We start from the raw sequence: 72089 nt of genomic DNA on the forward strand, positions 1-72089 counted from the left end.
TTCAACATTGGCCTCTCTGCAGCTTCTACCCCTTATTCCTTTTCCTGTCCTTGGGGATTTGGGATGAGCAGAAATTCTAAGTGAAAAGACTTCAGGTGCTTGAAGGCAGCTATCATATCCACTGAAAGCATTTTCTTCTTGAAGTTAATTTCCTACTCTTCTTTTAAACTATAAATAATATGGTGTAGTCCCTAATCCTCTAGTCATTCTGGTTGCCCTCTCTTAGAGATACTCTAGTTTATCACTGCTCCTTCTAAAATGGAATAGCAGACTTAAATACACTATTCTACAGGTGGTTGGACTAGAGAATATGCTAACAAATCATCCTCTGTACCTATAAGCCATATTTCCTATTACTGCCACGAAGGAATACATTTATTTTTTCTGCTCCTGTGACATATTGTTGACTCATGGGACTTTTCAATCCACTGATAATCTCAGATCATTTTCACATAAATCCAAGGCTAATGGTTTCTAAGAGAGACAGAGATATGGTCCTTTTTTTGCTAGTAAAAACTACAAATGACTTGAAATGATCATGTAACTTTTCTTCTTAAAATCAATGCTTGCCAAAGGACTTAGCAGCAGCATGTATCCTATGGCACAATCATTCCTTCTTGAATACAAAAAAAAAAAAAAAAAGTGTCACATTTTAGAGATTTTCATCTGGTAGGGATTGATTTGTTGTTTCAGATCTCAAAAAAGCCATTAAGCAAGGAGGTTCACATAGTGAATTAATCTGAAACCCTTCATTAGTATGAGAAGAATTAAAAAACCACGTAAAAAACTATTAATCATACCTTAAAATACACTCAAAGGGAAATCAGAACACAGAAATAATAACTTCATTCATTTGGTTTATCACTTTAGATATGCAGCATATGGGAATGCAATATTTAAATACCTATTTGATAGTTTTCCTCCCATTTCTCTTATTTTGATAATTATATCTTGCCATGGAGCCATCTGAACCCCGAACATACACACACAAAGAAATAGATGGTTACTTTATTAGTTTGGCAGTAAGTTTAGATGAAAATAAAGATCAAAAAGCAAATAAAAATTAGAATGTACTTCCAGGATGATACCATAAATCAGTCCCCAAATAATTTATAATAGGGGAACCCTTTAAAATGCTTACCTTACAATAATTATTAAACGTGTTTGTGCTTGTTACCTTTCCTATTACTTCAAATTACATGAAGTTTAAAAGAAAATAAGAGATAATAAAAAATGTATAGAATGACATTAAAGTAATTAAATTAGCTTAAAAAGAATTAAAGTAAAATAAATGTGGTAAGCTGAAGAGTTTCATTTAAAGGAAAAAAAATTTCATTTTCATTTTGACTGTTTTGTTTATGATGCAGTGCTGTTGCAACTGATTGTGCTGTAACAAATAGAATAATGATCTCATTAATAGCAAATTATTCCCGAGAAGTTTGATCTACTGAGAGCAATATTTCTGAAACTTTTGTCCAAATAATAGACAATATTGAAATTTTTTTCCAGAATAGTAATTATTATCATTAGAAGATGAATATTCAATGATATCTAAATCTCTTAATATTTTTTAAAGGTAAGTAGTATGACATAATGGAAGAATATCAGATTTGATTGAAATGATATTAATTACTCAAGTGATATTGGATAAGCTTTTCTGGGCCTGTTTCTTCATCTATAATAAAGGAAGTGAAGGAGATTTCTACATTCCTGATCCTAAATCCTATGATCTTAATGCCAAGTTACATGAAAATATATGAAAACTGAAGGTTTAAATAAAATATTAAAAGCTAAACCAAAGCAAAACATCCTACCTAAAAACAGGTTTTCATGCTTCTAAATTGGCCATCATTTGACTTATGATAAAAATCATAGTTATTTTAACGAATTTGAGTATACAATATATTTGTGTATAATATAATATTGTGCAAGAATATGCTTATTGCATTATGCACTAATATAAATGGATGAAGGAGGTTTTGAAGACTTGAAGTCATGTATTAGCTACAATTATATATATGAACACACACAGATATCTGAGATTTTATATATATATATATATATATATATATGTGTGTGTGTGTGTGTGTGTGTGTGTATGTGAATATATATATATATATATATATATATATGCGTTTATATATATATATATATGCGTTTATATATATTAGTAGCTATGGAAAGTTAGAAACTTAAGTAAGTTTCTTTGATTCTTCAAAAAAAGTCCTTGATTTCCGGGGATCATATCAAATTGATGGAATGCTTTGATTCCATAGCCTCCTGATGTTGCACTTTGGTTTTTATTTTAGAAAATTATGTCAAACAATTTCTGATTTAAAATGAAATTCCTACATTGTCCTACTGAGCATCACAATGGCTCAGTACTTAATATTGTTAATCCCTTGCCAAGTCATGTTTCACTGATGATAGATGTATGTGAGCAAGTTTTATTTCAAACCATTCTATTTGTATGGTCTTGAATAAGTATTTTATACAAAAAAAAAAAAAGTTTTTAGCTAATCCTGACTAGAAATATAGGAATTGTTTTTGCTGTTGCTATTATTATTGTTTTAATTTTCTTTTTTTTTTTGCCATGGATTTTTTTCTTAATTTGATGAAGTCTATCAGTCATTGTTCATTCATTCAGTTGTGTCTGAATGAGGTTTTCTTGGCAAAGATACTAGAGTGGTTTGCCATTTTCTTATTCAATGTATTAAAGCAAAAAGGGTAAAGTAACTTATCCAGAGTCATAGTAAGTGTCTGAGATGAGATTTAAACTCAGGTCTTCCTAACTCTAGGCTCAGGATTCTTAATTATTAAGCCACATAACTACTTAACCATGTAACTACTAAGCCACCTACATGCCTTCTTTGGAATCCTACTTGGAAGAATGTCTATGGTTGACCTTCATAATTAAAGGAAATGTTAAGTATAAGTTAACAATACATGAAAATAAAGATTGTTTCTTTTTCTTATCCAAGTTCATAGACTCCTAAAATTAGACTTTGGATTCTGAAACAATATGATATACAATTTGCTTAATACAGTCCATGCCCTAGAAACCTACTAAATAATGTTTAAGGATAACAAGAACAGATTCTACTTTCAGAGTCAGAATTAGTAGTATAATGATTTTTTCCTCCAAAAATAGTATTGTAGGATGATATTCAATCAAACCTAAATTCTTTATTATTTTCAATCAGAAGAGCATATGGCATAAAGGAAATTTGGAATTAATCACTAATATTTATTAACTGTGTGACCTTAGAGAAATTATTTAAATTCCTCGGGACTCAGTTTCCTCACTTGATTGAACTTAAAGGCCTCTAGCTTTAGATCAATGATTTCACAATCAGGTAGCCTTCACTTAAATTCTCTGGGACTCATTTTCCTCATCACAAAATAAGATAGTTAGACAAAAACATTTTAAAGTTCCCTCAAGGTCTACATCTTATAATATTAATTCCAAATTATACAAAAATATTTGAAACAAAAATTAGTTGATTAAGAGAAAAACATCCTGAGGAAGCTTTTTCCCCTGTATTCTTCCAATGGACACTATTTAACTTTTAATAAAATTATGAATATTTTGAAGAATCCAATAATTCCATTTGGATATCTTAGATAAAACAGATATGATTTATTTATAGTTATTTATAAATCTAAATATATTTTTGATTTAATGTCATTTCCCAAATAAGATCATATCATTCTCTTCCTCAAATATATTCAGTAGTTTCCTATTGTCTCTAGAATAAAAATTGAACATCTTTAACTTGATACTCGAAATCCACACATTAACTCATATTCCTTCCCTCCTTCCCCCAACCAAATGATCAATCAATCAAAAATCATTTTTTAGACTAAAGTGGAGAGTATTGAAATTAACATCAACAAACCTGGATTCAAGTCATTTTTCTATTACTTTCATTTGACTTTTCATAATCTTAGTTTCTTCTTTTGTAAAAAGAGGAGGTTAGACTAGATGAACTCTAAGGTCTCTTCCACATATTACCCTATAATCATACGATTAAGTACTTACTATATGTCAGCTATCTTTCCATGTCTCTTTGTCCTGCTAATCACACGCAGCTCTATCTCTCCCACCTCTCACACCTTTGCATAGGATGCTTTCTATTCCTAAAATGTCCTCCCTCTTTGTATTTTTTCTATATCCCTAATTATTCACATATTTGATGTTTTGAGGAACATGAAAGCAATATATATGACAGATTTCTTTGTCTTTAATCAACAAATAAGCATTTATTAAGTTTCTACTATGTATCAGGCAATGTGCTAGTCTTTGGGGGCCAGCTGCCTTGATTTTTGTCTTGTCACTGGACATTGGAAGAGAGAATGAGACCAATGACTTGGGTATCTCTGCCTCACATAAATCCAATTCTGGCACAAACCAAGACATCACCCTCATGATTGGTCCACATTGGTCCTCTTAAGAATGTAGGATAAACAACAACAATGTATTTTTCTAAGAATACAGGTTTAGTTTCAACTCAGTTTAAGTAATACTTTCTGCATAAGACTTTGCTTGTTCCTCCAGGTACAAGCGCCTTTTCAGACAGCCACCTTATATTGATTTTATGTGTGTACTTATTATATTTCTTATTTCAATTTAAGCTCCTCAAGAGCATGAAATGTGTCTTTCTTTTTTCTTGTTTCCAAATCACCTGGCATAGGACCTGACACAGTGGACATAGATAAATTCATTGATTGATTTTCTAATAACTCCTCATGAATTCCTCAGTTTAACCAGTCAAACTGTCTTTCAGTTTCCTATCCATGACAAATATCTCTTATATACTGTATCTTCCCTTGGACGATATGTCATTTCTCAAATGTGCTTCCTCCTCAACTCCACTTCCAAAAACCACTGCCTGTCTTCAAAGTACAGTTAGCTCAGTTGCCAAGGCCTATCCTGCTGTCTTCCAATCATTAGGATTATCTTCCTTGGGAATTTTATATTTATATATACAGGCAAGGTACTAGTATCTCTATTCTGTCTTGCCTTACTCCTATAATATTAATCTCTAGCTTTTAAAAGTAGTGCCCTTACAGAAAAAAATATTGAAAAGATTAAAATAGAAAGTTATTGTTATAAATATTCTATATATTTTAAAGAGCTGCTTCTATCAGCACAACTTTCAAATTTAGATAAGAGACAAATCCAACTTCTGAAAGTCCCTTTTTTCTTTTAGTATTTATCATATTTCCAAGTCTTTAAAAGGGTGAATTAAACCTCATCAAATCTTTTCCTTGACCACTTACATAGGAAAATGAGTGGATTCTGTTCTTGCTACTTTTTATTGCAAAGAGGAAGGATGCTAGTACAAATCAGAAATCCTAGTCTTTCCAGATTCAGTTTCTATGACAAGACAAAATAGTATCTAGAGATTAACATTTTACCCTCATTTCTTAGAACTAAAACCCAAAGGTCTATTTCACAAATGTATCTCTACTTTTAGCTCCATTGACCACTCAAGATAGGAGAACATTTGCAAAGCCTTTCCTTTAGTATTAATTACTTTGACCTATCTTCCAGGAGCCAAACTGGTGACAGGTTACATTTTAGAGTCATTTCCTAGACAGAAGCTTCCCTATTCATTTCATTTCTATGAAGTTTAAAACCAACTATGTAGAGAAATTGGAGAGGGGGCATTTTATTTCTTCCCTTTTGCTGCTAAGATTCTATTCTTTATCTCAATTATTCTCATTTTTAGTGCTGTGCTCCACAAACATTTCTGCTACAGTTTACATTTATCTGTCATATTGAAGAAGGAAGGATTATGGTGAGAGGAAGTAGGTTGATTAGAAAATGGAATTGAGATGACATACTTAGAACATCAGCAAAAGGAAAAAATATCATGTGTAAATACCCATTCTGTGTGTGTGTGTGTGTGTGTGTGTGTGTGTGTGTGTGTATGTGTGTTGGTTTGTAATAGCTGGATACTTGGAATCATTGGGCCATAGATTGGACTTAAAACAGTAAGACAAGGTATTTGCCATATAGGGTCGTAAGATCATAGCTTTAAAGTTGGAACAGGTTGAAAATGGAGGTTATTGTGTCCAAATACCTCATGTTATAGATGAGACAACAGAGCAGTTAAATTACTTGCCTGAACTTATAGAACTGATGAATATTTTCAATAGGATTTGAACTCTTGTCTTCCTGATTCCAAATACAGAATTTTGTTCACTACTCTATATAACTGTGATTACCTGTATACTGTGAAGACTCTAGATAGCTAGTTTGTACTTCATGCAAATCTCACTTTTTCTCTTTGTCACTCTCCATTCTTCAATTATAAAATAATAGAATTGGATTAGTTATCCTCTGAATTTGTTTGAACCTCTTAACACATGATCCCTCTAATCCTACTCTGTTTTCCCACTGAGGTATGTGAGCTTCTATAGGACAAAGACTATTTCATTTTTGTCTTTGTGTGACCAGTGCCTGGTGCATAGTAGGGGCTTGCTTACTCATTGAATTCAGTGAAAATAACAGGCAAATTATTTTTGACTCTTTGCTTGTTGGGTGTAGTCTTATCTTGCTTTTTTATTTCTTTTTAAAGAAAGAAAGAACAAAGTTAGATACTGGTCTTAGAGACAGTTTATAATGCTATGCATGGAAAGTAGGTAAAATTGGAATTTTCCTAAATCATATCAAGAATTTTATGGTATTTTTATTCAAGTATTCATTCAACTCAATAGGTGAGAACAAAATCAAGAAACCCAATGCAATGGCCCACTAATGCTATCTACTCTTGAACTTATATCTTAACCTTATGACTAGAAAGATGCCCCCAGTGATTAGGCAATGGAGCTGTGGATCGTAGAATAGAAACATCTGCTACTAACATTCATTTGGCCAATGCTTGAATGTAGCTCTTGCATGACTTTGATCAGTGGATAATTTGGGAAATTTGACTAGTACATAGCTTGTTGTTTAGTCATTTTTCAGTTGTGTCTGACTCATCAAGATCCCTTTTGGAATTTTCTGGGCAAAGACAATGGAATAGTTTTCCATTTCCTTCTTTAGGCAAGGCAAACAGGATTAAGTGATTCCCAGGATCATCCAGATAGTAAGTGTCTGAGAACAAATTTGGGCTCAGGAAGATGAGTCTTCCTGATTCTAGACCTGGCATTCAATCCACTATATTGTCACTTGTATTTGTTAATCTTATAACTTATAATAGCTCTTGAACACTTTGGATTCAATATAAAAAAGAAGAAAGAGAAGAAGGAAAGAAGGAAGGGAAAAAGGGAGGGAGAATGGAAGGAAAGGAAGAAGAAAGGAAAGGAGGAAGAAGAAAGGAAAGAGGGAAGGAAGGAAAGGAGGAAAGGAAAGGGGAAAAGAGAGGAAAAAGGGAGGGAGGGAGGAAGAGAGGAAGAGAGAAAAGAGAGGAGGGAAGAAGAGGGGAAGAAAAGGAGGGAGAGAAGAAGAGAAAAGAGGAGGGAGAGAAGAAAGGAAGAAAGAAAGGGAAGAAAGGAAGGAAGGAAAGAAAGAAAGGAATAATTATAATTGAAGAAACTATGAGACATGTAATATGTGACATTTGACATGTGACATACCTGGGATTCAATTTCAAGGTCACTGATTCCAAGTTCTGCATATTTCTATTTCATGAACCTAAAGAGATAAATACAAAACTGAAGAAACTAAAAACAATATGTACAAAGTTTTGGGGGATGATATAGGTAATAGCATGACAGCTGGAGGAAACGGAAAGGCCTCCAATAGAAGGTAGTACATGAGATGTATTTTGAAGGGAGTTTTCAAAAGGCCAGGCTGAGGAAAGAAATATTCTAGTCATGTGAGAACAGCTTGAAAAAAAAAAAGACCCAGAGAAAGGTTATAGAATATCATGAACAAGAAAGAACAAGGAGGTCAATTTGACTGAAACATAGTTTGTGAGGGGGAGGATTTAATATTATATAAAATCAATCTGAAAAGATAAGTTGGAATTAAACTGTCAATAACTTTGAATTCTAAAGAAAGGAATTGTTATTTTATCCTGCAAGCAAATGGAAGCAATTAAAGTTTCTTCAGTGAGTGGCACAGTCAAATCTTTGATTTAGTTTTTCCTTTTTCTTTATTTTTTTTCTTTGTGTCTTCATTTCTTTTTCTTTCCTTTTTTAAAAATTTGACTAATGTTGACAATAAATCTAGAGAAATTTTGACTAGCCCATATCGTTTGCCCCTTAATATTTTCTTTGTAAATAGGTATCTGGAGTTTCAATTTTCCAAATATAGTCAATTCAATTCAATATTTCTTACCTGTTTTGGGCTAGGTGCAATGATAAAAAGATAAAACAAAATAGTGTCTCTTCTTAACAAGCATATATATCACTAGGAAGAAACAATATGTAGGTCATATAGAGTGCAGTCAATAGAGTAATTAAACAACAAAGATTTCTAGTCCATATTATGTAAATCAAAACACCTTTTCTGCAGAATAAAGTTTTCTCCCTTACTTTTTAAAATTGCCTCTTAAAATCCTATCTTCTACATGAAGCTTTCCCTAACCCCACTTAATTCCAGCACTTTGTCTCGTTTTAATTATTTCTTATTTATCCTGTCTGTAACTTATTTTATTTATTTATTTATTTGTATGTTGTCTTCTCCATTGGATTAATCTTTTGCCTCCTTCTGTATTCCCAGACCTTAGGACAATGCCTGGTCCATAGTAGGTGTTTAATAAATGCTGATTAACTGATTAAAATTGGGTGCTGTTCAATAATAATAAAGAATGATAATGATGACAATAGATTTTGAGACTTGACCTTAAACAAATCATTTAGCATTCTGAATGAGTTTTCTCTTTGGTAAAAACACAACTACTCTTTTTTGATATTCTCAAATGTCATGTGAGATAGGCATGTGAGGAATTTTTATTCCTATTGTATTTTTATTTCACAAATCTTTAAGTAGATGCTGACCCATGGTATTCTAGTTAATGTTTAACAAGCAACTCTCTGGGTAAAATGTATGTACTGTAGATTTTAAAGTTTAATATGCATTGTTAATATTTGCTCCATCACCTTGTTAAATCTAGGCAATCACAAAAACAATAGGTGCAACCCTGTTTTGAAGAATTTGCCATTTTCCTCTATGCAAATTCGCATGCTAAAAATTTAATACTGGAATCTTGTTGATTATATGAACTGGCTCAAGCAGTTCCCTTATACTAACTTCCATAATATCTTGAATCTCATATAAATTTTGTCTGAATTTCATGTTTAAGAAGAACAATTAAATTGCAATTAAATCACTGTTATTAAATTTCAATAACCATTAAATGCCTACTATGGGCAAGGTGAGAGATTGCATGATAGGGAGCCCTCCTTGGAGGTAAGAAAACCTGGATTCAAGTCCAATCTCAGCCACGTACTTGTTTATGATCCTATTGCAAGATGTTTAACCTTTCAGTGCCCTAGAGAAATCTCAAAAATAATAGATTGCAGAAGTTTCTAATAGATGTTGATAGGTATAAGTACCTCACTTAAAGTTTCTTACATTAATGAAATGACAGGTAGAAGATAAAAATTAGATATGTAGTGGATGGAAAAGTGCTTGGAATCCAAAGATGAAAATGTAGTTCCCTGCCTTCAAGGATCATGCTTTCTAAAAATGAGATTTACCATGTTGACAGGTTTGCATAATGCCAAGTAGAAAAAAAGGAACCTAAAGGAGAAGTCTGGTACAAAGCTCTAAGGAACCAAGTATTGCTCTTTAAACAAAGGCACCATTTAATGACTTTAAGATTTTGCTTTATTTAATTAGGCAGGAAAAGCCATAACTAACATGTCTATCAGAGTCTACTCCCACTGCATGTTGGAAATTCTCTTTGAATTTTCCAGGAGGTATTGTGAAGATCATTTAGACCTTCCAAATCAAGAAGGGGAGCTTATACACATCATATCTGTATATAAATTGTCTATCTGCAGCAAGTCTCATCCCACCCATAGCAAGCCACAGTCCATACAGTTGCCAAAATGGTTTTCCTAAAATGCTCATGGCACACTTCTCTCCCACCCACCCCCCATTTTCCAAATCAGTAAGTTCTAGTGGATCCCTATTGACACTGAGAACAAATATAAACTCTTCTGTTTTGAATTTAAAATCTTTCACAACATGGCCCCAATCTAAATTTCGGACCCTATTACTCCTCATTTCCCTCTATATTTTCTAAAGTCCAACCAGTCTGATTTTCTTACTTCTCCTTAGATACAATGGACTCCATTTCCTTTCTCTGTGGAGTTTTACTTAGGCTGTCCCCTCTGCCAGGAATCCATTCCCTGCTCAGCCACTCCTTTTAGAAGCCAGTTGTTGTTTCAGCTCTGGTTTCAAGAGCCAACATCTAGAAAATAGCCTCTGATGTTAGTCCCTCCTCAGGATAGCTATTTTGTATCTGCCTCCCTATATGTGTGTACATACACACACACACACATACACACATGTTGCTGTTGTCCAGAAATCTAGTCATGTCTGATATGACTATGTCTCCATGGACCAAATCATATCAGGTCCTTCTATACTCCACTATCTCTCAAAATTTGTCCAAGTTCAAGTTCATTACTTCCATGATACTTTTTAGTGATCTCATTTTTTCCTATCCCCCTTTTCCTTTTGCCTTCAATCCTTCCCAACATTTACATCTTTTCCAATGAGTCTCATCTTTTCATTATGTGGCCAAAGTATTTAAGCTCCAGTGAACAACCTGAATTAATTTCTTTTTAATATCAATGCATTTTACCTCCTTGTTACCCAAGGGACAAAAAATCTACTCCTGCACCACAATTTAAAATCAATGATTCTGTGGTACTTGGATTTCCTTCTATTCCAACTCTCATAGTCATACATTGCTACTAGAAAAAAATTAGCTTTGATTGTACGGACCTTTTTCAGCAAGGTGATGTCTCTGCTTTTTAATATGCTGTTCAGATTTGCCAGAGTTTTCTTTCCAAAGAGCAAATATCTTTTAATTCCATGGCTATAGCCTCTGTCTGCAGTGATCTCTGTGCCAAAGGACATAAAATCTGATGTTGCTTCCATTTCTTCCCCTTCTATTTGGCTCAAGTCAGATTTTATACTCTCCTCTTTCACCCTCATCAAAAGGCTTCTTAATTCTTCACTTTGTACCAGCAGAATGGTATCAGCTGCATATCTGAGATTGTTGGTATATCTCCCAGCATTGTTAATTCCAGCTTTTGATTCATCCAGCCTGGTAGTTCTTATAATGTACTCTGCATAAATAAGGTGACAATATATATTATAATAATCCTTTTCTAATCTTAATAATCAATTGTTCCATGTTTGATTGTACTTATTGCTTCTTAGCCCATATACAGACAATTAAGATTATTTGGTTCTTCCATTTCTTTAATTTTGTTGTGATCCACACAGTTAAAAGGTTTTAATGTGGTCAATGAAGCAGAGTAGTTTTGTTTTGTTTTGTTTTTTTCCTGGAGATCCCTTGCTTTCATAATAATCTAGTGAATGTTGGCAGTTTTGTTTCTAGCTCTTCTGGTTTTGAAATATAATCCTGATAATCCTTGATTTACATTTTCCTGAAGCCTACCTTGCAGAATCTTAAACTAAGCTTGCTGGCCTGTGAAATGAATGCAACTGATTGGTAATTTGAACATTAGTTTTCATTGCCTTTCTTTGGGATCAGAACATAAAGTGATCTTTTCCAATCCAATAGCCACTATTGTGTTTTCCAAATTTGCTGGCATATTGAATATAAACATTTTAACAACATATTTTTAAAGTTTTAAGTAGCCCACCTACACTAGCCTTTTTGTTAGCAATGCTTCCCCAAATTAATTTTACTTTTTTCTCCAGTATGTCTGGTTCTTGATCATTAACCAAACCATGGTGGTGATTAGTTACTGGTGATGTTAAAATCTTTTTTGTATAGTTCTTTTGTGTACACCATCTCTTCTGATTCTATTAAATCCTTAGGCTTTTTTGTTTTTTATCATGTCTATTTTTTCACGAAACTTTCCCTTGATATCTCTAATTTTGTTGAAGAGATCTGTTGTCTTTCCTCTTCCATTGTTGTCTTCCATTTCTTTGCATTGCTCATTAAAGAAAACTTTTTTATCTCTCCTTGCTATTCTCTAGAATTCTGTGTTCAGTTGAAAATAGTGTCCCCTTTCTCCTTTCATTTTCCCTTTTCTTTTTTTCCTCAGCTATTTGTAAAGCCCCATCAAACAGCCATTTTGCTTTTTATATTGTTCTTTATCTTTGGAATATTTTTAAAAGGAACAATTAACACCCTCCCCCCCCTAAAAAAAAAAAAAAAAAAAAAAAAGATGTCATATCCATCACAGGGAGTTGAAATGTTAAAATAGGAAATTTTAAAAATAATTGCAATAATAAACAAATTTAGCCTTTAAGTACAAAATTCTGAAGCAGGGTAGAGATTAATAAAGCTTTATCAAGATAGTTTGCTGTTCATAACAAGAACTTTTCCAATAACCCAAAAGGGCATTCTACAGGAGAACATTATCAGATGATTAATATAAAAAGAGGATTTTATTATTACTTTATTACATATTATTTATTTTACATATTATGTGTCTTTATTACACATTGATTGCATATTTTGCATATATATATATACATATAGAGAGAGAGAGAGAAAGAGAGAGAGAGAGAGAGAGAAAGAATGCAATCTCATTGAGTGTAAGAACTGTTTTTCTTTTGTCTTTCTATTACCAGAGACCAGAATAGGGCCTAATATGGAACAGGACTTAATAACTATTTATCAATTTATTGATTGATGAAAAATAATGATCTGGAAGCTATAATTTCCTTATCAATCAATTTTCATGTGTTCTTTCAAGTTAAAGCATTAATGGTTTTCTTTTTCAAAGATAGCCTGAAATCAACTGATTGCATTTATTAATTCAATTTTTTTTTAAATTAATTGTTTCATTTTATTCTGAACTTAACTGGCACATGTTCTATGTTGTTCAATCATTTTCAGTCTTGATAACATTTGAAGTTTTCTTGGCAAAGATACTAGAATAGTTTTTCATTTTCTTCTTGTTTTACAGATGAGAAAATTTGGGCAAACAGACAGGGTTAAGTGACTTGCCCTAGGTCATACAACTAGTAAGTACCTGAGGCCAGATTTGAAATCAGGAAGATGATTATTTCTGGCTTCATATCTGATAGTCTATCCACAGCACCACCTAGCTGCTCTTGATCCATACATAGCAAGTGTTTAACAAATTCTTGTTTATTTGACCAAATTAAAAAGAATAATTCTATGGACTGCACAGTGCAGAAGATTTTATATCAAACTGTGAATTTCTTTATATTCAACTTGCCTTTCCTTTTAAATATCTAGGTATTTAAAACTGCCCAAAGTCTTAGGGCAGTTTCAAGCTATTAAATCAATTAAAGCTCAAAATTGCAAATAAATAAATAAATAAGACTTTAGGACACAATGTTATATAATAAGTTGGATATGAAGATTTCAAATATTCATGACTTTAAAAAAAATCTTGGTTCTTGATTGACTTGAAATAAACTCCATATTTTTTAGTAGGAGGGGAAGGTGATAAAGCCAACAAAAACCATCCTTTTTCTCATAAAACTGGCCAAGTTCCCTAGTCATCTGAGTGTTTTGAGTCAAGCTCTATTAGAAAGCTAAAGAAAGTCCATCCACTTCCCTCTGACTGTTGTGTGTCTCTTGAGGAGGCTTGGCTAAGCTGAAATAAGTGTTGTAATTGCTGAGAATTTCCCAGGCTAGCTGGGAGAAAGGAAACTTTAAAACTGTGATCCAGTTGCCTTGGAGGGCTGCTGCTTGGTAGCTGGAATGGATGAACAAATTGTGGGATTATTAATGTAATAGGCTATGAAAATGCTAATCAAAAAATATGAGGAATTCAGGGAAACATGAATTGACTTTTATGATCTGATGCAGAATTAGGAAAATAATACTCATGTATGATTGGAATAATAAAAGCTAGAATTTTTATATAGCGATTAAAGTTTACAAAGCCCTTGATATTTATTATCCAGTGATTCTCACAACAACCCTGTGAGACAGGTGCTATTACTTTCCTATTTCCTTATTCCTCTCCCATTAGAATGTGAGCTCCCTGAGGCAGGAATTATGTTTTTTTTTTTCTTTCTGTATATATCATCAATACTTTTTAACAATTCTTTATACATCATATGCACTTAATAAATGCTTTTTGGCTGATTGAGTATCTACAGTATTGTCAGTGAAAATACCTCTGGAAGATCCTGGAACTCTGAGTCATTTAATGGTGGTCTTGGTCTGAGGGAATTGTTGATGGAAGCCATCTCCCTCCTTTCAGTAGAGAGAAAGGGAGCAATGGTTGTGGTGGGACATATACCTTGACAGATCAAGTCCCTGTCACTATTTCTTTTATTTAAATGTTTTCTTTTATATGAGGGAGAGCCAATGGGGAGGAAGGCTGGAACATTTTAATGGGAAATGCATTTGGCTTAAAAACAAAAGCCATCAATAAAACTTAAAAAAAGAAAACCACAATAGTCACAATTTCAACTAAGGGAAGAATTGCTTTAGACTTTCTCTAAATTCCAATCAATTTTAAAGATGTCTTTACAGAGCAGTGAGACCCATCCAATTCTTTTCTTTCCATATTCATTTGTCACTTGGTCAAAAAAAGCAAAGCTGGAAGAAAAAAACAGCAATAGTTGCATAGTAGTGATACTTTTAATGGTCAGTTCTTAGCAAATTAGATCTATTTTCAGGAATGCTCTAGCTGCATCAATAGATTTCAAATGGTCTTATTGACAGGCTTTTAAATTAAAAGCCTGAAGAATAAACAGGGTATAGTTAAATGGAAAGAAATAACATTATATTTAGAGTCTAAGTGCTGAGTTCAAATCTAGTTTTCATCAGGTGTCCAGAGAGTCTGCCATGTCCACTTCAAAACTTTCCTTTTTGTGCTCCTACATACATGTCCGGTGTTCCCCACCTGTTACTCCAATTTTGGAGATACTATCTATAGTTCTTGCCAAAATTATACCAGGTTCCTCTCATCTTTCTCTTGCCTTCAGATGAATTTTGTTTTTTAAACAAATCTAGATTTCCCCCCTTCATATACTGTATGGTCACAAATCAGTAAGAGAAAATATATAGTATGTCCTTCATCACCTCATATATTTTCCCATGATGAATCATGGTGGTTATCCAAAACATCTGAAGGTGGCAAAAAAAAGGCTTATTATGAGAAATTAGAGGCAGGAATAGCTCTGTTTTAATAATTAAAGAAGATTTCTTACAAATATTCTTAGATTTCTTATGTCCCACGCTAGAGTTGTTCTTGTTCTCTAGTCATCAAAATCAATAATGGGAGCAATTTACCATCTCTTCTCTCTACCCACATGCAGCTACTATTTTTATTGTAAAATGCCTAAAAAATAACTTTAATAATAAATATGTTAAATAAGACTATAATAAATTGCATATATTTGCCAGTTTGCTTTGGGAAAGGGAGTTTCCTTCCAGAAGGTCCTTATATCAGTGAAAATATAGGCTTAGAAATTATAGTTTCAGTGAAAATGAATCCACAGCCTTGGGATTGTTTTTGGCCTTATAATGTATATTTTCCAATCTGATGGTTCTAGTAGAATTTTCCTCAAGGTTATAGCCAGGTGTAGGAGACAGAAGGACAGATACATTTGCATGCTAATACATACCGATGCTTCAAATATCCTTGCCTATCCAGGGAGCTATCTATGATTTTCTTGGCATAAAGAACCCTAACCCTTCACAAATGCAGGCCGGTACCTTCTCAGCAATATAGTCTAAGAGAATGACTCAAAATATTGAGAGAATATTCAGAATGGCCCAGCAATTTGGATATTGGTTTTCTTTGTTAGCTCTTTATTCATTATCCCAAGCTGCCTCTCTCTTATCAAAGTAAAATCAAGGGAAATGTTATATTCTTTTCTTATTTTAGTTCATATCCTAAACTTAGAGCTAGAGTGAACCTTAGAGGCCATCTAGAGTCCAACCTCCTTAATTTCCAAATTAGAACCTAAATCCCAGAGGGGTTCAATGTTCTACCCAAAGTTACACAGGTGGTAAGTGACATTACTAGGGCCTTCAAAGCCAGTGCCCTTCCTCCCACTTTACTCTCTCTCATCTTCAATTCCTTCTTATTCATTGATTATTTGACTTCAATTGTCAAAATCAAAAACAGAGATGGAACACTTATGACTAGCAGAGGCTTGATGTTCAGTGAAGGGGGATGCTGGACATGTGGATGGTTTAAGGTATCATTTTCAGTTGATGGGGATTTTCATGATGCTCCAGTGAAACTGTGGGTCATATGGGACCAAAGTTTGTAGCCAGAATCTCCAAAATTAAAAGGAGCTAATAAAGTATAAGGGTAGTTTTCCTGACCCCTAAAATATATCAAGCAGGTTTTCCTGGCAATGCAGCCTGAGCAGAGATGCCATTCATCCATTGTATTCAGGGATGTAGCAGGGATGAAAGTTTAGATGTAATGTCTTTCCCACTGTATCAAAGCTAGATTTAGAAAATTGCTGAGAGCATCCAAGTCCATCAATACCTCAGAGAATTAGGAAATTCAAACTTGGTAAAAAATAATTGTTGACTCAACCCCTATGCAGAAATGACATAAGAAAAGATATTTTCCTTTTTCTGGATTGTATCTTGGCCCCCTTTTGAATTTTCCTTTCTTATGTGGGAACTTGTCTGATGGCAACTGACCTGTTTCAATTACCAAGGCAAAGGCAGATCTTATTTGATAAATAAAGCAACACTTATTTGAAGACATTCATCTCTCTCTCTCTCTTTTCTCTTTTTTGTCTCTCCCTTTTCTCTCTGTCTCTTCTCTCTGAGTCTCTCTATTGTCTGTCTCCTTTTCTCTTTTCTCTCTTCTCTTTGTGTGTCTACCTTTTTCCCCCTCCTCTGTCTCTTTTTCATCTCTTCTTGCCTGTTTCTCTTTGTTTTTTTCTTCTTTCTTTCTCTGTTTCAGTCTTTTACACACACACATATTCACATACACACACAAAGAGATAGAAAACCCTTCCCACTTATCTTTAAAAACTCAAATCTACTATTTTATCTCAATTTATATGAGGTTAGGGAATATAGACTCTGTGCCTTGCTGTAATATTTAGAATTAAAGCTAAAAAATAAATAAATGAATTTTTGTTAAAAGAAAAAATTAAAGCTGCATCTGTAAGATATGAACAAATTTCAAAAGCATATCTTCACTTAAAACCTAGTTCAGTGACTCATTCTGACATGGAGGTGATTTTGCTATGTCAAGATAACATATCCAGTGTAAATTCCTTTTAAGCTTGAAGACCTTTCAGGATTTTCCAGGGAATGGACCATAAGTTTGTCTTCCCAGGTCTACTTTAGTTAATTTGCAAAAGGCAATTGTCAAATCAGTAGTCCTGAATTTAAATCTTTTTAACGTTTGTTACCGATGTGACTTTGAAAAAGTCACTTAAACTTTCTGGTGGGTCTCAGTTTCTTCATTTCTTAAAAATAAATAAAAAAAATTAATCAATTAATAAATAAATAAATATATAAATAAATAAAGTTGGTTTAGTTGCTTTCTGAGGTCCCTTCTAGATGTATGAACCAATGATATCTTAGATATTGGTGTATAGGTGTTTTTTCCCTCAGCCTTAGCTATGTTAATCCAAAAGGACAAAAATAGTTTCATTTTTATCTTGTATCCCCAGTAAGGTGTCACTAAACTATTGTGTAACGGGAACTGGGCAAAATTCTGAGAATCAAATATAAAAATGAAATAATTCTGGCTCTCAAGGAATTTATATTCTCTTGAGAGAAACAAAATGTCTACATGTAGATAGAGTTTTTATGTTTATATTTATTAGTGACTCTTGAGGGCAACAAAATGTCTGTGTGTGATTAGAAATTTTATGTGTATATTTGCTAGTAGCTGGGAATCAATGGTGATTTTTAGGAGATGGTATTTGAGCTGAACATTGGAGGAAATTTGGAATTCTGAGAAACAATGGTGAACAGGGAGTATGTTCTAGGCACAGGGAGCACTCTCAGGGCAGAGGGAAAAGGCAAACCCTTTGTCCTATCCATGCTTCTCTTCTGTTTGCCCTTCTCCTTCCTTTCTGAAAATAAAAATAAAGAGGTCAAAGAGAAATCATAGCTTTGATTTTATTTCACAGTAGCCAAACTATCATGCAAGAGAAATAGCTTAAGTGGCAAATAGGGTCCAAATGGTCCGGGAACCAATTGCAAAGCTATATAAAGGGAATTGCTTTCAACTCTGTAAGTAAAATATACATGATTGCTTTCATTGTTTCCCATAGTAGCCATAGTGCATAGTTTCCTATTTGGTGTGGCACTTCAGGGACAACATAGTAGCACTAGAAATGATTAGCTGCTGGCTCTTTAATGTGATTTCTGACTATTGCAATTGCAGAGGTGGCCCAGTAACTATTATAGCTCACTCTATGGGTTCTCCAGCAAAACAAGAAGGGGCTGAGAGAATGAGGAGACAGAAGAAGGAGGCATCTGAACTGGGACCAGTGAGAAAAAGGAATCGGTGAGAAGTGACTGAAAGGTGGATTTCTACTTATGCCCTTCTCAGGCCACCACAGAGGGCACTTTCTGCCTCTTTGCCCTGAACCTGCTAATTAAAGAGCACAGGAAGACACCCAAACTACCCACAGATTTTAAGAAAATGCAGGAAAAATAACACCTTGAAGCTAAGACTTCACACAGAAAATGCCAACAAATGAAGTCTGGGATGGCATAAAGAAATGATAGAGACAAATTTCTGATCACTAAATGTTCTACACCTTTTTATCAAATACTGTTGATAATAATAATATTGATGATGATAATAATAACTAGTATTTATATAGTGATTTAAGTTTTATAAGGTTTTTATCTAGATTCAGATATACAGATACATATATACATACATATATACAAATATAGTTATTTGTTGGTTGGTTGGTGTCCTTGATTCTCAAAAAAGACCAAAATGACATTCCTATGATAGAGACAAGCTATAGAATGTCTGGCTGTGTCTGATCACCAATACGAGCTCAGAATGCTCTGCCACAGGTGGAACACAAATAGTCCCTATGAACTTCTAGGATGGCTTCTCTAACTTTGAGCATCTCCCATTTCTTCTGAGATAATTCAATTCTACTTTGCTCATAGGACACAGCACCTTCCCTGATGAGGGCACGCCATGTTGGGTGATCTGTGTCTCCCATGTCATACAATTGATTCTAAATTCTTAAGAGAGATCTTGAGAGTGCCCTTGTATTGTTTCTTCTGACCATCTGTGAGTGCTTGCCCTCTGTGAATTCTCCATAAAATATATTTTTGGCAAGCATAGATTTAATATTTGAACAGTTTGGACAGTCCAGTAGACTTGTGCTCTCTACCAGAGTTGGAATGCTTGGCAGTTGACTTTGAGAAAGGACCCCAGTAATCTGTTATCTTATCCTGCCAGGTGATCTTCAGCATCTTCCCAAGACAATTCAAATGGAAGCAATGTAGGTATGCAGGGGTGCATATGTGTGTGGGTGATGTCTGTCGGTCTGTCTGTCTGTCTGTGGATGTAGATACAGATACTTTGATTTGACCCTGATTGCCTCACAGTGAATGCATATAGTAATTGTTGCTGTTTTGGCCAGAAACCCACTTCCAAATTAATTACATTTTTGACTCGGTAAAAATACCATTTTCTACTTCATTTCTTACCTCGCCTTAATTGCTGAATGGATAAGATTTTAGTTTAAGAAGGCTAAAATCTCCCACTACATCCAGGATTATCTCCAGTTATCCTGATCTATATCTAGCCGCTGGATACAGATAGTTCTGCAGGAGAAAGGGAGCTGGTTACTTTGCACTCCCTCATTTAAATTTAAATCCCATTCACTTGCATGTCTTAGCATCACCTCTCTGATGTCATGGTCCTATTGAAGAATGAGTGACAAACAAATACATATACATATAGAGAGATATATATTTATATACATATATATGTATGTATGTAAATGTGTGTATGTATTTGTACAGAGAGAAAAGAGAGAGAGAGAGAGAGAGAGAGAGAGAGAGAGAGAGAGAGAGAGAGAGAGAGAGAGATACACAAATGGAGCAGCTGCATGGTATAGTATATAGTATGGTAGGTCTGGAGTTATAAACACTCATATTCCTAAGATTAAATCCAGTCTTAGACACTTACTAGCTGTGTGACCCTGGAAAGTCACTTAACCCTATTTACCTCAGTTTCCTCATCTATAAATGAGATGGAGAAAGAAATGGCAAACTAGTATTTGCCAATAAAATTTCTCAAAAAATGAGCTGGGCAATACTAAAACAACTGAACATAGTTAAAAATATATATGGGGGGCAGCTAGGTGGCACAGTAGATGGAGCACCAACCCTGAAGTCAGGAAATCCTGAGTTCAAATCTAGCCTCAGATACTTAACATTTCCTAGTGACTCTGGGCAAGTCACTTAACCCCAAGTACCTCAGCAAAAACAAACAAACAAACAAAAACAAAAACAAAAACATATATATATATAGATAGATAATGTATATATTTATATTTACAAATATATGATAATATAAATAAATAGATAATAAAATAAATAATAACATAATGATAATAGAATTATATAATTATATATAAATTATCTTTATTTGAATCCTACAAGGTAGGTGCTATTATTATCCTTATTTTAAAGACAATGACATAAAACCTGGAAGAGGTAAAGTGACCTGCTGAGTGTCATAAAGCTATTGTGTGGGGAGCTAGATTTGAACTCAGATCTTCATAACCTCAGATCCAGACATCTAGTTCTCAAGTAATTTAGAATTGGAAGTGAGGTTGAGGGTGGTCCTTAGGAAATAATTGAAATAGAAATTGGTCACTTTCTCCCATCTATATTAATTTCTACATTTAAGATAGCAAAGCCTCTGATACTAGCCATATCCCCTTTTATTAATAAAAAGAATGATTTCTGTGATGAACTGGCTGCCCTTGAATTAATGATTTTATTATCATAGAGCTATCCTATGCCCAAAGACTTGGGTTAAAGCAGAGAAATATAGTCCACAGTGAAAAAAAATAAAATAAAAATAAAACAAAACCTGAAAAGAGCATAAGAGATCTGAATAAGAAGAATGTAAGGGCATAAGAAAATCTTTTATAATTTTGTAACAGAAGTGAGGTTCTTCCAACATGGTAACCTTTTTATGAAAAGGTAATGTCTGTGGAATCACAGTACTAATGACCAGAACCACAAGATGGCACCAGGAGAAACATTGTCACCATTGGTCAAAGATAGAAAAGTCAAGTCATGGCAGTTGGTGATTCCTAGCTAAAGGGTCCTGAAGTGGAGATATATTAACCAACATTAACAATATGGCATGTATTCTTCTTGTTTTATATGTGTCTGTGTGTGTATTACATATATACATATATTTATACATATATACATACATTTATATTATATGCATTACATAAATACATTTATATTATATATATATTACATATATACATATATATATTATATATAAATATGTAAAGTTAGCGAAAAAAAAACTTTCCCAAACTTGTCAAACCTAACAACCATTGCTGATTTCTGGTGATTCTTGTATATAGAAATATTTTGCCAGAAAAAATGGTATAACGGAGTCCTGAATTCAAAACTGAAGAGGGCCATGTATAGTTGATGAGATCTTGCATTGTTCCTGATTAAAGGTAGAAATTTCCAAAGAAAGAGATAGATTTGGAAAATGAATATCTGGGTAAGAAAAGCAATCAATCAAAAGAAGTATTTGTCTATTATATGTTAGATATCATACCTGTTCTAATGCTGCAGAGAAAAATGAATCAGCCCCTGTCTTTAAAAAGCTTACATTATGTTAAGAAACACAATACATACACAGGCAAACATATGTATGTGGATGGATGGGTGTAGTCCAGAAATCCAAATCCTTTTCTGAGACATCTTAACCACTTGTTCAGGTTAAGCCCAATGTTTCTACAGGAGATCTTTCTTGATTCTTTAATAGAACTGACAATGTCTTGACCAGGTATGAAGTTCATCTAGCAAAAACCAGGGAAAAAACATTTGCCTGGACACTTTAAGTTCAGACTTGAGAAAAGTATTTGAAGGAACTTGGCATATTTACTTGGAGAGGAGGAAAGGATAGATATGCCCATGTAGTTTTATGGGAAGTGGTAATGATTGGAACCTTGGGAAGAAGTTAGAATTACATTTTATAATTCTAAATAAGGAAGGAATTGAAATTTAACCTAACCCTCATCTTAGCTCTTAAGCAAGTAGATCTCAAAGATTTCAGATAAAGTTCCTATGGATAATCTAAAAATCTATTGGTGAAATCATCTCAAGAAGAATGAGAAGCTCACCTGAGTGGTATTCTGATGACACAAACATGAACAATTCTGATTAGAAGAAAAGTAATATTTAAAGATGCAAGAGTGAATTGCTGAAAACACATCAAGTGTGTGTTTTTTAAAATGTCATTTTTAAAAATAGTGGACAGAGCACCAGCCCTGAAGTCAGGAGGACCTGAGTGCAAATGTGATCTCAGGCACTTAACACTTCCTGGTTTTGTGACCCTAAACAAGTCACTTAACCCTAATTGCCTCAGGGAAAAAAAATTAATGTTAATCGATTAGACTCAAGGGTAAATAAATAAAAGTTAATATGCATGCTTTGAAAATATTCTGTCAGGAGCTTCAAAATTCAGAAAAAGGTGACATCATCAGTAAATGATAAAGATAAAGGGAGGGATATGATGTAGTGAAAAAAACATTGATTCTTGGCTGCCAATCTGGCCTCTAATTGCTTACTACTGGAAAATCACTCAACCTCCCTTGACCTCATTGGCTTCCATTCTTCCATCTTTAAATGATGGTGTTTGGTTCAGGTGACCTTTAAGTTTCCTTTCAACTCTATATCTGTTGTTCTGTGCATCAGTTAGCATTGGACCTCAGTTTCTTCATCTATGAAATGGATGAATTGGGATAACCTGTCATCTGCTCCACTAATTTTTAAGTTCTCAATTATTGCTTTGGTTTTTTTTACCAATAATTATGATCTCCTAACTTCATAGTTCCTAAAAGATGATACCCAATTTAAGGGAGAAGAAATGTGACAGTTTTTTTTTTTCTTCCAATAGCTTGTCTTTGAACCCAGATGACCTCCATCTTTGGGTACTGAAAGAACTGGGGGAGGTTTCTCCTGCTCTCTTATCAAGTACATTTAAGAACTTGTTGAGAGAAACTTATTGCAGGATTGGATGTGGACAATATGCCATTCCATATGCATTTCCCTCTTCCACTTTGTCAGCACAATAGAGAAATGGAGAACGTGTGATTATTGTGCCATGCCCCCAGCTCCCAGATAGCAACAGCCCTCACGCCTATGGGATACAAGGCTCATGGCATGTACATTTGTAGTAAGTGTTTCCATTAAATCCTGTGCTTCCCTGGTTCAGCTATTTTAACAAGGACCATCATTTCACACACCGTTGTCCTGAAAATGTGATAGTATTTGCCAGTGTTTAGATGGAAAGCACTTACACCTCATAAGTCGGTAATAGGTTCTTGTATTAAAACATTTGCTTCACCCATTTGGCTATCTCAGCTTGAACCTTTTTTCAAAGACTGTTCATTGGGAGTAAAAAAAAAATCCCGCAACATTACTCTATTGCAGGATTGTCTGGCTCCTAGACCAAGTAACACACTTCATCTATTGGGATGTGAACTGACAGTTGCATACATTTGTACTTTCTCTGATAGCTGACTTGTAAAGGATTTTAAAGTATTTCTTAAATGTCTTCTGGACAATGCCACTGAGTCTGTGGCAAGGCAGTCATCACCAGGGCTTTTTTCATAGAATTAGGATAAGTGAACAATTTGCCCAAGAATACCCTGAAAGTCTCTCCAGACACTAATATTGGTTTCCAAATTCATATTCATTAATAAAGTTTTTAAGGGTGCCACACTATTTAAGAACTTGAGTGAATTAAGTGATGAAATGAGTCTATGCTAGAACTGAGCAGGGGAGCTCAGTGATTCAAGTCTTGGACTTGGTGTTAAGAATGTAAGGATTCAGCCAAACCCTAGCTGTATGAGCCTGGACAAGTTTCTTAACTATTATATATGATCCTCAGTTCTCTACCTGTCTTATTCACTAAGTCTCAGATCACAGATACTCAAAAGAAAGGTTTTACCAAATGACACATGGGTCAAAATGACCTCTTTAGATCTTCAAATTGAAATATGACCAATTCCATGTGGAATGTGGCGTTGATAATTTTATTATGCTCAACCAGAATTTATGACACATTTACCATGTTCAAAACATTGTGCTAAACACTAAGGCACAAAGATGATAAATTTTTTATATCACAGTGAGCATGTAGGAGGCAAGAGCAAGTCAGGCAGGGATATCATGTATAGGAAAAATAGGACTTGGAGGCAAAGCCTTATTTTGACACTTAATGTTGTATAACCTTGGAAAAGTCAGTGTGAAAACAAAGGACATGTAATTTAAAAGAATAAAAAATCATTTTGAAAAGAAGAAGAAAGAAAGGAGAGAAAATAAGAAGGAAGGAAGGAAGGAAAAAAAGAAGGAAGGAAGGAAGGGAGGGAGGGAGGGAGGGAGGGAGAAAGGAAGGGAGGGAGGGAGAAAGGAAGGAAGGGAGGGAGGGAGGGAGGAAGGAAGGAAGGAAGGAAGAAAGGAAGGGAGGGAGGGAGGGAGAAAGAGAGGGAAGGAGGGAGGGAGGGAGAAAGGGAAGGAGGGAGGGAGGAAGGAAGGGAGGGAGGAAGGAAGGAAGGGAGGGAGGGAGGAAGGAAGGGAGGGAGGAAGGAAGGAAGGGAGGAAGGGGGGAAGGAGGGAGGGAGAAAGGGAAGGAGGGAGGGAGAAAGGGAAGGAGGGAGGGAGAAAGGGAAAGAGGGAGGGAGAAAGGGAAGGAGGGAGGGAGAAAGGGAAGGAGGGAGGGAGAAAGGGAAGGAGGGAGGAAGGGAGGGAGGGAGGGAGGAAGGAGGGAGGAAGGAAGGAAGGGAGGAAGGGAGGAAGGAAGGAAGGAAGGAAGGAAGGAAGGAAGGAAGGAAGGAAGGAAGGAAGGAAGGAAGGAAGGAAGGAAGGAAGGAAGGAAGGAAGGAAGGAAGGAAGGGAGGGAGGGAGGGAGGAAAGAGGGTAGTTAGTATGGCTTGGTAGAATTGGTTCTAGAGTCAGAGGCCTCAGTTTTCTCATCTCTAAAGAGAGAAGATTGGACTTGCTGATTACTAGGGAAATTTTCTGTTCTAGTATCATATGAACTGATTAATAATATATCTTTTTGAATCATATCAAGAATTAATCTTATGGGTTAATAATATTAATATTAGTCTTATGTTTTAGTTGGTTAAGGAAATTAGGACGCTATGGGGAAAAAGTAGGGATGTAATACAAATAATACTATCAATGGAAAAAGGCATTCATTTAGAGAACTCCTGTTGAGGACACTTCACCACCAACCCTCTGGGCATCTTTTCTTTAAGGGTGAGTGATTTTCTGAAGGTGGGAGTCCATATATATCCGGCAGATCATAAGCTGATGTCTTCCTAACTCTAAAATTGGCTTTCTATTTTTGATGCTAGCTGCCTTTCACATAAGGCCATTAGCCCATATTAGCTAAGTAGTTATAATACAACCATAATTATAATTCACCACTGAAAGAATAGACTCCAAACCAAAACAAGTAATTGTATCAAAACTTGGAAGAACCTTCAGACAGCCTCAGCCTCTTATTTGAGATGAATCCCAAAAATCTGTAGTAATTTCTCTAACATTGAAAACTTGATTTCATCTCAGTTGCTCTCATTCCAACTTATTCTACCCCATTATTTAATTTAGAAAAAAAAAAAAAAGTTAAGATATCCCAACCACCAGAAGAAGCAAAAGACCTCCAAGACCTTTGGAAGCTCATTGTATCTAACACTGAGAGAGACTGAAGTATTCTTTAACCAGCTCAACCATCAATGAAAATGACTTTCTAGTCTTTGGACAGTGTGAGATCTTAATCTCTGTGGTTCCAAGTGTAAAATTACCTTTGAAAAATGAACACTGAAAAGCCCTTGAGTGCTTTAAATGTAATCTTTCAATATAACAAAAAAATGGATGACAGAGCAGCTTATGAAGCCCATCCCCAAGAAAACCCTGAAATATAAGTGCTCCCCAAACCCCTTACAGTTTTCCAAAAGACCATAGGTTTTTAAGGGTGCCAAACTATTAAAGAACTTGAATGAAGTAAGTGACTAAATGAACAGGGAAGCTCAGTGATTCAAGTCTTGGACTTGGTATTAGGTATGTAAGGATTCAGCCAAACCCTAACTATGATCTTGGACAAGTTACTTATTATACATGATCCTCAGTTCCTGCATCTTTTAAAACCGAAATGACTAAATTTTATTTCACAGATAGTTGATGCAATGGATGGAGCGCTGGGCCAGAAGATCAAAAATCAAAACAAGCTTCAGACTCTTAACTAGCTTATTGGACAAAAGTCACTTTATCCTCTGACTGCCTCGGTTTTGTCAAATGGGAATAATAGTATCCCTTACATCCAAGGACTGTGGTTGGTGAGAGGAAAAAATGAAATAAAATAATATTTATAATGTGCTTTGTAAACTTTAATAAATGCTAGATATTATTAATAATAATAACTATAGGATTTAACTTCCAGGTTTGTTGAAAGAAGAAAAAAAGAATTATTTTAAAGCACATTGCAAACCTTAATAAAAACTAGTTATTGACATTATTAATAATATCCTATATAGGCTTATTGTGAGATTCATCTGGGCAATAAAAGCAAGGGACTTTAAAATGTGAACTACTATTATTTCATATTTCTTAAAATTCCAATTTTTCTGTACCAGTCACTTATTTTTAACAGCATTTAATTAAATACAACACTATTCTGATTTGTAGATTTTAAAGCTGTTAATAGATTTCTACAAAAGCCAGTACAGCTGGACTGCTGTGATTTCTCCCAGTGGTGACTGCCAGTACCAATGAATGGTCTTAAAAATCTCTTTGTTATTAATTAGTCCTCAAAAATCTGAAACCTTAACTAGAGTCAAATCTTGAATTACCTTAAAGGCACAGTGACAATTTTTTCCCACTGGGAACTACATAGGTATGCAATGAAATCAAAGTTCAAGCTAGACAGAAGCTAAATGATCCAGCCTCTTTGAAGGAAAGTTTTAACTTATTGTCCAAAAGCATTAGAACATTTTTATGGGACGTTTCCAATTAGGAAATGTATCTACATATAAGGAAAAAGAGCAAAATTGTTTACTCTCTCCTTTTTGTGTAAGAAGGGGACATATTAAAAGAAGTGGGAATTAGTTAAGGAAGGTATTTGAATCTAAGAATATCCATACTGGATGAAACTGAAATGTCAATGTCTCCATTGTCCATTTAAATGACGTCTTACAGAGTTTATATAGGGGAAAGCAATGTACAGAATGTTTCTTGATGAGGAAGTTAGGATTTTTGTTTAAGGGGTCAATTATTTTCCTTGGGAATACATTTCTGAACTCAAAATGGAAATCAATGGGAAAAGAGACTCAAGTCCAGCTCAGGTCAATGCTTTTGAGCAAAGGCCATTTTAGATTTCCAGAACAAAAGTCAAATACAATGAGATCTTCAGAACAAATTATAAGCAACAGAATGGAACTTAATTAGATGGGGTTTCCAAGCGTGAAAATGCATAACATTCCAGAGGTGATTTCATGGAATCTTTAGACCAGGATAATGAACTGTTTTGATTACAAGTCAATGAAAAAGGGAGATTTAATTTACAAACGTTCCTAGGACAAATAGGAAGTAGCATCCTGTATGGTCCTGGATGAGTGTCCCTCAACAATATTGTTCTTGAGAGAGTGTGGAATGATGACAAGTGAGTAGGATTTGAAGTCGGAGCACCTGCTTTTAAATTTCTACTAATTCCTACCTGTATGACCTTCAGAAAGTCAGATTAAGTCTCTAGCTCTCAGTTTTCTTACCTGAAAAAAAAAAGAGACCAGAACTAAGATTGGATCCGACTCCAAGGTCCTTTCCAGCTGTGATCCTATGTAATGTGCTAATCTAAAACACACAGTAAAACATCTAAGCTTCTGTGGTTCCTAATCAAAAGAAAACGTTAATGAGAAGATTCCTGTAGTTTGGAAGCCACAAAGATAGATTTGTTGAGTTCCTAGAAGATCCCCATGGCGGTTGCAACATTTCAGGCACTGTGCTTATTGCTTTACAAATATCATCTCATTTTATCCTCACAACTCTGAAAAGCAAAAAACAATATCACTTTCAGGTGTGCAAAGCTCTTTCTAAATATTATCTCATCTGATACTAACTACCCTGACCTTATTGTCATTATCATTCCCTTTTTAGATATGGAGAAACTGAGGTAGAAAAAGGTTAAGTAACTTTGTATGGCTAATAAGGGTCTGAGGCATAATTTGAACTCAAATTCTAACTCCAGTCTCAGTGCTCTTTCACCTAGATGTCATTAGCTGTGACATAAGGATTCAATTCAGTATAATCAATATTTATTATATATACACTATCATATGAAAGGCTCATACTAGGAAGGGGAACTACCAAAAAAGAAAAAAATTTGCAGCCTCTGCCTACCATCGAAAAAGGTGTATAAGACATTGAAACTAAAGATAATATATGGCAAGTTACAAATCTGTGCAAAGTAGATAATATGCTGCCCTTGGAATCAGAAAGGAGATCCTCTCTAACTATATGATCCTGAGCAAATTATTTTGCTTTCCTTAATTTTAGTTTTCTCATCTGTAAAACAAGAGAAAATAAGAGGGTTGCTCTTCACAGGATTGCTGTGAGGTTTAAATGAAAAGGAATGTGCATAATGCTTTTGCAAGCCTTGAAACATACTACTACTTATTACTGCTGCTGCTAGCTTCTACTACTACTACTACTACTACTACTACTACTTCTACTACTACTGCTGCTACTATTACTACTACTACTATTATTCCTACTATTACTACTGCTACTATTATTATTACCACTATTTCTACTACTATTACTTCTATTAATACTACTACTACTATTATTACTACTACTACCATTGATTACTATTATTACTAATAGTAGTATTACTAATACTACTACCATTACTACTACTACTTTTACTTCTATTACTACTACTAGTTTTACATTTATTACTACTACTAATACTACTTCTACTATTAATATACTACTACTACTACATTTACTACTACTACTTTTACTTCTATTACTACTACTTACTACTTCTACTATTACTACTACTACTATCAGGATTACTAGTATTATCACTACCACCATTACTTCGCCACTGCAACCACCACTATCATACTACTACCTCTACTACCATTATTAGCACTATTACTACTATTTCTATGCAATGAATACTAATACTATTATTCCTAATAAAATGATAATAAAAGCAAAATAAGGAAAATGTTCCAAAAAACAGAATTGTGTGAAATCTATTGTAAGGAAGGAAGAGGATGTGGGCAAACCCCTAGAAATCAGAGAGGGCACAAAGATCTCTATGAACAGATAATAGTATAATTAGGCTAAAATGTGTAGTGCTCCAAAAGGGAAAAAAGTTTGGAATGAAGCTGGGATGGTATCATAGATTCATGGAATCTCAGAATTATAAGTCTTTACAAGCAGCTAGGTGGTACAGTGGATAGAATACAGTACCTGGAGTCAAGAAGTTTTGAATTTAAATCTAGTTTCAATCATAGATTAGCTGCTTGACCTTAAGTTACTTAAGTGCTGTTTGCCTCAGTCTCCTCATCTGTAAAGTAGGTGTTTTATATAACACCTATCTCCCAAATTTGTGGTGAGGATCAAATGAGATGTACTTAGTTTATTGTAATGTACTTAGTATAGACAGTTTCACAGAATAAGCATTATATAAATGTTAGTTATTAGGGTTATTATTATGTGAGGTTTTAGTCACCTGAATATTGGGATCTGGTTACCCAGCTTCTTACTAAAACAATCAAAAGATTGTAAATTCAGTAGTTCTGGGTACTTTGTTTGTTTGTTTGTTTGTTTATTTGTTTTTTTGTTTTGTTTTGTTGGCATTCTGTGGAGGATTCTGTGGAGGATCCAGAGAATGGTTTTATCTTGACAATTCCTTAAAGATATGAAACTGAGATCTGGCCCCTCACAAACAGAAAATAGTGATACAACAATAAGAAAACTCCCTATAGTTGATTGTTGGATTTTGGGTCAGGGACCAGAGCAAGGGAAAGTCAAATGATACAATGGTAAGAGTACTAGTTCTGGAGCCCAAAGGCTCAGGTTTGCTTCCTCTAACGTTTCTACTCTTGTAAACATAATTTCCCTGAGTTTACAAATCTGTAAAACGAGGAGATAACTTCTAACACCTTCCAGTTCTAGATATATATTTTGAGCCTTAGAGAGTCCCATGAGACTGTTTCCATGACAGAGAAAATTTCCAGGGTCTAAGCTATGGGATGTACTCATAAATAGATTTCATTTTCAAAGCAGTTTAAGCACACCTATGCAACAAATTAGATGGTTCCATTTCAAATAGGCATTTAGGCATTGCAGGCTGATTTGGGGGCAGTTTTCTCCACTTAAAAATCCAACACAACTCAGAAATGTCAGAAACATTCTCTAAGCCCCCACCCGTTGATTACCTTGGCAACAGTAGGAAAGATAAATTGGAGAAACTGAAGGCCAGGAGATCAGTTGGGAAGCTATTATAATAACCCAAGAAGTGATAAGCACCTGGATGAGGGTAGTGGCAGTAACAATAGGAAAATAGAGACATGAGAGAAACACTTTGGAGAAAAAGATGTGGAATGGTGGGAGCTCAGATAGAAGCATTCAGATGACTTTCAAGGTTTTCAGCTTATATAATTGGAAAGCATACTGAGATTGTATCAGGAGCAGGAAAGTTAGGTGTTGGAGGAGAGGAATATCGGGTTCATAAAATCAAAGGATACTAAATTTATAACTGGAATGTAATCTTACAGGTCATGGAACTTAACTCCATCATTCTATAACTGAGGAAACTAAGTCCCAAAGATCTTATATGACTTGTTCAGAGTTACTCAGCTGGTGATTATCTAAGGCAAGATTCAAACTCAGACTTTAAGGAGAAGATGGATAATTAAATTTGAGACAGATTGTTGTTTAAAATTCTTGCAGGATGTTCTGACAGAAAAGATCAGTCGATATTTGGAAAGGCAGTTCTGAAACTTAGGGGAATTCTGGGCGTGGAGAGACCCAGATAGGTAAGTCATCCCCTCCAGAGGTGACAACTAAAACTAGGCTTAGGAAAGGTGTTTGACCAGGTAGGTTGATATATTACAATACCTTTTATCAGCCTATTCCACCTGCAGGAATGTGTACTTAAGACAGGCTATCCATGAGGGTATTTTGATCAGATTTAGTCACAGACTTTAATGTCTACCAGGAAAGTGACCTGAGAATCTATAGAAAAGAACAAGGTCAAAGCAGCTTATGGCAGCCAGAAACTAGTCCTTTAATTCTGCAACTGGACAGAGCACAGTATATTTAATTCTTATTAGATGAACACAGGCTCTAAATGTGGAACTCCAGCTTCAGTCCACTGAAGGTTACTTGAGTCATAGAAAATAGAACTCAAAGGTTTATTTAAGAAACCATTTTGCAAAGAAACACATGTTATAACCTGAGTCTTACCTCTAACCACACACACATCTACATTTAAGATTTAAGACTACCATTTTTCTGTGGAAGTTAATCAGAATGGAATCAATTAAGGAGCCACCTTTTCAATAGCAGAAAGGTGTTAAATGAAAACCAAATGTTTGTATATAAAAATATTTATTTCTATATTCTATAAATGTACATATTTACATAGACTATAAATATTATATATAGATATATAGAGAAATAATCTTCATGAATATATAAATATTTACTTTGCATAAAATTTTTTAGGAATATTTTCATAATAGCTTTTCTGTTTCAACCTACTTTTCCAATCTTTCTTCTCTTGCTATTTTCTTAATCAAATCTTTCATTCTGGTCACTTGGATCCACTTATTTGCTTTTCTCTAAATATGCTTAGCATATTGGAACTCTTAGAAAAAAACTTTACTCACTCATTACCTCATTTCCTTTTCTCTTATTTATTTCTTATCCCTTATGATATGGCTTACAATCTCATCCCTCAATTGGAACTTCTCCTTTCAAATCTATAAGGATCTTTTAACTGACAAGTCAGATAATCTTCTTTTAGTCATTCTTCTTAGCTGCTGCAGCAACTAATATTGTTGACCACACTTTTCTGCTGGATGCACTCTGTTCTCTGGGTATGGGGATACTACTGTCTCTTAGTTCTCTCTCTGTCTATTAATTTCTTCTCCATTAATTGTGCTGTTTCTTCATCCATATATCATCTCCCACTAGTAACTAGTTAACACTTCCTTTTTTTCTATGTACGCTCTCATTTGATGACATCTTCAGAAATTATAAGTTATCATTCTCTTCCTTCTTATCATCCAAATACATGCATTGATGTCCAGTTTTAGTTTTTAGTACTATTCATTAGTTATTGAATATTAAAAATTAGATGTCCCCTAGACATGTTAAAGTTAACACATACAAAACTAAATTAATCCTCTCCCTAAAATTCATCCCTCTTCTGAAATTCCATATTCCTGCAAAAGTTTTCACCATCCTTTCAATTCTTCAGGGTCTCAACCTCAATATTATCGATTTCTTTGTACCTTATTCCACATAGTGAACCAATTAGAAATAAGTTCATTGCTTCTTCTATTTCTATCTACATATTTCATACATTCATCTGTTCACTACTCACCTCACCCAGTTACCACTTTAATTCAGAACATAATCAGCTCTGGACTAAAGGCTCTTCTTACTCTAATCCATCCTTCATTCAGCTGCCAAAATGCTCTTCCTTAAGTGCAGATCTGAACATATCACTCTCACATTAATTAATCTACAGCTGCTCCCTATTGCCTCTTGGATAAAATACAGATCCCTATTTAACTTTTAAAAGATTTTACATTGTGCCTCCATCTACCTTTGAAACCTCATTATGTGTTATTCTTTTCTGCACACAATATGGTCAAACCAAATTGGCTATTCTACTATTCCTCACAATGAACATTCCTTTTCCTCTCTCTCCTGATTTATTATCAGTAAATGTTTGATTTGTATACCTATTTTATATGCCTATATGCTGAAGTCATGTAAAAAAGTTTCTGGAGTGAAAAGGGATACTGAGTGGAAAATGTTTTAAGAAACCCTGATAATCTATTCCTTTTATTCTATAAATGAGGAAACTGAAATCCTAGATGTTATATGTGACTTGCTAAGTTCTGTCAGATGGCAAGTGGCAGAAATAAAATTTAAATTCGAATCTGCTGACTCCAAATCTAGCATTCTCCCCTCACTCATCCACCAAGTCATAGGTTAAATCCAGATTTTTATCCCATATTCTTCTACATTCCAGTATCCCCTGGTACTTTTCATTGTGATATTTGCTTGAGCATCATCCTTAATAAAGAGATGCTGAATGAATCTTTAATTCAAAAATTGAGGATAAACTCTGTGTTTTTGCTCAAAATTTCCCATGTCAATGACAAGCTTTCAGCAGAATTTTATTGGTCACACCATTTGCTCTGGCTTGTGAATTAGCCATATTCAATATCTTTATTCATTGGATTGGCTGCCAGCATCACTTAAACCATTGCCAAACGGTCCTTTTACTTTTTGGTTCCATGTGATATCATTTTCATCTGAGTACTTTCCCTTTATCACTCTCTGACTCTTGCTAATTTCACATTTCCATTTACTGTTTCATTGCCTATGCAGTCAGGATGAGATTATTATCTTCATCATCATTATTTTATGAATGTAATCAATTAGGTACATTCTCTGCCTGTTGAGCTCATCATCAAAATTCAAGGAACAGAGAAGATTAAAAATGGAAAAGATAGGAGTACACTAGAATCTTTTTCTCCTTAGAACTTCTATAGCACTTGTTGTCTTATCATTTGATAAATAATCATCTCTTTGCTAGCCCAGCAGGCAATTCTTCCTATGTGCTGCTGATTTAATGTTCAGTGAATTTAACCTAGAAAGCTTAACACTTCCAGGGGATAACTGTTTTAATAAGGGACTCAATTCCAAGAGAAAATAAAAGACCTAATGATGAAGTGATTAGCAATGGGATTGGTAAAAGGCACTAGGTAGTCCTCACATGAAATCATATTCTATTTTCAGTCCTTTTAGAAAAGAGCAAGAAAATAAAGATATTGAAATGAAACAACTTGTAAAATTGTAAGAGCCAAAGAGGGATTTAGAGCAGAATTTATCATATTCAATCACTGATTGAGACAGCTAAATATCTACATGTATGCAATTTTGCTCTCTTGAAAACCCATCTCTTCTTGTTTCTTTTTTCTTCAGCTTTTCAATTATTTCTAGTTTTCAAAGCTGTAATAGGTTGCCATGAAACAAAGAAAGCAGATTACTCATGATGAGATTAAGAGTGACCATTTGTATCTATGCAATCTCAAGAGAAACAGAGGAAGTAAGTCTGAGGGCATTCTGGGAGGAAATTGATGGAGGATTGAGAGAAACTATTATTTCTCTCTCATATTAATAACCAATTATTAAAATTCAGAAGACTCAAGCTTTTTGCCCTTGTCTTATTTCTTATCTAATTCTCAAGGACAAGGATGATGAAAGATAGGATTAACATTCTCCTCTTTCTAGTTATTGCACAGACTTCCTATCTAAGGTGAGTGAAACTCTGGCCCATTGTCTTTCTCTCAGGCTTAGGTGGGGACATAGATTCTTTGTTGAAATTTGTGTAAATTTTGATTTGTTGGGAGAAGAAGGGGGGTATAGGGTAACTTTGAAGTAAATGACACAATCAAAATTCACTAAAATGTATACCCTTTTTTTCATCACGTTAACCAATCAGAACTAATTGTCACTCTTTGGAATATACTTCTATATAATCTCTGAATCCACCGCCATGAGGGTCTTTGGCAGTCAAGAGTGCCATTGACATCTTTTATTAAAATGATAGCATTATTAATTTACCTAGTAATTATGTCTCTCAAACTTTTTAAATGCCAAAGTTTTTAGGGGGGACATGGATAAGAGGCAAATGGCATGAGAAGACAAGGTTGAGTTGTGTCCTATCTAATCAAAAAGAGTACCTATATCAGTGATCTATCAAAGATTCAAAATATCCCATTGGGTATTAGTCTTTTCACTTCACTCTATTATAGTTGACTTAGACGAGGGATTTTTAACCTTTGGCAGTTTGATAAATCCAAGAACCACTTCTCAGAATAAGGCTTTTAAACATGACATAAAATACAAAGAATTATAAAGGACATCAGGAATATTGAAATATTATTATCTATCTACCTTCTTTAATGTATATCCATATCTATATCATATATCAATATCTGTACCTATTCTCCATCTCTATGGACATATGCATCTATATCTATGAATATGAACTCTATCTAATCTTCATTTATATCCATAGATATCTATATCATTTTTCTCTTTCTCTTGAACCCAGGTTGGTAGCATCAGGATAAGAATATCAATATAAAGTTAAGTTAGAAAGACATAAAGAAAACAATTAATGCTTCAGCCTCTTGTACCACTGAAACTCAGTCTATGTTAGGAATTACCTAGTCTTGCTATTCTATCTGAGGAGAAAGTGAAGGCAAGGATAAATTATACTGCATTTGAGGAAATACAAATGAATTGGGTTTTTTAAAATATATTTGTCAATATTGTAGATATCATAAAGGGGCAAAAATATTTTAGGGATATAGTAATTATCACTTTACATGCAGTTTGCCAATGGGGAAAGGATCTCAGTAGTCTGTGTTGTTAGAAAATATCTGAATAGAAGAAAAGTTTTTGGGTGAATTACAAAAAGTACATTAAAATAAAGGAAAAATTTAAATTAACTTTTAAAATCATAAGCTACATTGTAAGATTGGGAAATATTAAAATAACAAGAAAATATGCATTATATTTCATTAGAAGTTATAGATTTAAGACTAAATTCAATAACAGAGAATATCCTTAGTTTCTTAAAATTTAATCTGGTATTTTATGAAAGAAATAATTAAAACATAGAGTGTGAAATCATTAACTTTCACTTTCCTTCAAGACTCAAAGTAGGTTTATATAACAGCATGAAGAAAAGATTTGAATGATGCACTATTCTGAGAATGGGAAAACTTCCCTTCATGTGATTTCCAGACCAAAAAGAAGGAGAACTAGAAAAGCAGCTTCTGAGACAAAAGGCATCCTAACCAAACAATTAAAACAATAAAAAATGCTTCCCTTTAATAACTTTAAATTTAATTGAATCACTTTTCAGTCATATATGACTTTTTGTGACCTTCTTTGGAGTTTTCTTAGCAAAAAAAATATTAGTGTTTTGTCATTTCTTCTTCAGATCTTTTTAATGGATAAAGAAATGAGGCAGACAGAGTTAAATGACTTGCTCAGGGTCACACAGCTTTTAAGTGTCTGAGGCCAAATTTGAACTCATTGACAGGAATTTTCTGACTTAGGCCCAGTGCTCTATTCACTGTACCACTTAACTTTCCCAATAACTGTAGAGACATATGCAAAATAATGTTTATGACTTAAACTGAAGCAACCATATTTAATTAATGGTCCTGACTATCTGAGCTGGAGTGTAGCCTCTGGCATACAGGAGGACTGTGCTGATACACAAATAGTTTCTACACTTCTGAAGAATTGAACAATCCTGAGGAGAGAGAGATTGCCATTTCTGGGAGCAATAAGAATGCCTTTAGCTAGGTTGGATCTGCAACTGCTGTGTGAAGTAAATCCCCATAGTACTGTCATAACATTCAAAAATGTCTGCCCTAGGACAAAGGCCCAATTGCTTTGTCCTAGTTATAGCTCTACTGCCAAGTGTCTATCCATTCCAGTAATCTTTCAGGGAGCCAATATTATTTGAATGCCTACAAGGTGCAGGACACTTTTGGTGATATGAAGAAATATAAAATTAAGCTCCTACCCTTAAGAGATTTATAATCTTATTAGGAAGACAAGACTTGAATATGAAAAGACAATATAATGGGTCTTTGACAGAGAGGAAATGAAGGACATAAGTAATCTGTGTTGTTATAAAATACTTACCTAGAAAAGAAGTTTTTTTCGTGAGTCTTATAAAAAAGTACCTTATAATGAAGGAAAATTAAAAATTAATAAACTTTTAAAACCATGAGCTATATAGTAAAATGTGAAAATATTAAAATAACAAAAAAGCAGTGCATTTGATTTCATTAAAAGTTATGGCTTTAAGTTCATTCTAAATTTAATAAGAGATAATGTCCTTAGCTTCTTAAAATTTAATTTAGTATATTACGAAAGAAATAATTAAAATATATTATTATTATACTAGAAGTATTCCGAGTCAGAAATCATCTTTGTGATTGTATTTGATGAAGGATTACTTCATTGAGGAAGTGAGATTTGAGATGGGTCTTGACAGATGACTAAAATAGAAAGAGAAGAGGAATTCAATGAGAAAAGTCCAAAGAGAGTAAAGGATCTAAACTCTTGTATATGAAATCACGTATTTTCTTTGGTTGAGGGACAGTGTTCCATTTTATTGACTTTTCCCCAAAACATTGACTTACTCCTTCAGGAACGGTACCTTGGAATTCTTGTCTCTTGATATGGGTCTCTTAGCTGTGTCCTTTATATGAAACAGTGTCATATAATGAAGGGGGAAGAAGTACTAGACTTGGGATCAAATTCTATCATTGCCAGTAACTCTCTGTGAGACCACAATTTTCTCATGTGAAAAAAAAAAAATGAATTACAGTCTATGGACTCAAGTGCCTTCTTTCTCTATTACTACTTTAAAGACAATTCAATTAGACCATGAACCAATCATGAACCAATATGATGAAATAAACCAGATGGATCATGTTCAGTAATTGACTTTTTTTTTCTATTGATCTGATTGACACTTATTATTTAAACAGAAACCTATCTTCTTACCTCTGAATATTTAAACAGACTATTTGACCTGCATGCCCATGTATTTTTTATATGACAGAGTCTTTGTTCTTAGAGAAATTTGAGATGACAGTCTCTTCAGTTGGCTAAAAAATTTATTAGAGAAGAAAAATTGGAGTTGGGTCACAAGCATTTAGAACTAAGAAGAAACCTACTCATTTTGCAGATGGGAAACCTGAAGCCCAGAATGACTTACCTAAGATCAAACTGAGTTCCAGAATTTGGATCCAAGTCTTCCCAATCCAAGATTCTTGCCATTAAAATTGCAAAGAAAGTTTAAAAGAATCAATCAATCAATACTTACTGAGCACCTAGAAAGAACAGATTATTATGTGAGGCTCTTTCAGTGAGGTTAAAGCATGAGATTTGGATTTAAAAAGTTTGGAGAGAGGAGATTTGCCTTCTATGAATCAAAGTTTAAAACTAATTCAAATCAACTCAATTCAGCAAGCAATGACTAAGATAAAATAATGAGAAGAAGGAATGTGAGTTTAAGCACGCTGCTTATACTGGTTAGGTGACCCCTGGCAAGTCATTTAAATGTTTAGTTCCCTGGACAACTATCTGATACTATAGGTTGTAGAGTAGGGGATAATCTGTGTGAAACTCTTTACAGAGGAGAAATCCATATGTGAATGAAATCATAATATAAACGCACATATATAAGTGTAGATTAAATGGAGATGTATGAAGATGGATGGATGGAGAGATAAGTAGATAGATAGATAGATAGATAGATAGATAGATAGATGGATAGATAGATACCAAAAATTGAACTAAATTCAGGAGATACAAATTCAGAAGGGAAATAGTCCCTGTTTTTAAGGGACTTGCATTTAAGGGACAGAGAAAGAAACAGAGACAGATAGACAGCTCTGGAGAGACTTGGACTTAAAGGGTAATAGTCTGTTTGGAGAGAGGAAACTCACCTTCTATGAATCAAGGATAAATAATAATCCAATTCAAAGAAAAGTGGTGAGAAAAATGAAAGATAGATGGATTCCATCCTGAAGAAAATGGTCTAAATAAAGTCACTAATAAGAGAGTAGAGACTCATTTGGTTTCTTTGGAAAAGAGAGAGAGAGAGGGAAAGACAGAGAGACAGAGAGAGAGGGAGATGGAGAGAGTGGAGAGAGAGAGAAGATGGAGAGAGAAAGAGATGGAGAGAGAGAAAGAGAAAGAGAGAGAGAGAGAGAGAAGAGAGAGAGAGAGAGAGAGAGAGAGAGAGAGAGAGAGAGAGAGAGAGAGAGAGAGAGAGAGAGAGAGAGAGAGAGAGAGAGAGAGTTAATTAGGAGGAAGAAAAGTCTGGAGAGTCAATTAATGAATACATGGATACCTGATTACAAAGTAAAAACAAAGAAAATGGGAGTGTAGATATAAACAAGTGGATAAATCAGTAAAATACTCTTTGAAGAAGCATCATTTAAGCTAAATCTTAAAGAAAATTAAAGATCCTAGGAAACAAGAATAGAAGACAGTCTTGTACAAGGAAATGAGTAGGAGAAAGTAATATGTGAAGAGTGGTACAGCTCCTAAGCACATCAATTTAGAGAAGAGATATCCCAATGAGCTGAGATTTTCAAAAGGTCTTCTTGGAGGACTTTACCTAGTACACAAACAAAATATTGAAGAAGGACTGGGAATCCAGACTGTAGGGGAGAGAGAGGTTACACCAGCAGGGGGAAGAAAGTGTGGAGCTACAGCGGTGTAAAGAAAAATGAAGGTTGAACTAGATGATCTCTAAAGTTCCCACTTGTCCTATGTAGTGTCAACAAAGGCTGAAAAGACTAGTTTAGCTGAAATGGAAATTTTCTGCAAGAATGATGGAAGATGAGATAATGGGTGCTTTTCCCTCCCACATAAGTGAAAGGGAAAAGTCCACTGGAACCATCAGGAGAACTGCCAAATTTTATAAGCCTAAACATTAAGAATGTCCCTCCCTGCTCCAGTCACTCCAGTCCATATCATCTTTACCCCTATGTGATCTGATCTATACTAGAATTCTCCTTATAATACGTAATTCAAGTGACTACTTCATCCTACCACTGTCCCTTGAGATAGTATGCCTTCCTTTTCTAATTCTACAGATATTGTAAAATAATCAAAAGTTGTCATTGTGCCACTCAATAAACTTAAAGGACTTAATTCAACAGAACTTTTTAATAAGTATTCCCAAGTTCCCAGCTGCCCGTGTGTTTAATTCTTTGCCTTTCAGAAGCACATCTCTCTTTATGAGAGAGAACAGGATTAAAGAACCATAGTTTATCCCCCACATATTCAATCTGTTCATTTCATAGACAGCTCACCATGAGACTTTAATAATAGGAGAGGGAGATTTATTAGGCATGCAAGCCTTCAGTGGCAGTACTTAGGTTTAATTTCTTAGCAGTCAGCTCCTGAAAATGGAAAAAAAAAAAAAAAAAGAATTGTGATTTAAGGAATAAGCATGTATATACATTTACCTTGATTCTTTTCCTTTACATTCTGGATATTTGCAGATTGTTGTGGAAGTCCCCAACCCCCTAAGAGTTCTTAGTAAACAGTGGTCAATATTATTCCTTGAATTGTGAATATTATGAGTGTGCTTATATCCACTCAGTCTTTTCAATCCATTTATGTTTTTAAATTATTTTCCATCTTCTGATTTGATTGCATTTGGACTTGACCATGGAAGCCAGACTCTTACTTCTCAGAAAATGCTCTACCTTCTTAATATTGAGAATCTTTTCAAAACTCTCAGAGCCTGAAATGAATCTCTATTTGTTCTGCTGAGGTCAGATGTGACTGAAGCAGGACTTCAGATTGCTTTCCCTTATTTCTTCCATACTACAGTGAACATGATGAGCTTTGGGGTCTGACAGTAACAGACATTAATCTTCTCCTTTTTACTCTGCTGGGAGACAGTGACAGACTAGGGATGGCAGAGGAATGGAGAAGGTAGAAGCCTATGAGATTACTAAAACTCTGATGGGGAGTTCGCTTTGGAGCTCTTCAGAATTTTGAACAGGATTGGGAATGAGAAGAGAGGAGGGTGTGTATCATAATTCAATGAATAGGACTAAGTGGAAACACATTTAAAGCCAAAAGAGTAAAAGAAATACCAGGATAAACCAGATATTTCTCAGAGGAATATCCCAGATGATTCACTAAGGCTCAGAGTCCACCAATGAATTAACCATAAGGAAGATAGTTCAGTTAATTCTCTTTTTTTAGGTAAGAAAGTTAAACATCTATGAAGTTATAATTTCTTTAGTATCACATATTATTTCTTCCTCTTAAATAAAATTATCATGAATCAGTCACCAAGTTCATCTATTTTCTTATTGTTAAATAATAATTTTAAAACTGGAAAACATTTAGATGTGACCTAGTCTAAACCACATTTCATGGATGAGGAAAAAAGATTTTGGGAGATTCCCCTATAGCCCTCACCCAGAGCCACTTAACCCAGCTCAATGCCAGCCCAGTTGATGTCTTAAGCTGTGTTTTCTACCTCTTCCTTACTAGGGTCTTCCAAAAAAGATCCACTACAGAAAGGTAAAGATTTTCTTTATTCTACTCCTGGCCGTTCCCTGATACTAACTCTGAGATATTAAAAATGGAGCATGGATGGAGTGTAGAATTAAAAAGGTTAGTGCTGTAATTTTTTAAAAATGTTCTTGGAGTTAACTCTATTCCTCCACCAACTATAAAACATTCATCATTTTGCTTAGCTCTTTCCTGCCATTAAATTCTTCTACTTTTGATATTAAATCAGGCTTAAATCAATAGCCATAGAATTGTTGAGTAAGAAGTGTCCTACCAGTCTTTATTCTAAATAAAGTTATGTTTTTTTTTCCTTTTTTACTCTTTTCTTTGAAATTGGGAGAGAGGGATCAAAAGAAAAAAAAGTGTTTTTAAAAAATACTGAGGAGAGAAAGAGAGAGAAGAACAGAAGGAAAGAGAAAAGAGAGATGAAGGAAAGTGCTTTAGTTCTCTTAATTTTAAAATAGGAATTATTATAGCCCTCTCCTCTCAGAGCTGTGAGGATCAAATGAGAGAATAATGCTTAGCTTAATGCCTGGCACATGATTGATACATAATAGCTATAATTGAACACCACTCTCTTGGTCCTAACTGATGCTTTTCAATTTCCCTTGCTGAATCCTTAAAAAGATCACAACCTCTAAACAGTGAGGTCCCACTTGGTGATTTCTTCAATTCCAAATAATATCCAATATTTTGCCAATATCTATTGATTTTGCCTTTGCAATATTTCTCATATGCCCCTTTTCTTTCCCCTGAAAACTACCAGTCTGGTTCTTCACCTCATACTTGTACCATTACAATAACTTGCAGGTGGATCCATTGTCTTGAGTTGCTCCCCTCTATAATCGATTCTACACTCAGCCAAAAATTGATTTTACTGAATCCCAACTCCAACCATGTCACCTCCCTACTCAATCAACTCCCTCGGCTTATTTTTCTCCTTTAGAAACAAATACAGTACTTTCCACTTGGTGTGCAAAGCTTACTCTATCTTTCTTTCCCACCACATATTCTTTTCTTCAATGACAGTGACTTCCTTGTTACTCCCAAATAAGACACTCCACCTCTTGGATCTGGACATTTCCTCTGGCTAAACTTCATGTGTGGAGTGTTCTCCCTCTATCTCTCTACTTACTGGCTTCCTTTAAGTTCCAAATAATGCCTTACTTTCTATAAGAAACCTTTCCCAACCCCTCTTAATTCTAGTACCTTCCCTCTGTTCAATATTTCCCATTTATCCTTTCCAAAGCTTGTTTGTATATATTTATTTATAGTTTCCCCCATTAGATGGTGAGCTCCTTAAAAGCAGGGGATATCTTTTGCCTCTTCTTGTATCTCCTACTATATGCTCAGCACATAGTAGGCACTTAATAAATGATAATTGATTGATTAAGTATTGGAAAATAACTGGAAATAAGCTGAACTAGGTAGAGTGAGGTGGGGAAGATAACAAAGAACCATTTTAAAAAGTTTTTTTTTTAATTTCTTTAATAGTTAAAGGGAACTACTATAGATGTTTGAGCAGGAGGATTAAGTTGGCAAATAAAAAGTAAAAAAATATAGAGTATTCAGAAGGTGCCAGAGTGCTATAGTTTCTGGTGATAAAATATTAAAAACAAACTATTCCCTGCCTGTAAAGAGTTTCCATTCTATTATGGTAAATGGAATGTGCACAAATAAGTGTATATCTAAGGTAACTTGAGGGTCAGGGGAAGCATTAGCAGCTGCAAGATTAAAAAAGGCTGCTTGTGAGAAGAGCTTTTTGAGCTGAATTCTGCAGGAAAGTATTGTTTCTAAGAGATAGAGGTAAAGACAGAATAGATTCAGAGCATGGAGGGGTTGTGTGTAAAGGCAGAAATAGAGGGAAAAAAGATGGAAAATCTTGTGAGAAACAGCAAGAAGACTGTTCTCTAGAATGCATAAGGGAAAACAGCATGCAATAAACCATCAAAATGTAAAGGAAAATATCCCTAAAAGACATCAGAATTGAGTTTAATATAAAGACCAGTGTTAACTCTAGAGGACTGGTTTTTGAAATATCTCAATAGGAGGTGGTTGACTACTACTGCAAGATGCTGCAATTGCTATCAGACTCAGTTCTATGTTTTTAAAAAGGATTCTTAACTTTGTCTTTGTTATAAGATGTGATGGTAGAGTTTATTTGAAGTAAAAATAATTGCAAATCATAAATCTTTTTTTTTTTTTTAAATGAGCTTGGTTAAGGTGTGCTTGCTAGCTGGATTGGAAAGGGATGAGACAGGAGACATTATGTTGGGCAGATTGGTCCTATCTGCCAATCTCCTCTCAGAGCAAACATTTCCCTGCTGTTCTTTCTCACCAGGATGGCAGTGACTCACGGAAAAGAAAAGATCACCTTACCATTTACACAAGTCCCATGCTTCTTCCCATCTGTGACCTGATGCTGCTCCATAAATTTCTTTCCACTTTCCCATAGTGTCTGAGAAATGTTATTTCAAACCATAGACAAGAAGAAAAAGAAAAAAAAACACATTTATAAAGCCAGGAAAAATTAACCATCCATATCGTGCTTCCCATACAATTTAATTTATTTAACAAAAATTGGAGAATTAAATGCAATTATGTGCTTGACAAAAGCATTTGAGTAAAAACCAATTTTCCACTTTGTGAACCCCTCAGTTCTTCCACTCTGCTTGTAACATACCACACAAATACGCACATGCATATACATATGAAATCACCAAAAGGAAAATCTCCCATTCCTGAACATATAGGGACCGAATATGTTTCCTCTCTGGGAGTTTTCAAGAAATACTGAGTAATATCAGCTCTTCTCTAAATTCTATGAAGGTAAAAATTAAAACTTGTTTAAAAAGACTCTCTTTTATCTGAGATTTAACAAATAACAAAATTTAACAAATCATATAGTAGTTTATACTTTAGAGGTACTATTTATATGCTCACACTAGGATCTGCTCTCCCTACTCTTTCATAGGAGTGAAGATACTCAAGTATTGAAGATTGCATATATTTTCCAATTCTTTTTTTTTTGATGCATTGGTCAGTTTTTCCTCATTTTTTTTTCTTTTTTCTTTTCTTTTAAAAAGGATTTGTTGGAAGGGATGACTTTCAGGAAAGGGGTAAGAAGAATAAAGGATAAAAATTAGGTTGTGTAAAAATAAAAGCTATCCATAAAAACATTTAAAAGTAGCTAGTGACTGCTATTATAAATTTCAAGGCTCCATGATTCCATAGTTTTGAGTGTGCCCTTGACTGAAGTAGTATTTGTAAGTTGCTGTAATATAATTGCCATCTTCTCCCAACTACTCTGGTTTTGAGCTTCTTTGAACTAAGTTAGTCTGGTCCATGAATGATGGACACATAGTATTTCACTAAATCATACTTAAAACCTCCCCAGCTTTATCGACTTGCAAAAGTCTGCCAAAAAAACTTTTGAGAATATCGGCACCATACCACTTGTGATATTAGTGGGGAACCCTAGAGGAACAACCAGAGTTTGTTAATTCATTAATTAACTTGTTTCAATTAAAAAAAAAAATCAAAGCTCCAAGTGGTAAAAGATTGTGAATTGTGGAAGAGAACTTCTGGTAATATCTTATTTAACGGCTACCTCCCTTTTATGAGGAACCTGAGACCCCAAGAGATTAAGTTATTTGCCTGAGATATCATAGACAGAAAGCAACAGAGACAGGAATCCAATCTTAGGTCTATGACTCCAAACACAGTGCTCTTTTTCCATTAAATATCTCCTTACTCTGATTCAATGACATTATCCATGTTATTTAAAAGTTGAAATGTACCATTTAGTTCAGGAATTTTTACATAGGAGCCATCAATTTTTTTAAATGGTAATTATATTTCAATATAATTTGTTTTCCTTTGTTATGTGCTTTGTTTTATGAATTTAATACAATATTCTGAGAAGAACTTTATAGGATTTACCAGATTATCAACAGGGACCATGATATCAAAAAATAAATAAAGAATTCCTGATATTTTAGCCCAACTTTCCCCTTTAAAAGGGCATGAAATTGAACCCAGAGGTATTTAGTAAGGTATTCAAAGTCACTCAATCGGCGTGTTGTAGGACTGAGAGGAGGACCCAAGTGTCTGAATTTCCAGTTCATAATTGATTTCTTTATGTAGTTTTTTTTAATGGTCTGCTATTAAGTTTCTTAGGACTCAATTTTGTTTTTAAATTTTAGTCACCCTTGGAATAAACTAAAATACCATTCCTCAGAATTCACTGATAAAGACAATAATCAACAACGAAATCAATGGTAAACCTCTAAATAATCCTGTGAGGTAGGAAGAACGAGCATTATAAAACACATTTTACAAACAAGGCAGCTTAGATAGCTTAAGTCACTTCTCCTCTATCAGAAACTCCAAGTTCAGGGCTCATCAGGGTGTAATATGTCGGTACTTTTCTTCCTTTCTTAGTTTATTCTTTCTATGTCCACATCTCTGTCTATCTATATATTTCTGCCCTTTTCAGCCTTCCTTTTTTCCTCTTCACCTTCCTTTCTTCTCTCCTCTACTCCTTCCTTCTTTCCTTCATTTTTTTCCTTTCCTTCTCTTTCTTGTTTCTTTTCTTCCTTGCCTTCCCTCTCACTCTTTCTTTCTCTTTGTTTCTTTCCATCTGCTTCGCATCTGCAAGTCATATGCAACTTAAAAGCTAGAGAAATTTCATGAGATACTGAAAGATTTTGTTAACTTTACCATTGCCATATAATTAAGATGTGTAAGAGGTATACATGACCATAAATCTCTCAGCCTCCAAGTCCTGCTCTCTCTTCACTAAGCCATGCTGATTTATTGCCTCCTTATATAGGCAACACTATTCTAATTTCATTAATTTAAAATTTATCATCATTCAGGAAGAGCAATCTAAAGGATTCATTGAAAACATCTACAAGAATATTCTTTTTTTTTTATCTTGATTTAGAGCATGCAAGGATTTGGAGAAATTGGAATAAGAATGTATTGGGAAAAAGAGGGAGAAAGCAACCTTAATTCTAGTTTTTGCTTTTATCTAGCCTAAGATTTCTCCACCTAGCTGCCCTATATACATATGTATGTGTACATTATATAGGCTATTACACACACATATGCTTACATGTACATATATAATAATATTCAACATATTATATATATATATATATGCACATATAATACATATGACAATGACTAGACAGAGTTGTGGACCCAAAAAGATTGAGAACCTATCAATGAAGTCCCCCTTCCCCATACCAATACATGTACTTATTGTATATTATCAGTCCATAATTCTCTTCTTGTTAAAAAAAAAATTAATCAGTCAAGATCCACTTTTCTTACGTTTTCAGTTTTACATCTCAACCCCCAACTAAGAATACAAGAAAAATGAAACCCATTACAAACATATATTGTCAATAAAACAAATTTCCACATTGGCTATGACTGGTCTGACTGGAGTAAAGTTTATGAATACACACACATATTTATTTCTGTATATATATATATATATATATATATATATATATATATATATATATATATATATATATATATATATATATACACATATGTGTGTATGTGTGTGTGAATGTGTGTATGCATGTATATTTTATTGTTGTTCAGTCATTTAATCATATCTGACTTTGTGTGACCCAATGGACCACAGCATAGCAGTCTCTTTAAACTTTAACTATCTCTCAAAATCTGACCAAGTTCATGATCATTGCTTCCGTGACATTGTCTAGCCATTTCATGCCCTGCCATTCCCTTTTCCTTTTGCCTTCAATCTTTCCCAACATCAAAGATTTCTCCAAAGAATCCTATCTTCTCATTACAAAACCAAAGTAGCAATTTTTTTAAATATTGATTAATTTGATCTCCATCAGTCCAAGTGGTTCTCAAAAGTCTTCTCCAGGACCACAATTCAAAAGTGTTGATTTTGTAGCCCTCAGCTTTCCTTGTAGTCCAACTCTAACAGTCAAACACTGATATGGTAAAATCCAGCTTTGGCTACATGGAGTTGGCGAGGTGATGTTTCTGCTTCTTTAGTAAGCTGTAGATATTTGCTATGTCTTTTCTTCCAATGAGCAAATATATTTTAATTTCATGACTGTATTTATTTTCTTCAGAGATCTTTGAGCCCAAGAATATAAAGTCTGAGACTGCTTCCACTTCTCCCTCTATTTTCCAGGAAGTAGGATATTTCTCCCAACAACCTTAATTCCAGCTTTTGATTTATCCAACCATCATTTCTCTACCTAGCTGTTCTATATACCTATATCATGTAGACTGTTATATATACACACACATATACATATTATATACTTACACATTAAAATATAAAATGCATATGGCAATGGCTATTTAAGGTTGTGGATCCATGAAGATTGAGAACCTATCAGTGAAGTTTTATTTAAGCTCTATAATCTTCCTTTAATATATTCCTAAAAACTAAGCTATATGTCCATTGTAGTAGAATCCTAACAAATAGCATCATACTACATTGCATAGAGCATCAGATCCAGAGTCAGGAAGATTCATCTTTCTTAGTTTAAATGTAGCCTTGGACACTTACTAGCTATTAGACATGTCATTAACCCCATTTGCCTCAGCTTTTTTATCTGTAAAATGAACTGGAGAAGTAAATGGAAAACCATGGGTCTTTGCCAAGAAAACCCTGAGGGTCAAGGGCATTGAACACAACTGAAAATGATTGAACAATAACATATACTGCTGACTTCTGATTAGCCAAATGTGGGATTTAACAATGAAAATTATATTCACACTGTCTAGTCAATTTTAAGGACTTTTTCCATAAAGTACTGGTTTTGATCTTGCTAAGTATTTAATCCCTTTCTCACAAGAAGCCCTGACAACTGCTTTTCCACAGTGACATCTGCCTAAGCATCTCTCCCTAGAGTAAACTGCTGTCTGCATCTCCAGACAGGTTTTTCAGTGTAGCTGTCTATTTTCAGTTGTTTGTTTTCTGTTAGAACTGAAACAAGCAACACCATTAGTGGGAACACCAATTAGGAAGTCCCAGGGAACAAAGAGAACAAAGTATAATAATACCATTCTCGAGGTGTGTTTCCATTGTCCCACTTATCTTCTCAACCTCCCTTCTTTCATCCAAGTTCAGTCAAAAGCGTTATTGTTCCAGACAGTCTGATAAACAGCCCTAACTTTAAAATCTAGAAAGAAAAGCATTGAAAATGTCTTTTTACAACTGGGTAACTGAGTTGAAAAATTATTGTGTGTCCTAATTGGCAGACTGAAGCTGTGTTTTAAATTTTAAATTTTGCTGAAAAATATGTTTACGATCTCACTGTTCATTGCATTCATGTTATTTTTCATTCATTTGACTCTTTGTGACCCCATTTGATGGTTTCTTGGCAAAGATACAGGAGTGGCTTGTCATTACTTTCTCCAGTCCATTTTTCATATGAGGAAACTGAGGCAAAATGTTTGGGTAACTTGCCCAAGATCATACAACTAGTAAATGTCTGAGGCCAGATTTGAACTCAGAAAGATGAGTCTTCTTGACTCCAGGCCAGCTACTCCATCTACTCTCTACTAGCTGCTCCCATTGTATTCATATCTAGACTTTATTTTGATTGCTTTATAAGTGGAAGAAATGAATTAGGAATTAGGAAGCATAAAAACATACCAATTGCTAAACTTGGAATCAAAAAATATGTGGGAAAAAATTCTTCCCTTCATACTGGCTGTGTATCAATGGAAAAGTCATTTTATGTCCCTGAGACTCATTTTTTCCACCAAAGGGAAATAATAACTCTCATATATAAAAATAATATCATGTACGATATTTGTGAGGTTTAAGTAGGATATATATACACATATACATACATATAAGAAACATATGTATGTACATATGCATACTCTACCATATTAATGAGATTTGAAGCAATGGGAATATACCATGCATTTTGATATTTGTAAAGCACTTTAAATACATTATCTTACTTGAATCTCAAAACCAACCAATTAATAGTCTTTCATAAGAATTTGCAAGACTGTTCTCAGTTCTTGGAATAGAAACATAAGAAAGAAATAGTTCCTGCTTTCATGGAGCTTTTTTTTTTCTTAAATTAAACTGGATCTCCTTATATAATCCAGCTAGAGCAGCCACTCATGAGCTCTTCTCTACTGCTGATCAGCATGAAAGCTTTAACTTGCTTTATTCAGTTTACCTTCCTTAGACTACCTGTGGCCCTCATTCCCAGAGGCTCATCATATTGGTTCTATACACCGGATAGACTTAGCCCCACTGCCGCTCTGAGATCCTGAGCTCAATCCATTTACCAATAGTGGGGACTGTTTCACACTTGCTAGAGCCTATATTCTTATATCTCTCTGTGGTAGACTCTACAACAGGTATTCTTGTCCCCACTTGTCAGATAAGAAAGATAGACAGAGAGACTTAGCCATGGTCACAGCTTTTTCAAACTCTGGTCTTCCTGACTCCACGTCCAAGCACCTGCCCCCTACAGCACATAGTTGGAATGTTGGAAGAAACCTTAGTAATCATTCAGTTCAATGTTGGGGAAACGACATGATGAAATGGAAGGAACAATGCCTTTGGCATCCAAAGAACTGGATTCAAATATTCTTTATCTGAGTAACTACACAGGTTTCTTGATCTCTGATTCCCACTTGGGTCATGTAAAAATTAGGAATGATGTCTATGACACTTTTTCTCTCCCTCCAAGATACTATATATGTGAACCATTTTATGAATGAAGAAACTGAAGTCCAGGGTGATTGTGGCTTCTTGAAGGATATTTTGTAAGAGATAAAGCTTGCTTTCATAGCATCAACCTCCAAAAATCCCTAAAATATGCTAGCTTCCATGAAACCACTGCAGAACTCATGCCTTTAGTCAAGCCTGGGCTGAATGTTTTCATATCGTCATTCATTCAACAGACATTTATTTATTGAGCATTCAATATAGAAAGTATTGTGTCAGGTACTGAAATGGCGAAAGATGGATAAGCCAGAAGTCAAGGATCATACAGTTAAGTACGGGAATTTAATATATTTGACATTATGTGTGTAAACGTATGTGTATGCATATACATAAATATATTATAGAGTGATAAATATACAAGAAAAAAGGATAAATTGTCCATGAATTTAGAAATGGGAAAATGTCATTTATGTTTCAATGGAATGGGGGAGGAGAGGTGAAGAGTAGGGAACCATGGAGAATTTCAATGAGGGGGTCCTATTTGGACTAAGCTGTGAACAATAAGTAGAATTTCAATACAGTTAAGAGAAAAAGAGTAATATTTTAAATATACGCAACAGTATGGGCAAAGGCTCAGAGGTGGGACATCATGGAGTGTTCCTGGAAAATAGCACAGAATTCAGTTTGATTATAGAATAGGGTATGTGAAGGAGAATAGCAAGAAAAGACTGGAAAGATAAATTGGAGACATGTTATGGAAAGACTTTGTTGAAGATGATTTGATAAATAGAAGAGAGACATTGAAAGCATCTGAGCTGAACAAAGACATAGAAAGAGTTATGTGTTAGGGAAAAAAGGAATCAAATAAGCACATAAGGGTAAATTGGAAGGCTGAAATTCTAAAGATAGAGAGATAAGTTGGATAGTTTTTAGATCAATTGTAAGTTTATTATCATGTATACAAAGGAATATTTCTCATTATTGGTCTAAACTTCTCTCAGATTTCCAGGAATTACTCATTTCTGTTCTATAAGGCACAGTGGTAAGAGCAATGGATTTAAAGTCAGGGTGACCTAAGTTCGAATCTATCTTCAGTTTCTGGGAAAGAAATGTAACCTCCCTCTGACTCAATTTCTTCATCTGTAAAATGGACCAAAAAATAGCAAATAATCATAGAATTATGAGAATCAAATGAGTGCTTTGCAAACCTTAAAATGTTATATAAATGCTCACTTGATAACATCCTAGCCATTTTCTTGATTATTTTAGTTGCTCTTTCTTGCACTTTCACTTAATGAAAATCTTAGAGTTAAAGGAAATCTTGGTGGCCACTTAGTCAAAACTCCTCTCAGCCTTTGCTTAAACTCTCCATTTCTGAAGAAGTCACTCACTCCAGAGGTGGCTCATTCTGCATCAGGAGAGCTCTTAACTATTAGGAACCTTTTCTTTCTACTAAACCTACATTTTCTCTTTACCAGTTACCCATTGTATCTAGATTGGCTCTCTGAGCTCAAGAATAAATCCCTTTTCTACAAAACCTGATCAGCTCTCCCTCTAGTCTTCTCTGTACCATGTACTAATCTTCCTACTTTATTGTATGGTAAATCCTCAATATACTTTACCATCCAGGTAAAATATGAATAAAATCATCCAACTTGTTTAGCATCTTTCCTCAATGCAGTTTCAAGAAGGGGAAGCATGATCCATTTGTGGTTTGTCTGGGGCAAAGTCAAGTTTTATTATAACTCTTGTTGGTGTAATTTTAGCTCAATGAACTATATCTAAGTATTACATGATTTTGGCAAAGAATAAGCAAAGAAATTAATATTTCTTAATTGATTCCTTACTCAAGGACACTGAAATAATCAGTGAGAAAATGATCCTAGCCTCTTCAGGACCTGATTCATGAAAACATACTATTTTTAAATAAATTAGAAGGAAAAATATACATGATAACTTTATTATATGTCTGAATTGTCTTAGGAAGATTCTGAAGATCATCTGGCATGATAAGATACCAAACTCAGCTGCCAAACATTCCAATTCTGCTGCAGAGAGCACAACTCTGTTGGGCTGGCACATTGTTGAAATGTCAAATATACATTTGCCAAAAAGATTATTTTATGGGCAAGCACTCAGAAGATGGTCAAAAGAGTGATACAAGAAAAAAATTAAAATTTAAAATTAAAAAAGTGATAGAAAAACACTCTCAAGGTCTCTCAAAAACTTTAGATTTGATTGTATTTAAGATATACTATAACACATTTAACATGTATGAGACTGCCTGCCATCTAAGAATTGGGGATGAAGGGAGAGAAGGGAAAAGTAGAAACAGAAGTGAGTGCAAGGGACGATATTGAAAAATTACCCATGCATATGTTCTGTCAATAAAAAGCTATATTTTTAAAAAGAACTTTAGATTTGATTGTATGTATGACATGGGAGACACTGATCATCCAGTATGGTGTAAGCAGGATTTAATTAGCTCCACAGTGGATTTAAACTTCATGTGCAATCATCCTTTTTATTAAACTTTCATGGAAATGCTAGTTTTATTCCATAAACTAAAAATTATTAAATGAGAGAGGCAGCATGATATAGTATCAGGAATAACTGGATTCAAATCCTAATAGATATTTACCATGTGACCCTGAACAATCCATTTACCCACTCTAGCCTCAGTTTCCTCATCTGTATAAAGAGTAGGTTGATGGAAGTCCTTATCATCTCATACCTAGACTATTGTAGCATCTTACTATTCTTTTTCAGACCACAACAGTCTCCCCATCCCAGTCTATCCTCCCCTCCATTCAGATGTCAAATCGACCTTAAAGCACAAATCTGACTGTAACACTTCTTCTAAATAACCTCCAGTAATTCCCTAACCTCCAGGTTCAAATATTAAATCTTCTGTTTGACATTCAAAACTTCATAATCCATCTCTCTTCCCCCACCTTTCAATCTAATGACACTGACTTTTTGTTGTACCTTGAACCAAAAACTCCAGGTATTTTCACTGATTGTCCCCTGTGCTTGGAACTCTTTCCTTCCTCATCTTTGTCTCCTGCCTTCCCATAGTTTATTTGTACATAGCCCTTTGCTCCCCTTTTCTGGGATTTCTTTTATAACCGTGAGTTCGTTTTACCTTTTTCTCTCTCCCAAATGCTTAGTCTGACACACAATAGACATTTAATAAGTGTTTACTGACCAACTTAATGGATTCTAAGAGATTGTACTGCCCTAAATCTATGATCCTATACCATTTTCTTAGGGGAAAATATATCATTGTCTGGGTTCACATGAAATAAAATAATATTTAATCAGAAATTTTGTCACATTAATAAAAGCTATCAATTGAATGAAATATTCTACTAGAAATTTGAACTTCTTTGAAACAATTGTTTCATATTAAAAGCTTGATAATCCTACTATCTTTTGAGGATGCTCTTTTGAAGACCTAGGTGAAGGAATATAATAATTATTTTTAACAGCACAATAACGATATATACTTTTTCTATATGACTTCAGAGGATAAAATTAGGAATAATGGGTAGAAATTAAAGATGCAGATTTAACCTTACTGTCTGAAAAAACTACCTTCCCAATGGAATATCCCTTCTTAACCAGGTATAACTATATGTATTAGAATGGACAAGATAGAAGATTTAGGGAACCCTATTCTACTGGGCTAATCTCTTCATCTATGTGAATGATACACTTGCAATCCAAAGACATGGACTTCAGTTCCTTGCTCTTCCCTTCATTAGTTATTGTAGGAAGGTCATTTTACTGCTCTGACCCTCATTAGTTTCTCTACAAAATAGGTGTAATTACACTTGTGCTTCATCAAAAAATTTTTCAGTCAAGACAGTTCATGAAGACATTGCAACGTTTTTGAAAATTACAAGCTTGGGCAAAATTATTCCAATGATGATGAAACAGAATGATGATGTGGTAGTCACTCTGTATTCCTTTTTAATCAGAGAATATATTGAATATTTCATTTCATTCTGAGTGCCCCAATTTAAGAAGGATGTTGATAAGCTAGAGAGTGTCCAGTGGAATACAAGTAAATCAATGAAAGGCCTTAAATGCATGTCATGAAAAGCTTTTTTATCCAGAGAAAAGATGTCTCATAAAGGGCATGTTGTGTTCAAGTATTTGAAGGATTGTGATAAAGAGAAGGGATGAGACTCGCTCTGTTTAAATCTAGTGGACAAAACCCAGAACAATGACAGAAATTGCAAAACGGCCCGTTTGGGTCAGATGTCTTAAAAGTTGGAGATATCTATTAGTGGAATGAGGGACCATCGGAAATAAAAGGTATCTTCAAGCAGAGATTTGGATGATGATTTCTACACTATGGTTATCTTCGGTTGGATTGCAAGTGTATCATTCACATAGAAGTAGAGATTAGCCCAGTAGAATAGGGTTCCCTAAATCTTCTATCTTGTTCCATTCTTATACATATATTTATACCTAGTTAAGAAGGGGTATTCCACTGGGAAGGTAGTTTTTTCAGACATTAAGGTTAAATCTGCCTCTTTAATTTCTACCCATTATTCCTAATGGTTTGAAGTATAGATTAGAAAGCTAGTAGGATTCCTTTCAAATCTGAAATTCTATGATTCTGTGATCCTCATTCCATGACTCCATGATTTTGTGATTGTCATTCCATGATTCTTTGTTATTCCATGAGTTTTGTGATTAAAAGAACTCTCATGTACTACCTAACAGCTTTTTTATTTCTGTCTATATTCATTTTCTGGGGTGGATAAAACTTTCTACATCTTCCACTCGTTTCAGACTGATAGTACTGCACACATGCACTTGCTTTCTACCTCATTTAAAATGGGAAAAACATTTTCATGGAATAGATCTTTTTATCATGCACATCTTTTCATAAACATAGCTGGTGATTAAATAGTTAGCAAGTGCATGATATAGTCCACTGCCTTTCCAAGGTCATTATAATTGGCAGATGGGAAAAGTTTCATCCTATCAACTCTCAGAATGGTGCAGGCTGGCTTCTTGCTTGACAGAGCAGTAAAATAGATGGATTCTGCTTTAGCTGACAGAAGGCTGCATGACAAACAGCCAAGTCATCAAACTGTATTATTTTTAACCAACGTGGATTATTCTCCCTGTAAAGCAAAACCACATCTTTGTTTATTTCCCCCGAGACTGTACTCCCCTCTCTGCTGAAACATCCTTCCCAAATTTTTATGATCCTCAAAGAGCACGAATCTTTTCTGCATTAAAGGTGATCCTATCATCAAAACAGCTTAATGGCACTAAAATAAGTTGATCCCAATAATTTGAAGTGGAACAGGCAGCAAGTTAGAATGTGGCAAAATGTCCGATACAGGAAGGGTTTAATGAACACATGGAATAGTAGGAAAGGGCTCAACAGGGAGTCAGAAAACCTGGGTCTGAGTCCTGAACCAGCTCTTCTCCTTAGTAACAGTGTCACAACAAGGCAGGACACTTAACCTCCCAAAAGTATTTCCTCTATTGTAAAATGATAATAGCAATATTTGTTCTACCGACATCAAGGGATCATTGTGAAGATCAGAAAAACATGTGAAAGTGTTCTATAACATTAGAGGTATGAAGTGGGAATTAATATTGTTGGTGGTACTAGTCTTTTTCTCCTCCTCTTCCATCACTTTCCCTCCTCTGTCTCTGTCTCTCTCCCTTCTCATCTTTTCTTCTTCCTCTTCCTCCTTTTCCTCCTCCTCCTTATTCATCTTCTTTTTTGATGTTCCCTTTTACTCTTCCTCTTCACCTTTTTTTTTATCTATAGTTTAACTATATTGTATAGTTTCCTTCTCTAATATTTAATGTTTTTCATATGCCCAAAGGGCTATCAAACTGTGCATTCCCTTTGATCCAGCAGTGTTTCTACTGTGTCTGGATCCCAAAGAGATCATAAAAATGGGAAAAGGGACCCATATGTGCAAAAATATCTGTGACAGCCCTTTTTGTAGTGGCCAGAAACTGGAAACTGAGTGGATGCCCATTCAGTTGGAGAATGGCTAAATAAGTTATGGTATATGAATGTTATGGAATATTATTATTCTATAAGAAACGACCAGCAGGATGATTTCAGAGGGACCTGGAGACTTACAAGAACTGATGCTGAGTGAAATGAGCAGAATCAGGAGATCATTGTACCCAGCAACAGCAAGATTATGTGATGATTAACTGTGACTGACTTGGGTCTTTTCAACAATGAGGTGATTCAGACCAGTTCCTATAGTCTTGAGGATGAGAGAGCCATCTGCATCCAGAGAGAGACTGTGGGAACTGACTGAATTTCAATACAATGTTGTACGTTGTTCTTTGCTTGCATTTTTTTTTCTGTCCCATTTTTCTTCCGTTTGATCTGATTTTTCTTGCACAGCATGTTTAGAAGAATTGCACATGTTTAACCTATATAGGATGGCTTGCTGTCTCGATGGGAAGAGAGAAAAATTTGGAACAAAAGATTTTATAAGGGTAAATATTGAAAACTATCTTTGCATATATTTTAAAAATTAAAAATATATTTAATGTTCTGTAGACTATACCATAAGTAGATAAAATATCTGTTTTGTGGTTGAATATTAATATTGGTATGTAAACTCATCTTCTGTTAGGCTCACTAAAACTGTCACCACCATCACCACCACTACTATATTCATGATATCACTTTTAAAATTCATTGTTTCTTGTTTAATTTGAAATGTCAAAAGCTGTATGAGTTATGGGTTGCAAAGGGAAGAGATGATTTGGGATCAGAATGTAATTACATGTTTGATCCTTTCATCATGAAAACAAAACTTGATAGGAATATGTAATATATCTATATCTATATCTATATATAATTTATATATATACATACATATGTATATACACACATATGTATATACCCAAATATAAATATATACATGTGTATTTATATAGAGAGAGTGTATTATATATAAAATATACATGTTTATATATTTTATATGTATATATATATATGTACATATATATAATTTTTTGTATACACATATGATTTTTATTTTGAGCATGCTACTTTAAAGCTCACTTACCATAAAATATAAGTTCCTGGGAGACAGGGACTTTGTCATTTTTACATTTGTTCCTTCAGTGCTTAGCATAATGCCTGTCACATAATAGAGCATTCAAATCCAGATCTACTTTCTTGTCTTGCAGTTCCAAGCTGTATCTATTGCCCACCCCGCTCACTCCTTACTTCCTCTCTTTGGTTTTTAGATTGCAGAAGTGGAAGTACTGGATTAAAATTATGAAGAGATGCATTTGGCTTGACCTGATAGAAATCCCAAAGTAAAAAGGCCAACCTTCAGAGAGCAATTAGATTTCTTCAAGCAAGGGCTGACTGATAACTTGGCAGGGATACTAATGAGGGAATTGTTTTTCAGGTGGAATTTGGACATGATCTATATTGAAGCTCCTTCTAATTCTTAAATTCTGTGATTATATATAAAATGGGACAGAGAAGGAGCTTTAATACAAAAAGAGGACTGATATAATCAGGGGATAATTAAAAAAAACATACCTTCTATGGTGTTTTGGGGGGGAGTTTGTTTTGCCTTCAAATTTTGCTGTTAGTAGAAATTTAAGTGATGTCTAGCCAGGAAGTACCATGCAGTGCTGGATGAAGTCTGTATTTAGAACTAGAAGACATTTGTTTTGGAGTCCGGGATTCATTTCTTGCTAGCTGAGTGACCTTGGGAAAGCTACAAAAATTCTTAATGAAATGGAATTTCTTCAAGCACATGGGTGGTTTGGAGGGTAGAGTACCAAAATTGGATTCAGGAAGATCTGAGGCAAAATCCTACCTCAGAGATTTTTACTAGGAATGTGACCCTGAGAAATCCTTTAGTCTCTTCATGCCTCAGTTTCCTCATCTGTTAAATAGAGTTTCTCTATTTCCCAAAATTGTTTTGAAAATCAAATGAGGTAATAATAAGTACTAAAATCTTTGCAAATCTTAGACCACCATGTAAACATTTGTCTACTGCTATTTATTTGTACAAGTGACCTCAAAGATTTTTCAAGAAGGTCAAATGAGATGATGATTATAAAATATTTTGCAAAAAATATAGATATGAGCTATTTTTATGATTATAAAAAAGTAAAAATTATCAGCACAGATACTTTTAATGAAATGAAATCTGGTGTTTAAGTGTCATAAAAAGAACAAAAATTCCCATAGGCTGAATTGAAAGTTCAAAATCACTGAATCAAGTGGCCTTAGAAACAGACTGGCAGATTTCCCAGATGGTGATAATTGCTTTGGAAATGCATAGGAAAGGTGCTATATAACAATGTAGGATAGCTGGTTGCCCCTCCCTCCCTCTTAATAAGATGCATTGTAGGGTAAATAGAGCTGTGGACCTCAAGTCAGGAAGACCTGACACTCCTAGCTTTGTAACTGAGCACAAGTCACATAACCTTTGTGATCATTTTTCTCATCCACAAAATGGAGGTAATAAAGCCCATAGTATTTACCATGGAGAGTTGTCATAGAGCCCATATGAGATAATGTATGTAGAATGCTTAAAAAACAGTCAGTCATTTAAATAGCACCTATTTTTTTTTTAATTTATGGAATAAAATAAGCATTTTCACAACACAGTACAATAAAAAAGATGATTATGCATGAAATAGCAAATCTATCATGCACCACCTGCTAATCCTTTCAAACACACAACAAAACCATCATATAAATTTCTTTTTTTTTCTTTTTTCTCCCCTTTTCTCCATTCCAGAGATGGCCACCATTAGACACACACATACCAAAAAAACATATATATATACAATTATTTTATACAATGCTTCTGTTTATCAATTTTTTTCCTCTGGATGCAGATAGCTTTACTCCTTATATGTCCCATAGAGTCAACTTGGATACCTTGTATACAAAATAACCTACTTATTATTAATTATTTAATAATTATAATATATAATATTAATATACTGATTAATTATAATATTAATATATACTGTATTAATTAGATATAATATTAATTAATTATTAATCTGGTCTCTGCATCCAGACTAATCTGCCTTTTCTACCAACCCCTCAAATGCGCACATTATCCTTTCCCAACGTTGAATCTTTGTTTATGCTTTTTTCCCATTGCCTAAAATTCTCTTTCGCTTCTCAAATCATTGTTACTCTTCAATATTGAGTTCAACCCTTACTTCCTCTAGTAAACCATCTGTGACTTTTCTTATCAGTTAGGTCCTGTGTCTTTCCAGAGCAGCAGCAGCATATAGAACATCATAATGAATTAATTATCAATCATTTTTTAAGTATCCACTATATACCAGTTTAGGTCCTAGGCATTATATATTTTAATATTGTTATATAGTTTATTTCCTTCAAATTTAAAAATCTTCAGTGGCTCCCTATTGCCTTTGAGTTTTCAAGCTTAGTTTATATCCTGATATAAAAGCTTTAAAAAGCTTTTTTACAATCTAGCTTCTACCTCCATTTTCATTTTAGTTCATTCTACTCTTTTTCATGTATACTCCATTCCAGTGACGGTGGTACACTAAATATTTATATAACCCACCATGACTTTTGCACAGACTATTTCAGCTGCCTGGAATGAGCTCCCTCCTTACCTATAATTTTCATCATCCCTTTTATTGTTTATTTTATTTTTTATTAGTGTTATTTTTATTGTTTGTTTATTGTTGTTGAGTAATTTTTAGTTGTGCCCAACTCTTTATGACCCCATTGGGGATTTTCTTCACTAAGATACTGGAATGGTTTTGCCATTTTCTTCTCTAGCTTATTTTACAGGTCAGAGAACTCAGGAAAATAGAATTACCCATGGTCACACAGCTATTAAACGTCTGAGGATAGATTTGAACTCAGAAAGAAACATCATCCGTGACTCCAGGTCTACCTCCTGGCTAATTCTTCCCAGAAATTAGTATTCTCTGACTCTTGAAATTACATATATACATATATATGCATATATATGTATATATGTATGTTTATATATATATATATATTCTATTTTATATTCTTTTATTTTATATATATATATATATATATATATATATATATATATATATATATATATATATATACTCCCAATAGAATATAAACTTCTTGAGGGCAGGAAGTGTTTCATTCTTTTCTTTACACCCCCCAATGCTTAGCACAGGGAGAACCTTGAATACAGTAGCATTGAATAAATTACTGTTTGATCAAATTATCAAATGTTATATTCTCTGTCCTTGGCTAGATTGTAAACTTCTTGAGAGCAAGAATGTCAGAATACCAAGGATGGTGCTAAGTATGTGGTAGATGCTCAATAAACACCTTTTTATCAGTTGCTACAGAAGAAAAGCAGGTATGGGAATGGCTCAGGGCTTTTTATCCCGCTTGTTCTGAGAAAAAAAGAGCATTTTGCATTCTCCTGGTTTTATGGAGCCAGCAGGGAAGGAGTCAAGCAAGTGGATATCTCAGAACAGAAACATGTTTCTGATGGGTGAATACATTAAACTGAGGATCTCGATCTATCTTGCTGACCTTATAGAATATATAACACAGAATGAAGAAAAAATAATAAATAATGCTTTGGAATAAAGACCAGCAATGATGTAATTAGAAAATCTCATAAGGCTCCAGGTCTCTGCTAGCTCCATGATGATGACTAGAAAGCAAATTTAAAAGGAACAAAAGTCTCTCCAGTCATTAAAAAATCATAGAATTTTCAGGCTTCCAGAGAGATGAAAGGCCATCTAGTCCAACTGTTGCCCTCTTCTGTCTCTTACTATAGATTTCTCTAGTTGGAGCCCTTTTACAAACCAAATAGAAACATGGACCCACTTGTCTCATCAGTTTACTCTAAGTGTTTTTCCCCCTTTAGAAATGAAGATCAACTTATAGTTGAATGGCTTATATGGGTTATCCAAGTGAATAACTGCAGGATCATTTAGGGAAATAGTGTCAGATATTATATAGTCAATGTTAAAGTTTGAAGGATCTCAGAATCATTAGTTCAACCCTTTTATTTTATAGATGAGGCAGCTGGGATCAAGAAAGATTAAATAATTTGCCCAAAGTCACAAAAGATAACAAATATGACAATTTTTTTATTTTTCCCTAATTGATGATTTATTTCAGTCTTCACCAAAGTTATTACCAACCTTCTCTTCTCTCCTAAATAGCCCCCATCCCTTTTAACTCATCTAAGAACTTTGCTTCTTATTTTATCAAGATCTCTCTTCTTCCATTCTCTTTATTTTAACTCTCCTTAACATAAATCTCCCACTTTTCTTTCCCCCAATCTCTGACAAAGAGGTGGTTATCATGTACTCCACCTCTCTGTGCCCCATGATTCTATTCACTAATTAGTTGAAACTTCAGCTTTCAAGCAGACCTTACTTCTCCTTACTGAATTGAGCCCCCTAAATTTCTGGTACTTTGCAGACATAAAACCATCAGCTTTTCCCCTCAATTCCCTGATATTGCACTTAACTCTTTGATATCTAAAGACTATTTTACTAATAAACTCTAAGGTGGAATAGAAGTCACAGAAAAAAAAAAAAAAAAAAAAAAAAAAAACATTTAACAGTACCCAGTTTACAAAAGTCCTTATATTTTGAGCTCAGGTTCACACAAACAACAGAAGTTCTGATATTTTCCTAATCCTCAGGGATCAATCACTTTTCCATGTCAATTACTGGCTCCAACTGCACCCCTCTCCTTAGGGATGGATTCTAGTATTGGTATGTTATAATAATCAGAGTATAAAAAAAGAAAAAGAATAAAATTATCATGAATACATCCCTACCATCTCCACTCTATTACTAAAACTATCCTTACTTAAATAGCACAAAGAAGAATGTTTTAAATTAAAGAACTGGGCAAATGAAAAAAAAAAAAAAAAAAGATGTTCTGTGCAAATAGTAATATTTAAACAGACCAACCATTTGTAGGTCAATTGCAGATCAATAGATCAGATCATCAAGCAGTGCACAGAATTTATTTCCATCATTATGAACAGAGCCACATTTACCCACAAATAGATAAGACAATTGTCTTTATTTATAAATTGATAGGCTTTGAAAAGCTTATCACCCAACCAAAAAAAAAAAAAAAAGATAAGATCTGTAAAGTCCCTAAATCTACTAAAGTCAATATATTATAATGATCTCTCTGGGTTCAAGTCCAGCCTTTCACACATTCTGGCTGTGTGATCTCCAATTCACTAAATTCTCAGTGTTCCAAGTAATTCTTTAAGATTTAAAGGTACATGACTATGCTTTCCATGGTGAACAAATTCATTGTTTCTAAAATCCTAAGTGTTCCAGTGCTAGACTAATATGGAGGAGGTGAATGTTGATTTAGACATAGAAGTCCTTCCAGATGTTGATAAAATGATAGGTCAGGTAAACAGCAACAACAATAACCCAAATTTCTGTTAACTCTCATCATTTTCCTGTATTCCTTTAGGGTCTCTCCCAACTCCATATCCTATGTCCCTTCTTGCTCATTGCTTGGTTATTTCCATTATTCTATTTTAAAATATAAACAATCATCTAGTAGAAAGAGAGCATGGTTAACACAATGAGTTTTTAGTGTGAATTTATGAGATAATTTGGCAACTTCAGAAATACAACATCCATCAGGTACCTGGGACAGGAGATGGTAGGATCATAGATATAGAACTTCAAGGAAACTTAAAAGCTATTAAGTCCAAACCTTTCATTTCAGTTTAAGTCTAGTCTGGTTCGTGATGCCAAATAAATAAATAAATAAATAAGCATGAGTACTGAAAGGCAAATCTGGAGAACACAAAAAATCTTTGCCCATTTCATAAATATGACTTTGATTATGAGCTGGAAATCCACAACTGTCAGATTATCCCCATAGCTTGAGTGCTCTCTCTGGTAACTCATAAAATTCCTAACTTCCTTCAAAGCCCCTTCAGGTGCCACCTTATTCTACGGAAAGGAAACAATTTGGATCACAAAAATGAGCACCAAGCATCTACAAAGCAAATGTAATTGGGGGCAGGAGCAGAACACTAAAACCCTTGGGACTGCCTCCCCACTTGCAAAAAAAAAATGGTTTACATTAAAGGCTCTCAACAAGACAAATTTATTGATTTTGCACCACTACGGATGTTGGAAATGACAGGTTTGACCAACACAGTAGACAGAAAACACAATGGAATTGAAATCAGATGCTGTAGTTTCAAATCTCTGATCTGTGGTTTAGTCTAGTTAAACAATCACAAGACAATAGCTCAGACTTGAGCTCATATCTTAGAGCTGCTAATTACTAGCTATATGGTCATGTCAAGTTGATTAATCAATCTGACTATCAGTCTCTTCTTTCATAACATGAGGGGGTTCAACAAGGTGATTTCCAAAATCGCTCTAATTCTAGATCTTTCATTCTGTGATCCTACCTGTGTGACCATTGGAAAATCACTTCAATTCTGTGGGACTCATCGCTTTCTTGTAGATTAGGCACTGAGGTCTCTCCCATCTCTAAATCTAATATCTTAAAATTCTAAATAGTTGTTTCCCATCAGTGGTAACCTGGAGCCTATGATAAAGATGTGAAGAGGGCTAAATTGTTCTAACAGGTTTATGAGAGATTAAGAAATAAAAAGAGCACAGAGTCTACATATGACTAATCAGCTCAATCAAGAGATTTGCAGAAATGACTTAAACACATTTTTACCAATTTGTCAAGCTCAACAGATTCCTGTGGGGAATGACTGACACTGACCTTTAAATCATTTGCTTAATTTAATCTCAGCTATGTAACCTCACTAGTTTCCTCTATTTTTTAAAGTAGGGGCAGGGTAGTTTTTGTCACAGAATCATCTCACTTGACTGGACATTGAGTTATGGTTTGCACAGAAGAATACAGGAAAAACAATTCCCATTCTTTCTATTTCACCTAAATCCCAAACTGTCAAGTGCCTACTATGTGCCAAGAGCTGTATTCATTAATGAAGATATAAAAAGTGAAAAATTGTACCTACATTCAAGAAATTCTAAATCTAGATGGAGGGCAAAACATATATGTATATTCTGTAGGGAGATGATTTTGTAGGGAGAGAACTAGCAGCTGGGGTCCTCAGAAAAGGCTTTTTGTAGAAGATGACACCTGAGCCAGCCCTTAGTCTTGAAGGAAATTAAGGATTCTGTGAGCTAGAGGTGAGAAAGGAGACGGAATGACTTGCAGAAGGAACAACAAAAAGACTAATTTGGCTGCATCACAATGTACATGGAAGGGAGAACTTTGTAATAAATCTGGAAAAGTAGGTTGGGGACAAGTTGTGAAGGACCTAGAATTTTTTATTGATATTTATGTAAGCTTCACTATATAGAATCTTCAGGAAAGTCTTTTAAAGCCAAGAGAATGAAAATTATTCCAAACAAATCTCCTCTCTTTGCCTAAATCAGAACTATAATTAACATGGGAGAAATGGAGCTTTGTCCCAGAGCTCTGATCTGTAGTTGGGGAAGGAGGAGGGCTGCTACATTTCACTCTAATAGCGATTACCATACCTAAGACTTTTGCCAATAATGCAACCACTGCCATTGCTCCTCCAGAGGCTCTCTGTCCATTTCAAATATGTACCTTTTCCCCACACTTTTGTTGGACTTGGAGAGATCACAATGTGCCATTGTATCAAATTGCTGTCCCATTTCCCATTACAATTGCTTCTGAGATCAAACTGCCTCTGCACCTCTCCTGAGTTCCTTGTGTCTCTGTTTAGTGGTGATTTATTTTAGGGAAATCAAATTGCTATGAAGAATTCACAAACCTGCCACATATTAAATATTTTGGAAGGATGACCATCTTGGAAATCTCCTTTCCATCAGTGAAAAAGCACATCATTGCTCTGTTTTTCAATGCACTCATATTTCTTGTGTTAGAAATTAAAGAGAATATTTGGATTTTTTAGAATCAGAAGAGACCTTAGAGATCATTTGGTCCCATTTCCTTTTTTAATAGAAGAGGAAACTAAGGCACGGAGAGGATAGCATATAATATCACGCAGTAATTAGGAAAAGGAATTAGCTAGGAATTGGGAATGTATGACACATGACTGGAGAAGGAGTAGCAGAGGGAGAATAATAGGAGGGACCAGGAGATTCTGCAGTGTCAGAATGCTGGCCCATTTCCCAGAACAATTGCTCTAGTAATTGGACTGTCCTTTGCACCAATTCCCTTTTCCTTTTGCTGTGATATAGTGATATAGTGACTTCTTAGAGGCTTTCTCATCATTGTGACTGGATTCACTAATCAATGCTACATTACTAGTTAGTAGAATTTCACTAAGAAATATCTTCAACTGAAAAAAAATGGATGAATAGTAGCAGTAGTAGGAAGTGGGAGGAATGGGACATTGAAGAGGTGTGACTTGATAAAAAGGAGAGTTCGGATTTTGAACCCAAGCTTGAGTCCAAATAACTGTTTGTTTTTTCTATCATAGCACCTTATTTTTACAGAAATGGAAAATGAGAATCAGAGAGGTTAAATAAATTGCTCAGTAGCACAGCAAGGGATTAACAGAGCCAGGATAATAGCAGCCTTTGAACCTTTAAAGGGCCTCCAACTATAAGGGGATACAACCTATTCTACTTGGCTCCAAAGGCAGAACTAGGAGCAATAGTTAAAAGGGACAAGGTAAGCCCGATGGAGCTGTCCTAAAGCACAATGGGCTTTAGTTGGTTTCTCATAAATCAAAGGCCACAGGTTCTCATGGAAAGAAAACACACTATGTGTGTTGTACCCTTAGCACCAATCTCTGGACACCATCAAATTGAAGCAAAACTCTATTAACTTCCTAGTATAAATAGCTCTGTTCCAAAGGAATATAATTTAACTAGGAATATAAACAAATTGATAGGGTACTGAGGTACTTTATAATGGGAACTTTGCTACATTTATAGGATTTAATTCAATAAGCATTGATTAAGCACCTACTACATGCAAGGTAATAGGCTAGGGTAAGTCAATCAACTAACAAGCATTTAATTTTTTTTTTATTTTCCTAAGAATATAGCTATAATCAATAAATGAATATTTCAATATATGGAAAACAAAAAAAGAGAATTGCATATGAATCTGAGAACTTTTGTTTTTCTATATATTAAAAAACTGTTTTTAATGTGTATTTTAATTTTAAAATGTTACTTTTAATTACCTGTGATCTTTCTGTTTTCTTCTGTGCATATTTTAAATGCATTATTGATGCTAACCAACAATGGTCTCAGATGACTAATAATTAGGCAAATCTCCTACAAGAAATGCAGAATAAGGCATACATTTTCAGGCACTATGTGATTTGTTTTGCCAAATGGTACTGATGTGTTACAAGGGTAGACTTAATATGGAGATCATGTGAAAAGTTATTGTGTAATGATAGAAAAAAGAAAAAACATGCATTTATTAAACACCTACTACTACATAGTAGATGTAATCACTGCTTTCCAGGAGAGGACATTGTTTTGAGGGAGACAATGCACACACACCTAAATATAAAGAAGTTTAAAATATGTGTAAGTAGATATACATGCACACACACACACACACACACACACACACACACACACACACACACACACACACAATACACACAAAGCTAAAAAACGTACTCTGTCCTCAAGGAGCTTACATTCTACTTGGTACAGGATGAGGCAAATAATATTGATTTATCTTCCTTTTCTATCCAGTAGAAAAGCAATTACAAGTGCCTTCAGCTTTTTTTTAAAGAAGTCCTCTCAAATGAAAAAATTTTCAAACAATCGGGAGAAACCATTTAATTTTCAGGTATTGCCAATGATTTCCCTAACCTAATCACTGTTTTGTCACTCAGGATGCTCTAATCTAGTGAGAAATGCAGAGCTCAGTGGTAGCAGTGGCTACAAAACCAATTTACTGTTTTCTTTTGGGGAAAAAAAAAACTCCCAGAAATATATCTTAGCACTGGTCTTGACATGAGGAAAATAGTTCCTGAGAGAATGCCATCCATAATTATGTTAAATTTCCCTTATAATAATTATGTATGAAGAGAAGAAAATGTAGTTAACATTTCTGAATAGAGAAGATTTGGGGATATAGCATTTTCAAGATTAATATTTTTGGCCCAAGGAAACCATGCAGTTGGAATATAATCATAACAATAGCTTATAATTATATACTGTCATCACCATTGTCATCATGAGAATGTGGTATAATGGATAGAAAATTGGCCTTAGAGACAGGAATCAATCAATAAAGAAATATTTATTTAGTGATTATAATATGCCATGAACAATATGAAGTTCCAAGAAGGTAATAAAATAAGCAAAAAAACCTATCCTTCAAGCAGTTTACATTCTTAATGAGAGATAAACTATAAAAATCAAACACATAAGATAAATGCAGAGTAGATAAAAAGTGACTCTACAGGAGATGGCATTAGAAGGTCCAGGGAGTAGGAACACTCTTTCTGAATTAAGTCTTAACAAAAGGATGCTGGAAAGAAGATAATTCTTTGCTTGGAGAATAAATCAACAAGGATAAAGATAAGGAAGCCATTTGATTTGACCAGAAAAAAAAGTGCTAACTTAGGAAAGAGCAGTTTTAATTCAATGATGGAGTCATAATCCAAATGGCAATTTAGGAAAGAGTAATCAGAAAAGAGGGAATGGCTAGGTGGTGCTATAGTGGACAGAGTTGGACTCGGAGTTAGGAAGATTCTTATTCCAGAGCTCAAATCATTTATTACATCATGTGACCCTGAGCACTTTTTGCCTCAGTTTTCTCATCTGTAAAATAAGCTGGAGAAGGAAACAATAAACCACTTCAGTTTAGTTGGCAAGAAAATGCCAATGGCATTGCAGAGAATTACATATAATTGAAATAACTAAACAGCAACAAAGAGGAGGAGTTGAAGTTTCTATTGTAGACAGCTTTTTCACGGAGTTTAGCTGAAAATGGGAGTAGAATTATTGAAATAAGTTATGATAGGTTGTGAGGAAGATAATACACAGTAAGCTATTGGTTGGTTGGTTTTTTTAAGGATATATATGTAGGGATAGTCTGAAAGCTAGAGGGAAGCACATAAGTACTTTAAAATATTTTTGATGGATCAATCGATTGATTGATATAATGGTGGGGATAATCTACTGAAGAAAACAGAAAGAGATAGCTTTGAGAGCATATGACTTTTAAAATTTCCCTTGGCAAGCAGAAGGAGCAGATCGTTAGGAAGAAAGAGAAATCAGTGGATGACTTCAAAGTAACACAAGATGAGGGAGAGAGGAGAAGACAGTGATCTTGACAAATAGTCTCAATTATTTCAACAAAATGTGATGCAAAGGTCTTCAGCAGAGAAAATGAGGGAGAGAGTACCATGGGAAGCTTGTAGAGGAAAAAAAAAATTGAAGCATCTGCTGTTGTGAGGAGACAGGGAATTAATTAGGGAGGAGGAGTAGGGTTGCCTTATTACCCAGTTGAGATCAGCTCATGTGAATTTTCAAGGAACCCAGTCAGCTTGGTTTAGGTATTTCTCCAAGTTCTATTTAACAGCACATGAATAATAGCAGAGGAAGATGATGAGCGTGAACTAGAATTAGCATTTGGTAAGAAGTGATCAGCACTGTGACAAGGAAATAAAAGAACAAGGGATTCAAGAGTGGAAGACAGTGCACAGGTGAGTGATTCACCAAGGGATCAGGATTGGGAAGAGAGAAAAGTATAATCTGAAAAGGAAGAGGAGGCTGGAGAAGAGAGACTTCTTCCTCTGACCCACACTGGCTGTGTGATTGTAGGAAAGTCATTCAATCTCTTTGATGCCTTGGACACCTGTCTAAGTCACAGAGTAGGTAACAACTTGCATTGGTGGAAAGAATGTTCTATATTAATGAAATGATGTCATCATATTCCATAATTAATATGAATGCTTGAGGAATTTGTCAGTATAAGGAATGCCTGTAAATCTCAGCTCTTTTAAGGCATGACTGGTAAACTTTAGGGAGTTGCTAGAATCACATTGTAAGAACTGATTCTATTTATTAAACACCTATTATGTGCTAGACATTTGTTTAAGAATACAAAGACAAAAAATGATATCCTCAAGGAGATTTATATTCTATCATAGAAGTAAAATAAAGATTTGTTCAGGGCCACACAATTAGTAAGAAGAGATAGAATTTTAACTCAAATTATCCTGACCATAGATCTAGCACTCTATCCATTTATTTACACAAGACCAATATTATTTTTTTATTTACATTGTGCCTTAAATTTTAGAAACCACTATACTCAGACCCCTGAGCTATGTAGTACAAATATTATCTCCATATTTAACCACAAGGGGCCTTAGAGGCCATTTACTCCAATTTCATTTTGCAGTTGAGGAAACTGAGGTTCATGGGGGAAAGTGGCTTGCTCAATGTCACCTAGCTTCTGCCTCCAAATCTAGCCATCTTTCCATGGGAAGTGCATTGAGAAACCGGAGGCTCTAAGAGATGTCATCACTTGCCCAAGGTTACACAGATAGTGAGGAATATTCAATCTCACTTCTGATTCCAGATTCAATCTTTGGTTTCTGTTGTTGTTCCCCTCTGCACTCAGTGTAATCAATAGCTTTAACCTTAGCAACCCCATCCTGTGTCCTACAATCAATTAACCACAGTGCCTCAGGAGCAGTAAATCTATTGATCCATTCCTTCCCAGAATCATAGAGTGACAGAAGTTGAGAGCTAGAAAGGACCACAAGAGCCATGTAGTGCAACCCATACTTATTAAAGAATCTTTCCCACTGTATCATAGCCAACAAGTGGCCATCCAGACTTCGTAATTGAAGCAAAATCCACTATTTTCCAAGGCAGCCCATTCTATTTTGGGAGAGATCTAAAAATTAGGAAGGTTTTGGTGCAGGGAGGCTAGCCCTCAAATAAAGCTTCCCTAAATGCAATTTGGGATGAAAGGACCTTAGAGGTTAACTAGTTCCTTCCTCCTATTTTATAGATAAAAAAATCAAAGTCAGAGAGGCTGTTTTATCTGTAACATCACATCCGTGCTAAGTGAAAGAGCCATGATTCCAATCACTGTGTTTACTTGTCTCATCTAGAAACAAAACTAAGCAAGTAATGTAATCCTTCTTCCACACATGAGTTCCTCACATCCTTCAAGGTCATTGTCATAAACTTCCCTGAGTCTTCTCTTTTACAAAATAACCAGCCCTAATTTCTTCCAAGTGCTGTTTAAATGGCATGGGCTAGAGACCTTGACCAACTTAATAGACTTCCTCTTGATGCTATTCATTTCATCAATGGCCTTAATGGACTGGGCTGGTCAGCATTGAACCTTGGATTCATTAGGGCAGAGTAGAGTGGAATATGTACCTTTTTCTCCTGGGAATATAATTATGTCTCTCCCTCAGCTCAGATTTGCAAGACTTTCTGTGCTATCTCACTATTATCTTGTATTGAGAATAGAATCATTATTAAGTCTTTTTTTTTTTAGAAACTAGTATCTAAGCATATCTATTTAATCTTATACTTAAGAAGCTTTGAAGTAAAGCATACTTTTATCTCTTTTAAATTTCATCTTTTCAGATCCAGTCAAATATTCTGTCCTATCAAGGTCTTTTTGGACCCCAATTGTCAGTTATCCCTTCAACTTCATGCAAACTACAAATTTGATCAAATTGTGATCTCTCTCTTTATCCAGCAAATTGATAAATGTGTTCAAGTACCTAAGGCTGAGCAGGTAACCCTGGGAAATTCTGTAGGTGACCTTCTTCTGAGATGGCTTCAAATCAGGACAAATCTTTGAATATAGACATTTAACCAATTCTCAATCCATCTAATTGTATCTTTTAGACTACTGCTCTCCATCTTTTCCATAATAGTACCATCAATTAATTAATTAAACATTTCTTATTGCTTTCTTGGAAGGCAATAGAACTATATAGTCACAGAATTATAGATTTAAAGCAAAAGAAATCATAGAGACAACTGAGTTGAACATTCTTATTTTAAAGATGAGGGTACCTAGACCCAGAGAGATTGGATGACTAGTCCAGAAATATGATTCCTATCAAGAAGCTTACATTCTACCAAGAAGCTACATGCTCACACATTCAAAATTAAAAAAAAAAATAACCTGGAAAGCTATAAGGGAGCACAAAAAACTGAATCAGTAAAGAGTTTTTGAGGACGCTAATGCATGAGTTGAACTTTAAAGGAAGCCAGGAGTTTTAAGAGTTGGAAGTGAGGAAAGAGAGCCTCTGGCTCTAAAGAACAGTTTCCATAAAGGCACAAGAGGTGAGATGAAATATTGTATATGAGGAGCATCAAGTGACCAGTTTGGCTGAAGTGTCTAGTGTGTGAAGGAGAATGATATGCAATAGCCCAGAAATGGAGGTTGGAGGCAGAGTGCCAAGGACTTTAAGTGATAAAGAGGAAAATTTGTATTTATTCATCCCAGAGGCAATGGAGAATCAATGAAGCATTTCAACCAGAGAAGTGACTCTCTCAGACCTGCAGTTTTTGAATATCAATTTGACAAATGTGAGAAGGGTGAATTGGAGAAGGGAGAGATTAGACAAAGAGCATAAAGAAGGTACTGC

Source organism: Sminthopsis crassicaudata, chromosome 1 (assembly GCF_048593235.1).
Source record: "Sminthopsis crassicaudata isolate SCR6 chromosome 1, ASM4859323v1, whole genome shotgun sequence".
In the NCBI taxonomy this organism is placed as follows: Eukaryota; Metazoa; Chordata; class Mammalia; order Dasyuromorphia; family Dasyuridae; genus Sminthopsis; species Sminthopsis crassicaudata.